The following is a 68,917-nucleotide window of genomic DNA, read 5'->3' on the forward strand; positions in this document are numbered from 1 at the left end:
GCCACTCACGAAAGTGAAATCAAAAGAAAAGTAAAAGCCCACTAGATATGGTATTGGTACAGGAGATGCATTTAACAAAGCCCACTATATTATATCTTTGTTTTTTTTTTTGGTGAGAAAAATTTTGAATAAGTTCCACTCCAGCTATCACTAACGAATCATGACAATACCTCTAGGACCATAGGACAATACACTATACTCCCGTTCGTCCCACTTATTTAATCATATTTAGAGAATCCAATTTTTTAAAAATAATGGTTTGATTGTGATATTTGTGTTTCTTCTTTCAATTTTACCCTTACAAATTCAGAATTTAAATTTGAATGGTAGCATGCATATGATTAGAAAGAAAAATTATATTGAAAATACAGACTAAAAAGTGCTTTGACTTTTTCAAAATAACAAATGTTTCAGGACATTTTAAAATGAAAAGTATGACACTTTTAATGGAACAGAGAAAATATCTGTTCTGTTTACTTTCCAAGTTTGGGATTGTAAATAGGAGGTTTTAGACTTAAAAAAGAAAAAGTCAAAAAGGCATGTTTAATTCTTACGATGCTCTTACTTGCTGAGCTATTGAATTAAATTAACTAAACCTCAATTGCTTGTTTGACTGTCGCATATGTTGGTGGAAACACTCCAGGAAGCGAAGCGCGCCACAAGATACCTTCACAGTCCTCGACGAATTTGGCTTTGCCCAATATGGTTCAGCTTTCCTGTTAGCAAAGTGAACCAAGTTCAGAAAAATATTTCTTTTTACTTCTAATTGTTTCATTACATTCAAGTTATTTGGTAGTTTTTTTATGTGATTGAGTTGTTTGTTTAATAATTATTTGTGTGGCTGTTTTGTTATCCACTAAGTCTGGTTACGTAAAAAAAGGGTATTAATTGGAGTATTTCAGTCTAAAGATGAATTTATGGAGAGTTCATAGAAATTTAAAATATTGGGGTCTTTATTGTCGCGTGAGACGTTCTTTCTAATTTAAAATACGTTGTAATTGAGTTTATTCTTCTCTTTTCTCTCTCCCACACATATTTTTTGCCATCATTTAATCACGTCAAATCTACAAATTTGCAAACTTTTATTAGAGCTCATAAAATTGGAGTTATATATTTCTTGTTCAATAATGCATAAACATTATTTTGTTTTTTGATTATCTGCCTATGGAAAACGAAAACAGAATGCACAGACTAGGGTAGAGGTTTTGAAGTTCGTATTTCAATCTCCTCTTTAATGTTACAACTGGCTTCTTAGATTCTGGCTTATCGGATCCGGTGGAGTATAAATTGATTTTGCTTTCTTAATTTTTTCGCTGGGGAAAATTTGCTCATGAATGATAGTTGCATTTTTTTGGGCATGCATCAATTTCATTACTTGTATCTTTCCAGGTTTACACTAACTTTAATGTGTCTAGAGACTCAATACAATTTTTGCAACGTTGAAGGAGAAGCAAACTCATTTTCCTGAATTTCAACTCAGACCAACATAGAGTCGGATAACAAGAGGAAATTTAGTATCTGGCTTACAGTTGAAATTTGAAAGTTGACATCCACAGAAATTTACACTTCACTTTATTCTTGAACAAAATAAAGGGTGCTTAGATACATTTATTTATGTAATATTGGAGGAATATGCTGGGGGAGTTTGTTTAAGGATGAAGAAATTGAGGTACAGAGACCAAAAAAAAAAAAAAAAGAAGAAGAAGAAGAAGAAGAAATGACTTGGATTGACAAAGTTGGGTAAAAAATAAAATGGATCGTTTTTGGCATTGCATGATTAAGTGAGGGGTGGAGGTTTTGCAGTTTTGCTGGTTAAAGGAGATCTAAGCTCCCGTAGTCTTCTTTCCTCAGAAAGCAGCCTTGCGAACCTACAACAGATGGGAAGACAAATGAGTCATACTTTACAAAAATTACTCAAGGTTGGAAGATTAGAGAAATTGAGCCCGGTTACAATATTGCACAAATTAGATATATTGAATTGCTGAGTAGTTTTTGTGCGTGAAGGAGCTAGATGCTCAAGCCTTTGATAAAAAAAAAAAAAAGAACATTCTTTTGATAGACTAATAATTTGTAGCAAGAAAACTGGTGAAGAGAATTAAAGCCTCAATTATATGACTGAAAGAATAACATTATTGGTGAAATTAATAGTTGCAAGATTGAGTCCACACCTTTTTAGAGCTTCCTCATTCGTACCGCCATTTGCTATTGTCTCAACTGAACCAGTCTGCTGATTGACCCTAGAACCGGGTTTTTTCAGCAGTTGGGTGCCTGTAATAACCAAGTTGTCCAAATTCTTCTTTGTTGCAATATCAACCGAAGAAACCGTCCCGATCAATGTATCATCCTGAATGCGAAGGTAATTATCTTCAGAGTGAAGAGCTCGGAAGACTTCAGAAATGTGCAAATCAACCATATCTGCACTGGCTTGCGTGAAAACATCCACTAAGGGAGTGGAATGACCGCTAATTAACCACCCGAAAACACCCCATTTGGCAGCCTTTGCTGCATTGTATCTTTGCTCAACTTTTGCTGATCCTGTGCCTATTGAAATCACTAGAAAACGGCCATAATCCATGGGCTTAATTGGGAAGAAATCTGGATTTCCGTGGAAGATCTGTTTAGTTACTTGGCTTATTGCAACCAAAGCCTGCCGCACCAAAGAAATCGATGCCAAATTATTCATGTAATCCATTTATCAAACTTGTATATTGTAGTGGGGCCCAGACGCACATCGGCCCGGGCCACGAACAGCCCAGTCCGACCCACGAGCTCGGACTGGAGGTGATGGGCCACGGTTTCAGGTCGGCCCATGCAGGCGCCGCCTCTCAGGCGTAGGGGCCTGATGGGCTGCGAGGTCCGCATCCTTAGGCTTGTGTCATGGAGCCCTAGGAGTCATTCACTCTAGTAAGGACTCCTTGTCCTACCAGGAAGCTACTACCTGAGCATCTATAAATACTACACAAAAGAGAGGCACAAGGTACGCTATTCACAGCACAAGCACTACTCTTTACTTACGAATCTTCTTCTGACTTGATCGTCGGAGTTGCTACAGGGGACCTAGCCCCGCAGCTCGCCTGTGTGCAGGTCAGACCGCTCAGCTCGCCCTCCACGCATCTGGCCAGGTCGGACCTTCTCTTCGGCAGTCGCATCAATTGGCGCCGTCTGTGGGAACACGTTACTTCTCTTCGCGAATCATGCCGAAAACTAGGTCTCAAAGGAACGCTGGTGGATCCAAAGGGATGGAGCGAAGCGGCCCGCAAAACTCTCATCCGACACCTGAAGGAGCAGGGGCGGGGCCCTCACGGATCCCACCCGAACAGCTGGTGCAGACGGTGGCAGCAAACCTGCCCACCTTCGAGGCGATCATGGACTACCTCAAAGGGCAGTCGGGAGGTCATTCCGACAAGGAGCCTAAGGTACAAGGAGCCGACCTGTCAGGGTCCCGAACTGGGAGTCCCAATCACGGGGCCAAGCGGACGCATCGGGAACTCACGCGTGAGCAGGTCGAGGTTGTAGAGCCATCTCACAAGAATTCCCGAACTGAACATCCGGAGCCCGTCCGGAGGCTCTCCCCCCGGAGGGAGCGACAACAGGTACGGGACGAGCTTGACCTAATCCTCGACCCGGAGGCGGAGAGGTACATTGCTTCCCCCTTTGTGCTTGACATCGAGGAATACCAACTGCCCGCGAAGTTCAAAATTCCAACCATGAAACCTTACGATGCCACCACGGATCCGGAAGACCACCTGTTCGTATTCATGACGCAGATGCGCTTACAAACGGCCGCGGATGCGGTCAGGTGCAAGACCTTCCCGATGTTCCTAGAAGGAAGGGCTCGGCAGTGGTTTCAGGGGCTTCCCCCCAGATCGATCAGCTCTTTCACCCAGCTCGCGCGAGCATTCTCGGCACAGTTCGTTTCCTCACGAGCCTTCTCTAAAAGCACCGCTCACCTTATGACCATCCAACAAAAGGTCGAGGAATCACTGCGTGAATACATGGTGCGGTTCAATAACGAATCCCTCCAGGTCCGTGACCGAGATGACAAGGTGGTCATGGCTGCCTTCATTAACGGGCTACGGAAGCAGAAGTTATACACCGAGCTCGTGGAGAGACCGCCCAAATCAGTTAGGGAGATGCTGGATCGAGCTCATGAGAAGGCCAATGCTGAAGAGGCTAATCGCTTGAAGAGCGCTCAGGAGAGGCAGAGGGACGACAAGCGCCGAAGATTAACCGACCAAGGAGACGTTCGACGTGACCAAGGGCGGAAGCCTACCTATGACCACCCGCCTAGAGGCCGACCCCTAGGGGGGGACAAGCCTTGGACTTCCCTCACGGCTCCCCGAGCTCGGGTCCTCGCGGTGATGGAGCAAGAGGGACTTTCCCGACCTCCCCGGCCCTTGGCCGGGGATAGAAACAGGAGAGATCAGGACCTGTACTGTGCGTACCACAGGGATGTGGGGCACGACACTGAAGACTGCCGCCACCTTAAGAAGGAAATTGAAAAGCTGATCCGGAGGGGTCATCTTGGCCAGTTCGTCCGCGAGGGGCGAACTGATCAGAAGCAGGGAGGATTCAAACGAGATCGGGCGTCCAGCTCGCACGACCGACCTCGGGGTCCTCGGGAGCGGACTCCGGTACGTGGGGTGCCGAATCTGGCGGGAGTAATCAACACTATTGCAGGGGGACCTGCTGGAGGGGATAGCCATTCGGCTCGGCGAAATAACAGACCTCCCCCCAGTGGGGAGAGCTCAAACAAGCGCTTAAAGATGTACGAGGAGATCGTCTATGGGCCGGAGGATGCGGTACCCTTAGCTTCCAATAACCACGAGGCAATAGTGATAGAAGTCGTCACGTGTAACTATAAGGTAAAAAAGGTGTACATTGACAATGGGAGCGCTATCGATGTGTTGTACTACAAGGCCTTCAGAGAACTGCAGCTGGAAGATAAGCAGCTCATCCCAGTTCATACTCCCTTAATAGGTTTTGCAGGTCCGCCGGTAAGGCCTGAGGGAATGATAACCCTCCAGGTCACTATAGGGGAGTCACCAAGGTGCCGAACTGTTTCGGTGAATTTCGCGGTGGTAAAGGAGCCGTCCTCCTACAACATGATATTGGGACGTCCAACCTTAAACGCACTCCGAGCTGTCTGTTCGACCTTACACCTCAGCATGAAATTCCCCACTCCCGAGGGAGTGGCCGAGGTGCAGGGGGACCCGGAGGTAGCTCGAGCCTGCTATATTGCAACCCTCAAGGGTAAGGAGAAGCTGGTGGCGCAGACAGTCCTTCTGGAGCCCTGGGAGCCTACTGAGAAGGAGGAGAGGTTGGAGACGGACGAAAATCTGCTTGAATTGCTTGTCAACCCCAAGCGACCTGATCGAGTGGTTAAGGCGGGATCTGGACTAAACGAGCAGGTAAGGAGGGCCCTGGAGTCCCTCCTGGAGGAGTACGCCGAGATCTTTGCTTGGAGTGCCGATGACATGCCAGGAGTTCCTCCCGAACTGGCAGTCCACAAGCTGCATGTGAATCCGAGCATCCGGCCAGTGAAACAGAAGAAGAGAAACTTTGCACCTGAACGCAACGAGGTCGTTAAAGAAGAGGTGGGCAAGCTGTTGGAGGCTAGAATTGTGAAAGAGATCCACTATCCGACCTGGCTGGCCAACCCGGTGCTGGTCAAAAAGGAGGACAAGGCTTGGCGGATGTGCGTGGATTTCACCGACCTGAATAAGGCTTGCCCGAAGGATTGCTACCCTCTCCCTCGCATCGACCAGCTGGTCGACTCAACAACTGGGTACGAGATCTTCTGCTTTCTGGATGCTTTCAAAGGGTATCACCAGATAGCTCTGGCTGAGGAGGATCAAGAGAAGACTGCCTTCATCACCGAATACGGTACGTATTGTTATACCACCATGCCATTTGAGTTGAAAAATGCAGGCGCGACCTATCAGCGGCTGGTCAATAAGCTGTTCAAAAACCAGATCGGCCGAAACATGGAGGTATACGTGGATGACATGCTGGTGAAAAGCCGAACTCAGGAGCAGTTCGTCGACGACCTCAGGGAGATCTTTGACGTCCTACGGAGCTCGCGGATGCGACTAAATCCCAAGAAGTGCACCTTCGGGGTCAGGTCGGGCAAGTTTCTTGGATACATGATATCAAAAGACGGAGTAAGGGCTAACCCCGACAAGGTAAAAGCCATCATGGACATGGCTTCTCCCCGAAGCATAAAAGAGGTTCAACGGCTAGCTGGCAGGATGGCGGCCTTGAACAGGTTCTTGTCGAAATCTGCAGTTCGGGGTTTCCCTTTCTTCAGGGCCCTGCGAAGAGGCCCTCAGTTCGAGTGGACCCCCGAGTGTCAGCAAGCGTTTGACCAGCTGAAAGCCCACATCGCGCGATTGCCGTCCTTGACCTCTCCTGCGCATGGAGAAACCTTATTTATCTATCTAGCAGTAGGGGAGGAGGCGATCAGTGCGGTACTAGTTCGGGAAGAAGGAAAAGTCCAGAAGCCTATATACTATGTCAGCCGAGCTCTGCAGGGCGCGGAGACAAGGTACACCTCGATTGAGCGATATGTCTTGGCGTTAGTTCACGCGGCTCGGAAGCTCAGGTCATATTTCCAAGCTCACCCTGTGGTGGTTATGACCGACCAGCCATTCAAGCAAATTCTTTCAAGGCCTGACGCCTCAGGGAGAATGGTGAGGTGGGCCATGGAGCTGTCCGGATACGACCTCGGCTACCAACCTCGCACGGCCATTAAGGCCCAAGCATTGGCAGATTTCATAGCCGAAGGGGTCTCCTTCGGACAACCGGAACCACAGGTCAAACGAACCAGAGACACAGCCGAGGCCCCGCAGGTCGGAGAAGCTGTCGAGGCCACACAGACCACCCAGTCCCGAACGACCCAAGGCGTGGCAGAGGCCAAGCAGGCCGAAAAAGCTGCCCAGGTCGAGCGAGCCACCAAGGCTTTCGAGGCCGAGCAGGCGGAGGGACATGTCAAGGTCGGGCAGGCCACAAAGGGAGCTCAGGCCGGACAGATCGGAGAAGCAGCAGAGGCTGAACATGCCGAAGAGGCTGTCGAGATCGAACAGGCCACTGGCGAAATTGATCAGATCATTCCAGTCTGGACCCTGTTCGTGGATGGGTCGTCAAGCAAGGAAGGATGCGGAGCAGGGCTCCTCCTGACTAGCCCTATGGGGGATGAGTTGGCCTATGCCCTGAGGTTTGATTTCAGGGCCTCTAACAACGAGTCCGAATACGAGGCCCTGGTCGCAGGGATGGTGATAGCTCGGAAGTTGGGGGCTGAGTCAATAGAAGTTTACAGCGACTCACAGCTGATAGTCAACCAGGTAGGGGGAAGTTACGAAGTTAAGGAGGAGCCCCTAAAAAGGTACGTCGCCAAAGTGCATGAGCTAAGGGCCCAGTTCAAGGTATTCGTGCTCAAGCAGGTCCCTCGGAGCCAAAATAAGAGGGCGGATGCCCTGTCCAGGCTAGCTTCCACCTCGGTTGGTACGTTGAACAAAGAAGTCTTGGTGGAAGTCGTCAGAAATCGGGCGTATGACCAGGTGGACTTGTCTGTTATTCAAATAGTGAGCTCATGGATGGATCCCATTGTACGGTGTTTAGCTAGTGGAGAGCTCCCTCAAGACCGGGTGGAGGCGCGAAGGGTCCTCCTCAGGTCGCGGGGATACGAGCTCTCGAATGGGGTGCTTTACAGGAAATCCTACCTACGCCCGTGGCTGAGGTGCATTACTCCGGAAGAGGGACACTACATCCTGCGTGAGCTGCACGAGGGCATCTGTGGAAACCACGTCGGCCCGAGGGTTTTGGCCAAGAAAGGAATGCTGTCTGGTTACTACTGGCCGACCATGTTCTTGGATTCGATTGAGCTGGTAACTCGGTGCAAGTCCTGCCAGCTGCATGCGCCGATCCATCACGCCCCGACTCAGGAGATGATCCCTCTTCAGAGCCCTTGGCCTTTTTTCCAATGGGGAATCGACTTGTTGGGTCCATTTCCCCGAGCTCCAGGGGGTTATGAGCATGTGGTTGTGGCTGTAGACTATTTCACCAAATGGGTGGAGGCCGAGCCCCTTATCACCATTAGCAGCAGATCGGTGCAGAAGTTCCTCTGGAAGAACATCGTTTGCCGATTTGGTATACCCCATGTCCTGGTCTCAGACAACGGACGCCAGTTCGCTGACGTTGCTCTTCAAGGTTGGTGCACGGAGCTCGGAATCCGGCAGCGCTTCACCTCGGTAGGCCACCCTCAGGCAAACGGCCAGGTCGAAAACGTCAACAGGACCATACTGCACGGCTTAAAGACACGGATGGAGTCCGCCCGAACTGGGTGGTTGGACGAACTGCCGACCATACTGTGGGCTTACCGAACCACTTCCCGAACTGCTACTCAGGAGACTCCTTTCGTGCTGACCTATGGAGCAGAGGCTGTGATCCCGGCGGAGATAGGTGTTCCTTCGAACAGGGTTCAGAACTTCATAGCTCAGGACAATGAAGAGGAGCTGCGTCTTAACCTGGACTTGCTGGAAGGAAGGAGAGAAGAAGCAGCTATACGCCTGGCCAAGTATAAGGGACAGATCGCGCGACACTACAATGCTAGGGTAAAGCCTCTGGCTTTTAAGCCAGGGGACCTGGTCCTGAGAAAGAACAGCGTAAGTCGGCTTCAGGGCACTGGCAAGCTGGGTCCAAATTGGAAAGGACCCTATGTGGTGAAAGAAGCAGACCGAGCTGGATACTGCAGGTTAGCTCACCTCAGCGGGGAAGAGGTCCCTCGTACTTGGCACAATTCCAACCTGAGGATTTTTCGTTAGGCTCGCACATGACAGTTCGGCTAAAGGTCAAAACTTCGATTAATGTTGATGTATTTCGTTAACAAGTTATTCTGTCTTAGAGTAGCTCGTTTAGGTCGGTATCGGGCCGAACGGGTGTATCTTGTGACAAAGTTTGTCGAATAAAACTAAGTATGAAGCAAAATTATGCAAAAGGCTTTTCATTGAATTCATCAAAACTGTTCAAAAGGGAGCCGAGCTCACACAAAAGAAATTGAGCGGGGGCAGAGCAAGGCTCGTACAAAAAGAACTGCCTGCCAACAGTTCGGGGCCTATCCTACGACCTACTCTAGTTCTCCCCCTCTTCTTCCTCCTGCTCGGATTCGGGGGTGGTCACAGGCAGTAGGGGGTCCGCCACCAGGTCGGCCAGCTTGCGCCCACGCGTGTAGCCCTCTACCAGACGGTCCACTTGCTCGATAGCCTGGGGGTTGTAGCTTGTGAACTTTCCCAGGTCGAATCCAGGCAGACCCAGCTCTTGCACCTCCTTCAGGGCCAGGGAGTACCCATGATGGAGCACGGGGGTGTTCAGGGCAGCCAGGTCATTCGTAAAGTCTGTCGACCTGAGATAGGTCCGTACTCCCTCTTGGCGACCTTCGGCCCTGGCCGCCTCGATCTGAGCAGACAACTCGGCGCTCTTTCTCTGCTCCTCCTTCAGCTGGGAGGACAGGTCGGAGTTTTTCTTCAGCTCCAGTTCGAAGCTTGAGTGCGCCTGGGCGAGCTGCTTTTTCAAACCTTCAGTTTCGACCACGGCTGCTTCGTTTTGGCTTAGCAGTTTCTCGTTGGCAGCCTTTGTTTCGCTCATCAGGGGGAGCAGGCTCTCGTAGCGCTTTGCCAGCTCGGACCCGACCACATTCACCTGAGCCGCGCCTGTGTAATAGTAGTCGAGGAGGTCGGACGACTCCATGGCCTTAACCAAGTTGAAGTCTCGCGGTAGGATGGCCCCGTGGGCGAGCTCCCTGGCTGCATGTGGAAATTGGGCTCGATCGTTTATGGAGAGCCTCCACTGGGGACAGAAGTGCATTGGATGTTGGTGCGTGACCAACCGCGTCTGCGGGTCGAACAGCAGGGTAGAGCTCCGGTGTTGCCACAGGTTAGGAGGAGCTCCGGCCCGGGCTTGCTCCTCGGCGGTGTTCACACCGTAGTGGACGTCCTGACCGGGCTCAGGCGTCGGCCTCTCTTCCTGAGCTGGGGACGAGGTCGTCTCCACCCTGGCTCTCTTGGCGGTCGTTTTCTTCTTCTTCTTTTTTTCAGCCTCTACGGGCTTAGAGGACTGGGCAGGAGCTGGCTGGAGCGGTGGAACCGGAGCCGAGCTGGCCGGGATGGCTACGGAGGGCTGCGGGGTGGTGCCCGGAGTGCTGGCGCCTCCGATGGTCAGAAGTGAAGAAAATCTCTTCACTGCACATGAAGAAGATCAGAAGGTCAGTGGAGGCCAAAAAAAAAAAAAAAAAAAAAAAAGAGGAAGAAAGGAAAGACTGAGGTCCAGGTCGATTACAGGCTGTCAGCTCGTCCGGCGATAAAGATTTATTTTCAGGCGAGGGATCTGAGGGATTAGCTCGGATCAGCCCCGCCGCCCAAAGCTGGGCATTGCTGAACTCTTTCACCTCCAGTTTCTCTTCCGAGCTGAGTAGCCGGTTGAGCTCGTTCACAGGGAGCGGGGACGGAAGTGGATCCGAGACCTGAGACTCCGCCCTCCAGGTCAGGGGGGGGAAGCCCAGGTTCTTCACAAAGAAGAAGTAACGCTTCCAGTCTTTAATTGAGGAAGGTGCTCCTGTGAACAGTTCACGGGTGGGGGTTTTTGCTCCACTTCTCCGGGCAAAATAGAACCACCCAGGCACCTTCCCGCTGACCTTCATCTGGAAGAAGGCTTGGAACAGGTCGTGAGAAAATGGGATTTCTAAGGCACGACATAGGATAAAGAAACCTATGATGGAGCGGACGCCATTGGGAATGACCTGGGTTATGCGGATGCCCCAGAAAGTGAGGATAAAGAAAAGGAAATCAGGGATAGGCAAGCGGAGGCCAGCCATTAGCTGGTCCCTGTAGATCGCCACGAACCCGGGAGGAGGTCGGCTGGCGACCTCTCCGGGGTGGGCAGCCCTAGGTTCAAAATGGGCTGGGATTTCGTACTTTTCTACCAGCACGTCTACGTCCTTTTGCTCCAGGGCTGGGGGGATAGTGTCGACCTCTCCGAAGTCGCCACTAGGTCCTCCCGAGGTCCCTGCTGCCGTCTGGATCGGAGCTGCCTGTTCAGCAGCTCCAACTAAGGGCTGGGCAGGTCGCTCCACTGGGCTCATGTCTCTAACAGGAGGCTGGACGGAAGAAGGCGCGGGTATTGGCCCAAATGAAATTGAAGGGGAAGAACTAAAGGAATCGGAGGAGCTGCTATCTAAGAATATGGGGCTAGACGTCCTATGCCTAGGGGCTGAGCTGGTGACGTCAGAACTATCAGAACTATAAGAAGACATAAAAAGGAAAAGGGGAACTTACTGATGGGAGGAGATCGGATGAAAGGCTGATCTAAGGATAGCGCGAACTGACTCTGGACTCCTAAAGCTGGGCGATCCGACGTGCTCTCGGGAGAAAGAAAGTGAAACAGAGAACTAAGGAGGGGAGGAGCGAACTGACAAAATGAAGGAAGGGGTGTGAAAATGACGCCCAAGAAACCTATTTATAGACAACTCACAAGGCGGGAAGATGAAGGGACGTGCATTTATTTGAACCGTTATGGGAAACCGTTCCTAACCGTCGTAGCTGGCGGACGTGACGATCGAGGTGACTGACGCGAACCGACGCGACGGTTGCGTGCACCACTCTTAGACAGGGGCCCCACACCGAGCTGACGCGATGCCAGAAAGACGGCTAGACTCACGCGCACAGTCGATGACTCTAGACTAGAGGGGGGGCTAGTGTAGTGGGGCCCAGACGCACATCGGCCCGGGCCACGAACAGCCCAGTCCGACCCACGAGCTCGGACTGGAGGTGATGGGCCACGGTTTCAGGTCGGCCCATGCAGGCGCCGCCTCTCAGGCGTAGGGGCCTGATGGGCTGCGAGGTCCGCATCCTTAGGCTTGTGTCATGGAGCCCTAGGAGTCATTCACTCCAGTAAGGACACCTTGTCCTACCAGGAAGCTACTACCTGAGCATCTATAAATACTACACAAAAGAGAGGCACAAGGTACGCTATTCACAGCACAAGCACTACTCTTTACTTACGAATCTTCTTCTGACTTGATCGTCGGAGTTGCTACAGGGGACCTAGCCCCGCAGCTCGCCTGTGTGCAGGTCAGACCGCTCAGCTCGCCCTCCACGCATCTGGCCAGGTCGGACCTTCTCTTCGGCAGTCGCATCATATATCAATCAATGTTTTCATTTTCTTTTAATTTTTAATTTTTTCCCTTTTTCTCTTTGTCAGGTCTTGGGCAGTAAATGGGGCAATATGTAAATGTGATAGTTTTTATGATCCTTAACAACCTGTCACTGGTCTATTACAAAGTCCATTATAAAATTTTCGCATTTAATTTTCCACTGTATATAATATATGTATGTACTAAACCGTCTGCAAATTAGAAATAAATCACTGGCATGTTGTATATTCTAATGCAAAAATTGTAATCCAGCATATATAGGTAGAGGGAATCTCGAAATTTAATAATCGTGAGTAGATCGAAGGCCATACCGGATTATTTGCGGCAACACCACCATCGATAAGATTGAACTCTTGAACATTTCCGAGTTCATCGTGATTCTGGAAGTAATATGCAGGAAGATAAGTTGGAGCTGCAGACGTGCTGATGCATAAGTCGGATAGACGAGCATCCATGGATTTCTTTTCCTTGGCCTGCATGCATATGGTTGGGAGTAGAAGTCAAAATCCCAATTCAAATGCTAAGGCATATTACAAATTCGAAAATTCTAAGGTTGGATATGTTCTTGTCCTACCCTGTGCTTTGAGTCTTAACTGTAGTACTACATAATAATTGATGCATGATTAAGGTCTAAAGTGGTCGGGCAAGTTTGCTCAAAAAAGTTGAGACTTTGGAACCATGCGCTTGTTGCAATATGTGAATAATTGACTATAGCCACTACTCATGGGGGTTAAGTCCAAGGTCGTGAATAAATCTCCCCAATAATACTAAAGTTAATTGGACTTCAAAGGCCTTCGGGTTCTCATAATTTAAATCTTCCACAGTCAATTTAACAGAAAGATTAGTTTTTTGTTTAATGTTTTTTTTTTTTTTGAAGGAACAAGAAGATTGTTAACTTGTGAAAAGCAAAGGCGTGACTAATAAACACTAAAATATTGCCGCTTAACGGGTAGCAGTTGTCAGTCAGAAATGTCAAACCTAACCGTCAACAGATTGATTTGTTCAACTATTTTTTTTTTCTTTTTTCCCGGTGATAGGATAAGGTTTCACTTCTAGTCCGCATACAGAGAGAGACCTCATAAGTTGAGAAAATTGTGGGCTGCAAATTCTTGATATCAAAAGTTGGAACGACGATATTGGTCAGGGTTTCATGCAACCGAATCTCGCCCAGTTTCTCCCTCACAACTTGGTGAAGATACTGGCCATCATACTTGGGTCCGAACAAAGCATTCAAAGCACTTCTTACTGATGCGAGTCTGCCCCTGTAATTGAAATTTTGGAAGCCATTTAACTGAGATAAGATCAAGTAGTATAAGTTTGTATTATCAGGAAAAGAGGGAAAAATTAAAAAAAAAAGAGAACAGATTACCACTTCTGGGGGAATATCTTAGGGCCGTTTTCAAGATAAAAGGGCTTGATGTCTTTAGCAGCAAATAAAGGACGCTTGTTTTCATCTGGAGCGGCTAACATGGAAGTTATTAAGCCACCTGTGCTTGTTCCTGCTATCACGTCAAAGTAATCTGCAAGTCTTGCATCCTCCCCGTCCAGCTCCTATACATCAAATGATAGTGCATAAAATTTCTCCTCGGATTGAGATAAGGTACATGAGCATATTTTTTTTTTTGGGCCGAGAAAGAAGAAGAAGGAAGGGAGATAGGACGGGTGAGGATCGAACTGCTCTTCTAAAACAAGAAGCAAAGACACTTAATCACTAGAAACGGTAATACTGAAATCTGCAAATATATATATGTATGCATACACACACATATATGTATGCATGTATATAGTTTGAAAGTCACCTGAAGTTGAGATTCAAGGTACTCAAGGATTACGGCAGGAATCAGTCCTCTAATGCCACCTCCATCTATGCTAAGGATTGTGATTAGATTTCCATACGTCGGGGGCTGCATGGGGAGAAGAGATGATAGTACCCTCTCCATTGTAAGTTGTAACTGGTTGTATTGTACCTGACTTTTGGAGATCAATTTTTTTGCTGAGTAAGGAAAGAGAATGATTGCCTTGGTTTGTGGAAAAACAAGATAAGAATTTTAAGTCTCTTGCTTTGTTGCCCGTGAAGTATCTTAGTGCCTTTATAACCCTCAAAACTCTAGGAAACTTCCTCGTAATTTTGTCTTTGATCGGCTAAGGATTTTAGGCTCTGGACGTAAAAGTAATCTTTTAGAAAACCTCCACGGTACGAGGATGGTGTTTTCTATTTTATATGTCTGAAAATTTGTGAAAGAAAGCTTGTCAATGTTTTCAGCAGCCACGAAAACGAAATCAAGAGAAAAGTAAAGCCCACTAAATACAAGGATTAACTCCACTTCCTTCCTCCAAACTTCTTCTATTTTTTCTACTTTGCAACCCAAATTTAAATTTTGAATCCTAACCTCGCAATTTTAGACACTTTACACTTTAAACTCTCAAGCCTGTTTCACTTAAGTCTAATTAATAATAAAGTTAGCAAAATTAACGGAATAAAAGATCATACAAATTAGTGATAATATGCTGAAAGTAATCAAAAGAACCAAAGGGATCACAACTAGAACAAGCTGGTCAAAACTTTATCCCATTGTTAGCAAAATTAATAAGACAAAAGGCAATACAAATTAATGGCAATATATCATTTTGTTTTAGTTACAATCATTTTGCTGCTATTGACCACTTTCAATACATTGTCATTAGTTTGTATGATTCTCTGTTCTGTTAAATTTGCTAACTTTGTTATTTATTAGGCTTAGATAGGATAAATTTAAGAGTTCAAGGTGCAAATTATCTCAAATTGTGAATTTAGGAAATAAAATATTTAAAATTAAAGTTTATGGTGTAAAGTGAAAAGGTATCACAAGTTCAGAAGTAGAATGTGAAATTAGTTCTAAATGTAATACTGCAGGATGCAGATGTTAACTGAGTCTGCCGACTGAGAAGGAAAAGGAGATGCTTCAATCAAGTCGTTGTATTCAATGTTTTTTTTTGCCTCTTTTCTGGGTAAAGAAATAAATTTTTGACCATAATTTCGGAGAATTTGTAATCCACAAGGCACAGGATCAGAATATGCATTTAACACGTTGACGAATTTACCAGTTAGTTCTTGTCAATTTTATTCATCCGCAAGAGCATGCTGTCTTTGGCGATGATAACGAGCATTCATGCAGGTGTTAGTGCTGTAGTGGTATAGAGGCCAGGAAATGCTTATGTCTCTATCGCTGCAATACTTTAAAAAAATATAAATGACCAAGGCATATATGCCATATTTGACGACCTAGAAAACTCTGAAAGAGGCAAATTTGGAAAGTAATGCTGCGAACTTGAAGGAAAAATTCAATTGTTTGTTAGGTTCCTATCAGCAACTGATCAGAATAGCTTTCCTTGATTAGAAGGGTATGAAGCCAAGAAATATATATAGTCGTTATAAATTGATTCAATAAGTTAATCTGAGAAGTTTTAAATTATAAATATAGTCAATATAAATTGAACAACAGGGATATTAATCACTTCAGGTTGAAAAATACGTAAGCTCTCCATATTTGGACAAAGTACAAAATAAATGCATCTTTCTTTCGTCCTCTTTTTTTTCATGGGATAATTTAAAAAACTTCCCTAGAAGTTTTTAACAATCAGAACCATCTCCCTTGAAGTTAGGAAAATTACAGAAACCTTTCCTAGAAACTAAGCACAAAAAATACAGTGAATATCCTATATTGCCCCTATCTGATTCCTAAAACAAACCAAATGATAAAAGAATTTTAATATCACCATTTCATGTCGATAAAAACTTTAAGGTAAATCTTTTTGATAGGTTGCGATTTTATTATTTATTTTATTATTAATTTCCCCTATTGCCTAATCCAACGTGGATTAATTGTTGGATTCTACTCACTTTTAGTATTTTGTATTTATTTCAGGAAGTAAAATGAAAATATGATAACGGGTACCAATTTAACAGAAAAGGAGTCCAAATGATAGAGTTTATCCAGGGGCATTTTTGGAAAATAAGACAGTACGCCTAGTTGGGTAATTTCTGCGAAGGCAAGGACGGAACGAGGGCTGAAGTTTTTCTCTCGGCTGGGGGCGCCGCACAGGGCATGAGAGTAGACTTTTAGATAGGAATACTTTTGGAGTTGCTTTTGTTGACTTTTCCTTGGTTGGCTTTTGCTTAGCTTCAATTCTCGTATGTCAATTAGCACAATTGAATGATTCCCTGTAGCTTTTCTATTTGACGTTGGCTTTTCGTCCTTTGTGGTTCTCCTGCCGCGTATGCTGGAACAATTGAAGGATTTAATCATTCTAGGCAGTTTTCGCTTCCTATCATCGTTTGAAGCAAATTGAAATTTCCCAAACGTAGAAGATGGCCGCAGCTTTTGTTTCAATTTCGTATGGCTTTTTCTCATAAAAAATGAACTAATCTCCTCACTCTAGTCAAGGAACAACCGAGGTTTTGATTTACCTAAAAATTATGAGATCAATTTAATTTTATCTTTTTCTTTTATTTATTGGTATTCGCATATTCTTTGATTGCAGTACTTGTGATTATTTAATTAATTGATTGTTTTGGATCTGGATAATTAGTTAACTCGATAATCTATTGTCAATTAAGGCATTAAATCCGTAATTGTTTAATTGCCTTAAAATAGTGACAACTGGCATAATTAGACTTGTGCCAGGGAATACGCGGGCTAATCTAAAATAACCCTGGTAGTGCGTTATTTGGTTAGAATAGAACTCCTCTAATACGTAAGGCAATTGGAGAATTAAATCTTATGGGCATACGTAGGATTATTTCTCAATTAGAGTATTGATTAACGGGCGTACCTTAATCACCGACACAGTAAGGAGGGGTTGACTGTCATCGCTTGTTTGGCAGTTATAACCTATTTATTAATAAATAATTGGAATTGCTAGTGCATCGCTGATCATGTAGGTGAATCATTGTTGAAGTTATTTCTTGGCTAGACTTTTAATTATTATTACCTTGTTTTTAGTGAATTGTCATTTAATTTTTAGTTGGCTATTTTACTCTTAGTTGAATTGTTTTAATTGCCACCCTTTATAAAAAAAACACCCCCTGTGTTACTTTGGATTTCTAAAGAGACAAATATCCCCAATTCCTGAGGATACGACCCTATTTGACCTGTCTACAAATTCATAATTATTTGTGAAAAAAACCATCCTATTCGGGTATATCGGATCAAGCAAACTCTTCGCGAACAGGGTGAATCAAGTAACCCATTGCACACCTAGAGTCCCTGCTCCAGTACTTGGAATCGGGTTTTGGTTACTTTAACTGGCAATTAGGTTTATTTTTATTATTATACAGGCTTCGACAGCTTGTCACTTTTCAAAAAAAAAAAATAATAATTTATGTCTTGGAGGAATCCTTTCTTAGTGCTTGGGCCTTTCTTATATATATTTTTTCTTTGTTAAGTAATATTTGAAAAGACTACTTTTAACAAAAATGCATCCCTATTGGTTGGTGGGTTATTTGTAGAATTGTCCAAGAATTCACCTATAAGAAGTGAGAATGGAATATAATATACAAGATGAGATGTGTTAGTACTCTTGAATAAAAAGGTAGCAGTGAAAACAGGTATCCTTTTTTCTTCTTTAACCCCATTTTCCCCTTAGGATCTATATATTTTATGACGGATATTACAATCTTTTCATAACATAAAGAGAGGCAAGTATGAGCATTCAAAAGTTAGGGGAAGTGGCTGCAATTTAAAAGGGTACACACCTATTTACACGAAAAAATGACCAAGATGGTCTCATCTCATTTCTTGAAAAAGCACGACAACTTCCCACATAAAAATAATTGCCATGCAACTATACTTGTTCTGACTATATTATCCGAATATTTTAAGCTGGAAGCAGTCTAATACAAGACGTTGTTTATCTCTATATGAAAGCAATACTTGCTTCATTTTGATGGTTTGGAAGTTTTCTTTTATTTAATTTTATCGATGGTTTGACAGTTGACTAAAAGATCAATCTAATCTCTAGATGCGTAGATGATGCAGTTACATGTCTGATATAATTTGTGGATAGACATTCTACAACAATGACCCCTCATAGATTTTTCAGTGGCAAGTTGTTTGTCGAATTAAATAAATGGCGGCTTTTCTGAAATTTAATCCTTCACCAGAGAACATATATTATAGTAGTACTTTTTAGTTCGTTTTCGGAGGCACGTATGACATATGGTACTTGTTTTTGTTTGAAAGGAAAACGTTGTTCAAAAACGTTGAATTGTCGCAACGATTTCCGATTGGTGCAGACGTGTCATGCCAATAAAAAAATGTAATGATTGTATAACTAAATAGCACAAAGCCTTATGCACGCACGTACGTAAGCTGTATCTGTAATTAATTAATGAAATTGACCATCTTCTTCTTTTTGATCATCTCCCTGGTCAGGTTTCTTGGTGCATGGTCAGGTTAGCGATATCCATGGCTGCCACCTAAAGAAAGACCTTAATTAAATTAACCTCGCAGGATAAAATCTGCATGCATTTGACAAATTTAGTGATACAGTCACGAGCGTCATTCTTTGAAGAATATATTATCATAGATTCATATGCGAATTTCTGAGTCTTACATTTAAGATTATTACGGGTTTTTCTTTTTAATTCTAGGACTAACTCCATTTTGCATCTTTGAACTTATACCACTTCCTCACTTTGCACGCTAAATTTTAATTTTGAATATTTTACATTTTAAACTCTCAATTTTTGCACACTTTACAGATAAATTCTCAAGTTTATTCCATTGATATCCAATCAATAACAATGTTAGTAAAATTAATGGAGTAGAGGTTCGTACAAATCAATGATAATATGTTGAAAGTGATCAAAAGCAATAAGAGGATTGCAACTAGAACAAAGTGTATCATTACTTAGCAAAATTAATGAGATAAAGTATGATACAAAATAATGGAAATGTATCATTTTATTTTAGTTATGATATCTTTGTTTCTTTTGACCACTTTCAACATATTATCACTAATTTTTATGATCCTCCATTCTATTAATTTTGCTAACATGGTTGTGTGTTGGACTCAAACGGAATAAACTTGAAAGTTTAGAGTGCAGAGTACTTAAAAATAAAAATTTATAGTGCAAAATGTTCCAAAATTAAAATTTGAGTGCAAAGTGAGAAAGCAGTACAAGTTCAAAGGTGCAAAGACAACAAAGCAAAGCTAGTCCTTAATTCTCTAACTTGTTTTATCATATGCAAATTTCTGAGTCATGCATTATAAATTACTGCGCAATGACTAAGCATAGTTTATGTAACTTGAGACTTTGATGGTGAAAAAATTTGTGTTGCTATTTAGTCAAAAAAACATGCAGAATTAGCACCGGCTTTCTTCCCAAATTCTACTCGTGTTCATATTCGATCTCCTGAAGAGGAGCATACCATACTTGTCGGATTGTTAATTTTTTGATAGTAATACATATCAGTCATGTTAGGGGCTGTAGTTCTGAAGTTACGACTTAAACACAAAAATTAATTGTATTAACTAAAGTTGTTCTCATTGCTTAGTAGTATTCATCTTAATCGTTAAGCCGTACGTTACCAGTCATGAATGGAATAATCTCTTGTTTTAATTATTTTGACAATCGACAGAATTGAATCCAATAAGATTATATAAGGAATTAGATGAAAAGGCCTGTTCCACCACTTCTAGGGCTTCATTAAACAATAAAAAAAAGAATAAATCAACGAATAAAACAATTATTTGGCATGCAATCAAATAATATGCTGTAACTCCAGACTTTCATGGCTTGTTGATGTGGTAAAAAATGGTTGTGTATCTCTAGGGGGTGATTGCTGCTCCCACCAACGCCTTGGACTGCCTTAGTTTTCTTTCATCTGACAGTAATTTTGCAAACCTATGAAATAAGTGCATCCGGATGAAATTAGTTAGCAAAACTAATTTTGAAGAATTAAAAACAAAATAGTTTGTCGCAGTATGATGTCCCTCAGATCCATAGTCTCTACCTATTCAAAGCTTCTGCATTTGTTCCCCCATTATTGACAGGCTCAGAGAGGCCTGTCGCCAGATTAACTCTTGCAACCGGTTTTTCCAGCAAGTCTTCTCCAATTTTTGACAGTCTCTCAATATTCTTCTCCCCCGCACCATCGAGGCATCGTTCTGTCCCTGTTAATGCGTCATCCTAATATGCATTTATGCGCGTTTGATTAATTAGCTAGTTAAATTTCAGTAGCATTAAGAATTATCAGGAAAAGTTGAAGCCGTGCATTTAACAAATAAAAAAAATATATTGATAGGCATACTTGAATTCGGAGGTAATTATCTTCAGAATGAAGCGCTTGAAAATGTGAAGAAAGATGGAAATCGACCATGCTTGCAGTGGCTTGAGTAAATGCATCCACAATGGGTCTTGAACCTCCGCTAAATAACCAACCTAAAACACCCCATTTGGCAGCCCTTTTCGAGTTATATTTCTTCTGCACCTTCCCAGAACCTGTGCCTAGAGATATAACTAGGAAATGACAGTAATCCATTGGATTGATAGGAAGGAAATCCGGGTTTCTGCCAAAAACGTGTTTGGCAAGTCGGCTTGTGGCTATCTGTGACTGCAATCAAAGTCGAAGAAGTTTATGATATTGTCCTACTATCCTGACAACCTTTTATCATTTCATTTATTCGCGACCTTATACCTTAAAACCAGAAGCAGGGTAATGATAAATCATCGGATAGTCTTTTCTACGAGCCATGTGAATAGGCTTATGCAAACTTGCAAAGTTCAAGGGTTAGGTTATGTCGAAAGGCATGGAACAAAGGAACCATGTGTGCACCAACGGATTACATGCACGTCACATTTATAAAATTTAGAGTTTAAACTTAAATTGAGATAGTGTATCATGTATCTAAACTCGTTAGTGTATATATATATTGTCTAAATCAGAATGTATAAATTTTTTTCTTCGAAAATGGTATGCCATATAGGCGCTGTATATACTTCAGTACGTACCGGATTACTTGCAGCAACGCCACCATCAATAAGATTGAATTCGCGAACAATCCCGGCGTCATCCTTGGTTGTGAAATAATGGGGAGGAAAGTAAGTCGGAGTTGCAAAGGTGCTAACGCAGATGTCAGCTAACCGAGCATTCAACCCTGCAGAGCTGTAAGCCTATAACATGGTATGATCATAGTACTCCAGAATTTAGATAAAGTTGATCCTCATTTGTTTTAATTTATTTTTTGTGTTTTTTTCCTAGTTTCTGCACAAAGAAAGAGTGATTACCTCGTAAGAGGAAAAAATAGTTGGTTGCAGCTGCTTGATGTCGAACGTAGGAATAATAACGTTTGTCAAGGAATCAGTCATCCGCTTCTCACCGAGGATGTCTCTGGTGAACCTTCGAAGATACTTGCCGCTGTACTTTGGACCCGTTACCGATCTGACTGTATTTCTGATATATCTAGCAATTTTTCCCCTATCATTCACACATACAAGAACAAAATAGTTATAACTTATCCTATGACCTTAAAGTGTAGAGATATTGCTTTATATATATATATAGTTTCTACTTATACTATTGATTGATGCAGTGTAAAGTTGCATTTTAGTGTAAATAAAAGAAAGAGTTTAGAAAGACATAAAATGGAGGAGAATTTATTGATATTAGAAACGGATCATAACTAACAAATCTTTCTACCCTAAGTAGAAACAAAAATGGTAAAGGCTAAGGTACCTTGTATGTGGAAAAATCTTAGCAATTGCTGTTTGTAGAAGTGGTTTATATCTTTAGCAGTATAGAGAGGACGGTTATTTTCATCTGGCGCTGTCAATAGCACAGTTGTAAGGCCACCTGTGCCTGTTCCGGCTATCACATCAAAATAATCTGCAATTCTTGCATCGTCGCCATCCACTTCCTAGCAATATCATTTAGAAAACAGGAATGATCGTAACCAAGAAAAGAGTCAAGGAACGGGAATGCCCGACCAAAATCTGGATAAGCTAAGATGATTAAGCAGGCGAAAATCGCAACGGATCTTCTGTCCCACACTTTGTGCCACTCTCTGTCCCACTTTTTATTATATTGCTATTTCTCCTACATAAACATCATATTTTAGTTCTTTTTTGTTTCCTTAAAATCCAATAACTATTAATTCAGTAATACACAAAATTTATCAAACTCAAAAAATCAAAATGCATAAAAAATGAGATTTTTTATAAATTTTCTACTGTATTTTTTAATTTTCTATTATATATTACTTTTTTGAAGCTGTTGTATTTATTTTTTATTGAATTAATAGTTATTAGATCTTAAGGAAACAAAAAAGAACTAAAATATGATGTTTATGTAGGAGAAATAGTAATATAATAAAAAGTGGGACAGAGAGTGACACAGAGTGTGGGACAGAAGATCTGTTGCGGGCGAAAATGCTATACCTGGAGTTGGGCTTCAAGGAAAGAAAGTAGTGTGGCCGGAATAATCCCCCTAACGCCACCACCGTCGATGCTTAGAATGGTTGCTAGGCTTCCATAGGTTGGCGGTTGGATTTGAAGGTGGGATGGTTTTGTTTTCTCCATAGAGATATCAAAATCTAGCCGCTGAAACTAGAAGATGTCGTTGTTCTATATACGCAAGAATGGAGCTGTATAAGTTACAAAAAATGCAGGGAAGAACGTGATGGAGAATTTTGTGGTGAAAGGGTGCCATTTATAGCTAGAATGCTAGCCGCAAATTGATGGAGAAAATTTCTTCGAATGTACAGTCATTCTCTTCCTATTGCTAACTGCACTTGGTAGATCTTGAATGCCATTCAGACTTGAATTATCTGATTTAACAATGCATATATTGAATAATGTTAGGGAATTCCAGAATGAAGGTAAGCCACGACAATGAATAAGTCAAAGACCAATATTCTGGTTAAACTGTTGGAGCGTCTTAATCCGATGTCCAGATCATATAAAGTAATTTGACTCCGGAAAAATCCTGTAAGATTAATTAAAATCAAATAAGTTTAGGTGAAATATCAATTATGTCAGAAGCTTACACAAACGTTTATTAAAAAGTAATGATCCCCATAATCACTCCAAATTAGACGAGCAATTTGAAGCCGGAACAACATTCATTGAGTTTAACGTTCTCATAAACATTGATTACATCACAGGTTAAACAATACAGTCAAATTTCTACGTTTGCACGAGTGTTAATTGTTTCCATCGGCAAGTTAGAAGTTAGAACCTGAAGTGAAATGATTGTTCTCTTTGGAGGTGGCATCTGGGATAACTTTGAATCAACTATTTAGTCATTGTAAACTGGATGATTATCTCAATGCTGCCTACAGTTTTATGATTTTATCTTCTCGGATAGTCAAGACAATATATTGCCCGTCATTACACGAATTTAATTAGTTGAACGGTCAAACGTGCATGCAAGCCGGACAGAGTTGAACAGTAGTAGCCAGAATTCTTTGAGATGCGAAAACGCGCCCTAGAGCTCTCTTTACGTGATGCTTCCTGGAACTTACGTAGTAACTAGGGGTGCAGATTAATCAGGGCTTGCAAGTAACTCAACTTAAACTCCGCGTTAACTAAATTCGAATTGAGTTCGAACTACTTGATAAGATAATCGAGTCGAGTTCAAATAGAAAAAATCAAAACTTGAGTACTCGTTAAACCTTATCGAATAGTGTATTTATAATATAAATTTTAATTATTTATTATAAAATTATGAAACTTTCTATAAAAAAAAAATTGAGTTTCAAAACTCGATTGAGCTCGATTTGTAAAATAAGTTCCAACTCAATTTTGAAAAACTTGATGAGTTTGAACTTAAGTATTTTTACTCAAATAGAGTTTGAATAATGCACTATTCGAATTTGACCAGACTCGATAGCACCCTAATAGTAATATATCCAAAACAACTAATTAAGAGTTTGTTTACTTTATTTTTAAAGAATATAAGTATGACATATCGTATCAAGACAATATCATAGCAGAAATCATGGGCACGCTGCATTTTTCACCATTCGTCAAAAGAACATACTGAGAATGCCTCATTCCAGTTCCAGCTTTTGATAAGCCATGACATTGATCCTTAATTTAATCGGTATAATTTCTTGAATATTTTATCAAATATCTACTGATTTAGCCTTTTAGGATCATAGGTTTCAGCTATTATGGCATAATTAATTGTCGTGAATAAGTCATCGTGAAATTTTATCATCATATGGTCTTCCTAATTCGACTTTTATCTAAAAGATTAGTTAAATATTTTGATTATGAATCGATTATAAAAATATAGGAAGAACAATGGAGATCTGAGGACAAATTTTCTTTTAATTGGTCAAGTTGAAACTTAATTGTTTATAGACCACTAGGAGGGAAATGCCCGCGCATCACGCGGGTGTTTGGTGCCTGTGGTTAAAGAAGATTTTACGGTAGTTCAAACGAATATCAAAAAACTCACGCACATTGAGTAACAATATGAAGTAACAAAATATCTAATGTATACTGGAAGATGGAGAAGAAAATTATGCATGCTATCTTGATCAGTTCATATATTTTGAAACAAACACTTGTATATGAGCTTTTCATTAACAAGACTAAATGAACTTTAAACAAATACCCAAATGATTAATGGCAATAAACAAAGTGATTATCCACTTAAAAATGCATCTACACAACATTCTTGTTGATGAAAGTAGCCAACTTTTTTAGCAACGACAAAGCCTAGCCTCAAAAGGTTTGGTTCCATCCGAGAATTCAGCAATGGATCATCAACCCCCGTAGATTTTGGGTGAACATAATGCCAAATGCCCTTAACATAGGCCTTTACCTGTAATTTCATTAACTCAATACTAATTAGATCTTTTCCCCAAAAATAAGGGCAATTGAGAAAAATCACATCAAGATCGAAGCCGTCTAGTATCTCCAGCCAAACCCTTGATGCCATGTTATGTGCTAAATTGCCACCAGCACTATCCCCACCAAAAAACATCCTATCAAAGCTAGCATAATCCCTAAGCCATACCTCAGGACCCTCGCCATTTGAACGTGGGGCAACCCATTTGACTGCAATCTAAGAATCTTCATAAGCAATAGACAAAGGATGCTCAGGGGCGAGCCAATAGTTAATTGAAACTGCTACAACACCAGCTTCTACAACTACTACATTAAGGTGCGCGTGATATGTAAGAGAGAAGGTAGATTTGATCAAAAAGCCTCCACCGTGTAAGTAGATCAAAAGAGGAAGTTTTGTATCTCCAAACCTATTCCAACAAAACCACATCATTTAAATTGTATAGAACAACCAACTTTGTGGGGAAACAATAATATCAACATTAAATTGCGCTAACAGAGTATCCAATTTTGGAATGAAAGCATTTAGCTAACAATAGAAATTACGATTTTACAAAGCAAATCATACCATTAAAAAAAAAGAATGAAACCTCACCTCAAGTTGAACCACCAAGAATAACTTCACCAGAGAATCATATTGAAATCCAGAGTACAATGGCAATACAAATAAGTATTTATCGGAAGACGAAAGGAACATAACGGAAGAATGTGAAGGGGCAGACATTTGAAGAATTGAAGTTGAAACTAAAGCTCAATCATAAATTCCTTAATAAACCACCTTGTCCTTGCTTTAATTGAGATGAAAATGACGTTTGAAGTTCTTCAAGTTATAATAGCAAAGTAACAGTAATAATTGATACAAACCAAAATGAATGTCTCTGCAAGGACATTTAAGTAATTACACCAATAAAGAAACTATTATGGGTTGTACCCATTGTAGAAAAGATGATCAAATAATCTCACATTCCCAAACTACCCAAACCTTTGAACAAATCATCACTGCATCTTTTAGAATACAAGGACATTTTAGTAAACATAATAATGCACATGCTATCTATAATTCTATAGTAGTACCCAATACTATAACTACACTCAAAAAAATCTCACAATCCCAAAATACCCCTACTCTTGCGGTTGAAATTCAAAGCCATTCTTTGACCCAAACTCATTCTTATATAGTATAAGGATACCACTAGGTGCACCCATCTGAATAAATTATTATCCAAATGTTGATTTCTACTAAACTTTCCTAGAAAAATATAGCACTTGACTCTTTTATCCCCATTTAATGCCTGTCCATTACTTGAAGAATATATCTAGCACATTTTACATTTTTTATTCTACAAATTTACCTTACCTCGAGTAGCTGAAAGTTAAATGTGAACCTTTGAGAAACTATAACCCCCACGCTGTAAAAAATTGAGATGTGGGTAAATAGACTTTGTTGACATTATTACATCTGAAGAAGAAGAAGATAGGAATTTTCGCTTCAGAACATCTCAACCGTCCGTAAAAATGGGCATGTCCATCTGTCTGCAATGGACTCTGCAATGGGCATCTCCTCTTGGAATAATCTAATGCAGGGCAGGAATTTAGATGTTTGCTTCGAGTCATCCTCTGGGCCAACTCATATAAAAACTATTGGGCTCGAACTTGTGCAGCGCGCATCAGATTAACGGACCATCGTTTCAAACCTCTTAAATACTTTCTATGTTATTAAAAATAGCCTTTTCAATTTCTGCCATTCAGAGAGAGAGAGAGAAGAGAGTAATGACCCCTTGATCAAATTGTAGTTTATGATTTGTGGTAGAGGTAAACTTTTTCTGCACTGTCAATTTATACACAAACAAATGTAGATGTATGTTACGTAATTCAATTTTAAAATTGAAATTCTCTTTTCACGTAGGTAGCATATATATATATATATAAATATATATATATTTGTGTGTGTGTGCACGTGCGCACATACTAACATAAAACTTTTTTTTATACTATCAGTGTATAAAAGTTTAATTCTAAATTAAATGATATAAATAGTTTTAGAGAATCGTCTTGGGTCTAGAGAAAATTGAGGGATTAGTAGTGGAGAATGGATTGAGACTTAAAGCAATGACATCACGAGATTGACTTCGGGACATAATTTTTAATTAATGATAAAATTTGATAAATATTAATAATATTTTATTTTTATAATGACATTACCTCTATTCTTTTTTATCATATAATTTGTTATATCTTTTACTTTAGTTTTTTATCATATGGTAATTTTTTCCGAAGAAACAAAAGAAAAAAAATTTGGACAAAAGTAAAAATTAGGAGGATGAAAAAACGTAGAGTCATAACCGTCAATATGATTGGACAGTGCTGCTCACTCCCTTTCGGAACGCGTGCCCTTCTCTTGACAGTTTATATCATGGTTTCGTATTCGCATCTTCCCTCAAAAATTCCCTCCTCCCATCTTCCCCCTCTCTTTCCTACCACCGGCGAACGCCTTCTCCCTTTCTTCTTCCTTGTAAAACACTACCGTCCTCACTTTTCTGATTACCTTCCTTGGCCGATCATCAAATCTCCGAACTGCATTCTCCTTTGCCAAAACTGCTTAATTTAAAAAAAAAAAGAAAAAAGCTGAATTTTTGTTCTGTTTTTTCTTCGTCTTAAACAAGCTACTTTACCATAGTAATGCTTCGGCTTTGTTGTCGAACTACGCGCCGGTGCCTACGCCTTCCCTACCGGCGGACCTTCACCACCACCACCACCACCTCCTCTTCTGTAAGTCGCAGTTCTAATAGTAATATTCCACAAAATTCCACAAATTCGATAATCCAGAATCCCGAACATGTCCCTGCTCCTTCGCCACCGCCGATTCTCCATCCGCTTCCTGAATCAAAACCTAATCTTAGGCGAGTCTCCATAATATCTATCTCCGCTACGATAGTCTCCGCAATGCTAGCCTCCTATTTGTTGATTAATAACAACGACGCCGAATCCAGTGCGGCTAAAACTGCCAGAAGAGAAATTGAGAACGCGATCGAGAAATCAAACGAGTCGTTTAGGAAAATTATGCACCGGATGAAACAAACTGGAGTGGCAGCGTCGGTTTTGTGGCAGTCGCTAAGGTCGGTGATGTCGTCGGCGAACCATGAGGTGAGGTTGGGGTTTGAATGGAGAGTGGCGGCGTTGTTGGCGGATATTGCGGCAGCCAGTGAGAGTCGGAGAGCGGCGATTGTGGGAGCTGGTGGTGGTGCAGTGGTGGATTGGCTTTTGGAGACTGTGGCTGTGGGTTCCGCGGATAATTTGGGGACTCAAGCTGAGTCTGCTAGGGCTTTGGCGTATTTGATGGCTGATCCTAATGTATGTGAGGCGGTTTTAGCTAGGCCTCATGCTGTTCCTTATTTACTTCGTTTCATTTTTTCTGCTCAGCCTCGGAAAAGTGTAAGTATTTTGCTTCTGATGCTTTTTTATTGCTACTATTTGATTTGATGAATTAATGCCACTTTAAAATGTTTCCTGTTTATTTGAATCACAATTGTTGGTTTCTTAGTGTATTCATTAAAATGTAGCATTACTTCCACAGTGGAAACTACTGAATTGTTTTAGTTTAAGAGGCAAAATCATAATAGACTCATTGTTGTTTTGTAATCGTGGATTGGTTTCAGTAATTTTCCAGTCTTTTGCCATGTCACCTGGTTTTTCTCTGTGGATGCATAACTAAGTCTTTTATTGGGCGATCAAGTTGTAGAAGCATATTATGTACAGTGACCATATTTAGTTGAAGGATAATTGTTGGTTTTGACATGTAAGAATTTGATAAGGAAAGGGAAAATAGAGGAACTATTTTGGGTGTGTGTTACCATGAGATCCTTGTTGTCCTCAAGGATTACAGCTGATCTTGCTTTTCAGCAATCTTATTGTCATTTTTGGTGCTGAATGTTTGCTCCAGGGTTATGTATAATTAAGTTGCGAACTGATAGTAAATACAAAAATGTGTGACATATTGACAATGGCAGTCTTCTTTTCTCCACATCATTGAGATAGATGTCTTACACTTTGGTTTCCTCATAAAGAACATATTCTTTTGGAGGTGGTGGCTTGGGGGTTCTTAGGGAGTTAGTTGAGATCTGAAATTTGTCATTCTGATTAAATATAGATGTTCTTTTTGTTCTTGGATTCTAAAATTTCTTTCTCCCACCATTTTTCACTGGTTGCTACTTTGGAAGATTGATATGTTGAATTTCTGTGGAGCAGCAAAAGAGACGTAGTTCATTCGATGTTTCTGATTCTTTGAAAGGTAGGAGCATGCTTGTTGCCGCAATTATGGATGTTGTGACTTCCAACTGTGAAAGTGCAGACAAAATAATGTTTAAGCCCTCACTGCCTAAGAATGCTATAATGAGAGATATTGCAGCAGCTATTGAAGTTATTGAAGAAGGTGGCATCCATTGGGATGAGCCACCTGAGGACAAGGATGATAAAGGTGGGAAAGGAATGAAAGGTATTGGAATTAAAATTCTTGAAGGTACAACAGTTTTAGGCCTTTCTAGAACTAATGGGCGTGTTGAGATGGAGGATTCTGATGCGGATCACATGAAGACAGTTCAAAGTTTGCCTCAAAGTTTTTCTTTTAACAAGGCAAATGAACGCTTTCCTGTGCAAGATAGGGTATCTTCTGTAGTTGTCCCTGGACTTTGGGATGATTTGCATTCTGAACATGTTGCTGTCCCATTTGCTGCTTGGGCCTTAGCAAACTGGGCAATGGCATCTGAAGTTAATAGATCTCATATTCAAGAATTAGATAGAGATGGGCAAGCAGTCATGACTGCTTTGGTGGCACCTGAGAGATCTGTTAAATGGCATGGTAGTTTGGTTGCTCGATTTCTTTTAAAGGATCAAAATCTGCCATTAAATGAATCTGTTTCTGATTGGACTTCCAGCCTTCTTTCAACTGCTTTTCAAGCAAGTAAAGTCCAAGATGTATCTTTGGTCGAGGTAGCTTTGTCAGCATTTTTGGTTGCTATTGAGAGAAGCCCTGATGCTAGGGAAGTTGTCATGGATAAGGGTCTTCAATTGATGAGAGAAACTGCCAAACAGACACCAAAGCATAAGTCTGTACAAGGATCACTTGCAAAGGCTTTGGAACTACTTTGCTGTGAAGGACTGCATATGTCTCTTGAAGAAAGTCAAAAGTGGTCTGGCATACTACTGCCTTGGGTTTTCAGCAAGCCTTGCTCTGATACAGTAAGAGCTTCTGCAATAAATATCCTTGCACATGTTCTTGAAGACTATGGACCATCTTCTTTGCCCATTTCTCAAGGATGGTTAACGATTATGCTGACTGATGTTCTTAGTACCAAGAAGTCAGCCCTAATGACAGGAAACAACCAGCCTGGAACTGACAAAGTGAAGGTACGCGCATTACTGTTCCAAGCTAACTTTACTTGGTTTATGATTTAGCTAGATTTAGAAGTCTACAGTTCTAAGATAGGTTGCAGTTAAAAAAAAATTTGAAATTTGTTTCACGATCCTTTTTATGTTTGCAGACACAAATTGATCAATCCAACATAGTTTCTGCTTCGCAAATAGCAAATCAGTTGGCCATTGCTGTTGTTAATTTAGCAGGAACACAACTTGGGACATCCACTGATAGTGAAGATATGTTTCCTTTGGTGGATATGCTTTCGCTTGAACCTTTTGTTGGACCTTTGAAGAATCTGAAGAAAGATAAAAATTTCAAGGTTAATGCTGCAGATTCTGCTTTGGCTACGTTAAAAGGAATAAAAGCATTGACAGAAGTCTGTGCTGAAGATTCCTCCTGTCAATCCAAAATAACTGACTTTGGGGTTATGTGCTTGCTGAGGCGCCTTTTGCTTGAAGATGATTATGAGCAACTAGCTGCTATTGAAGCCTATGATGCATCTAGAGCCTTGGAGGCGCAAGATCATGTCTCTTCATCCTCTGGACAATCCTCTGCTGCCAATACTAATGATTCTTCTAGTTTACGAGTTCCACCTACAGCTCATATTCGAAGACATGCAGCTCGGCTGCTTACTGTTCTTTCGGTCCTTCCAAAGGTCCAGAAAATAATTGTGGCTGATGAAACTTGGTGTAAATGGCTTGAGGAATGTTCGAAGGGAAAGATCCCTGGGTGTAATGACCTTAAAATTCAGAGTTATGCTAAGGCCACTCTGTTAAATGTGCTTTGCAATTACCAAAGCAATTCTGTAAATGGTGATATGACTGATAAAAAAAATGAACCTTGCCCTCATTATGCTGAGATGATTTTTTTGATCAATCCGGAACGACCGCACTGGAAGTGTCTGGACAAAGTGATGCCTAACATTGAGGATGGATCATCATCAGCAAATGATGACTCTACTGAATGTGTAGGTGGACCTTCATCTGGAGCTTCCAGTGATGATGATTCTTCTACTTCCACATCGACATCTGAAAACTGCTCTGGTTTGGACATTGCTCCATTGGATGTTGTCTTTGTCCACGGTTTACGTGGGGGACCCTTTAAAAGTTGGCGGCTTTCCGAGGACAAATCATCAACTAAGTCTGGCCTTGTTGAGAAGATTGATGAAGAGGCTGGGAAACAGGGAACATTTTGGCCAGGTGAATGGCTTCCTGCTGATTTTCCTGATGCTCGTGTCTTTAGTCTTCAATACAAGGTCTGTTTTAATTTTTCTTTTTATGAAACAACTTCGCATACTTTTCACACCATACTAATAATTTTTGTGAAAAGACCACATGTTATACTTTAAATGATGGGACTCTATTACTTGCCAATCTGTTAGCTGGTGGTTGTGTGCTCATATGGTTGAAATTAACGTTTATTGGACGATGTGGTTGCTGCACACCATGTTATTTATTGTATAGTTGAAAAAATGGAGCTTTTTTACTTGCCAATGTATTAGCTTGTCGGTGTGTGCTTATGTAGTTGAACCATCATTTGTTATCTGACCTTTGACCATTTGGTTAACGCAGACAAATCTTACGCAGTGGTCTGGGGCAAGCTTACCTCTTTTGGTATGTACCGTTTTGGCACATGTTTCTAGTTCTGCAATAATAGTTAGAGTACTTGTTGGTTATGTAACTTGAATGCCTGTATAGTTAAATGGTATCTTTCTGGGGCTTGTCCCTCCTTCCAACATCTGATAGGCTAACATTAATGGCCAGTTTAACTGGGCCCCTTAGCTAACAATGCCGCAAAAGTTGTTTCTTGCTTAATCTCATTTGCAATGTAGCTTTCACTTGTCTTGGGAACATATGTCTTATAGTAGTTCTTAATAGATATAAAAGCAAAATAGATGAATGGAGAACATATATGTTGGAGATTATTATTTTGTTTGTACACTTAATCTTTTCTGTACTTCCTTACCTTTAGGTCTTAGAAGGTTGTTTCTGCATCTTCATCCACGTAAAGGCCTGTTTGGAACCTGAGTTTTTTGGGAGTTTGTCTAAAACTTTACTGTAGTGCACTGTAGAAGTTTTTGAAAAAATTTTGTAGAAATTTTTGTAAAGTGAAAAATTTTTTTGTAGAAGTTTTTATAAGGTAAAAAACTTTTTTTCCTTTTCTTTTTTTTTTCTTTCTTTCCTTTTTCTTTTCTTTTCTCCCTTCTTCTTCTTCTTCTTTCTCCCTCCCCCTTCCCTCCCCCGTTACCTCTGCCTTTCCAGTTCCCAGCAGCCATGGCCCGTAGATTTTTTTTTCTTTTCTTTCTTTTTCTCTCTCTTTTTCTTTTTCTTTCTTTCTTTCCTTTTTCTTTTCTTTCCTCTCTTCTTCTTCTTCTTCCTTCCTTCCTTCCCCCTCCCTCTTCCCTCGCAGTACCACACGAACCAGCAGCCAGCCTAACCAATTTTTTTTTCTTTTTCTCTTCCCCTCTTCTCCCTCTCTGCTCCCCTCTCCCCCTCTACTCCCCTTCACCATCCCCCCTCCCTCCCGAAGCAGAGAACCAGCAGCCATGGCAGAATACAAATTTTTTTTTTTTTTTTGCTTTTTCTCTCCCCCTCTCCTCCATCTCCCTCTCCCATTCTCCTCCCCTCCCCTTCCCCCTCCCCTTTTGCCCAATCCGATTGTTCGACCAGATCGCATCTGCGATCTGGTACCGTGCAACCAGAGAGGAAGCTGGAGGGTGGCCAGGGAGGGGAGGGGAGGGGAGAGGGAGAGGGAGAAGGAAAAAAAAAAAAGGTAGGCCGGCGCCGGAAACAGTGGCAGAGGTGGTGGTGACCGGCGGGGGAAGGATGGCCGGCGATATAGATGTGGTGGATAGGAGTGGGGAAGAAAGAAGAAGAAAAGAGGAAGTTTTTTGTGCATTAGAATTTTGAAGTGTGTAGATTAAAAAATTTGATAAGTTTTTTTGGGTTCCTGTAGCTAAAGTTGTTAAAAAACTAGTAGCTAAAAAACTTGGCCTAAAAACTCAGTTCCAAACAGGCCCATAGTGGTGTCTGATATCAGGTTTAACTTCTCATCTCTTTTCTTGCTTGAGAAGTAGTGCATTTCTCTGTCGTCCTCTGTCTGCTTTCTAAGTAGGCCCTGCATGAAACTGATAGCTATAAATGACTTGCCACATGACAATCTATGCAGTCTCCTAAATGTTTACTCATATGGAATGACTGTGCAGGAAGTTAGTTCAATGCTGCTAGAGAAGCTTATTGCTGCAGGAATTGGAGATCGACCGGTTGTATTTGTGACTCATAGGTCTGTTTGGCTAGACACTAACTTTCTTCTTTTTCTTTTATCATTTTTTTTGATATTTCTGATTAGAGATTTATTTGGTGGTACACATCTGATAATTCTTTTCAAGTGATTTTACAAAAAAAAAAAAAAAAACCTCAGAAATGTCAATATTACAATGACATGTCATCATAGTAATAAGATTCAGGCCCAAATATTTGAAATCTAAGGCCTTACTAGGTTCTTTAGCGCATTTAATTTGCTTAATGCTCTGTTACAGAGTTCGTTGTTGATTATAAAGCCTTGGCATTTGTAAAAGTTTTTGTTAGCCTTTTACTTGTTTTTTGAATTCTTGGTTAAGAAATTGTGTACATTTATTAGAATAAGGAGGCAAAAATTGCAGAACTTCAAGCATGTTGAGTTTAGGTGGGTAAATCTATACCTCACATATATAGAAATCAACCATAAATTTGCATCCTTGATCTGAACAATTTTTCCCTTGAATTTCTTTAATTGACTCCTGAAAGTTGTTTTGCATGTTAAACTACATTGATAGTTAATGTGCATAAAGTGATGACTGGCAGAGCTCCCATAATGATTAGTAGAGCTTTTATGAATAATATTGAGTATCAATATGAATAAAATAAAAAAGAGTATCAACATGAATAAAGAGATGTTCAATTAACAATTTAACTTTGGAATATACCTATGTGGAGATGGTCGACTTTTTTGCACCCTTTTCTACTTCCAATATCACCTCTTGAGGCAAGTCCATAAGAGAGCACCAAGTAGTTCTTGTGGACTTTGTTTCTGGCACTTACCATATGTTGATGCCTTTATTCCAATGGCATTTTGCAGCTTGGGTGGCCTTGTTGTCAAGCAAATGTTGTATCAAGCAGAAGCAGAAAAGAGGGACAACTTTGTTAAGAACACCATTGGACTTGTATGTTCTATCCTTCAAATGAAAGTCTACTTGTGTCCTGTAATTTTTCCTTCCATGATGTCTCTGATTATATTCATTTTGTTTGAGCTCAGGTTTTCTATAGTTGTCCACATTTTGGCAGCAAACTTGCAGACATGCCTTGGCGTATGGGTCTTGTGTTTCGGCCTGCACCAACTGTTAGTACCTGTTTGACATTTGTGTTTCTTGCATTTAATATCATACATTTTCTCCCTTTTTTAGTGTTTCCTGTTTTCAATATGATAAGATATCTGGCATTTAGATATAAAAGCTGCTTGTAACTTCCATGGCCAGATCGGAGAGTTAAGAAGTGGATCTCCAAGACTAGTCGAGCTTAATAATTTCATTGGTGACCTTCATGAGAAAGGCATGCTTGAAGTCCTTAGCTTTTCTGAGGTAATGTCTCTATATTGGACATTTTCTCTCCAACACTTCTGAATTTTTGCATACTTTGACAGCTCAGGTTGTAACTTTGATTGGTTAATGATTGGCTTACAGACCAAAGTTACCCCGATCGTTGAAGGGTACGGAGGTTGGGCTTTCCGAATGGAAATTGTACCTATTGAATCAGCTTATCCTGGATTTGGTCACCTTGTTGTAAGTAAAAGCTACTTGGCTACTGCATTTTGATAAAATGATACTACTTGTGGACTGGCGGACCTTATGTTTTTTAATTTTTTTGTCATACTGTTTTAATTTTCTAGTGATAAAAGGTATAAAATCTGATCTCAGCCTTTGTTAACTTTGCCGACTTTCAATGTTTAGTTGCTTCATAGGAATATGTAAAGGATATTTGAAGCCTATTATCCACCAGGTGATTGCTAACCGGTTAAAATTTTAATTAGTCAAATTGCATTTGTAAGTCATCCAAACATGATATTTTCTCTGTTCTGTTCTAACATTATTGCACAAACCTATTGTCCAACAACAGTTGCTGGATTCTTGGATGGTGAACTTTTGATTTTAGTACATACAACATAGAATTTCTTTGTTGAATACAAGATGCAAGAATTTTGCTTATGAGCATATGAATTTAAAAAGTTTTCTTTTGGCAATTAACATTGCGTTAGAGTTCCTGACATGTCACGTTTCATATGTTGATGCACGGGATATAGGAATTGTGGGTTGGTTTAGAATTTGCTTGGGCATGACCACAAATTTCATAGTATTCTTTGGTTTCGAATATTACTGTAGTGGAAGCTGCAACGCACTGTTTTAAATGGGTGGTATTTATTTGGTTTTGTAGCCTGTTACTCTGTTTATTTTTTTAGTTTTGGGGTTTTGCTTTGAGAGTGTAAGAAATATTGGTTTAAACCTGCATCACCATGTTAATGTTACCTCATCCTTTCTTTGCTTTTTCAACTTGAATGCAGGTTTTAGACTCCACAGACCATATAAATTCTTGCAAGCCACTCTCCCGCACGGATCCTTCCTACAAAGAAACCTTAGACTTCTTGCACAAGATGAAGGCTCGTCTACATAAATAGATAGAGTGCGTGTATACTTAGAATTAGGCATAATTTTTTGCAGTGAAGACAACATTGCTCTGAACCTGTTTGAGGCTTCTGAGAGTATTACTTTACAACTAACTCCAGAGGCAGGGCTTTCAAGCCTGCAAATTTTCAGATAGACCATTACAAGACTGGAATTCTCGGGTTGGCAATGAGACCTACTTCAGGAGTCTCTACACCACACTCTACAACTCCTTGGAGACAATTTTCAAGCTTAATCTGCTTTACCAGGAGTTCGAATCGAGTTGCATAGAAGAGTAGCTTTAGTTGTACAGTAATTATCTCCAATATTGTTTCGTGATTTCGCCTGTACAATCCTGAGTTTACTAACTGTATCATCGATGTAGACCTACACTAGCGGTTAGATAAGACATTCCCTTGCACTGGCGGATCTCCCATATTTTAGGCATAGAGAGTCCCTTTGTGGGACGATGATGATTCATTGGTTTACATGTAGAGTATTCTGATATTCTGTACTAATACTTTTCTCAAAGTAACAAATAAGAAGCCCTTCTTTGTATCATGTTAATAAGTTGGGTATCATCTAATTCTAACTTATATCCATTGTATTTTTCTTAGATTTGGGTTTAAATTTTCAAATTCAAACCCCAGTTAGATCTTGACCTATGAAAGAATTAGGGGTTTGGATAGGGTTTAATTTTGTTAATCTCATATCCTATCTCATCCAAACCTATATTTATATGTGAGAAAAAAATTAAAGGATGTTTAAATACACTGAAATTTTAATGTTAAATATTTGAGATTTAGACTGTCAAAAGGGTTGCTAGGAAGCTCTTTAATTTCAGGTCATGATTTTTTGCGTGCAACATTTTTTGAATATTGATTGTATTATTTTGAAAATGGTAATTCGATTTTCTTTCTATGATTGTTGAATTTTATATATTTTTTTAATGTAACTTTTAAAATTATTATGATTGCCCATTGGATACCAAACCTATTAGTTCGGATCCAATTTTTCTTTTCAAAACACATGAGGTTTTGATTTAATGTAATTTTAAATATTATTATGGATATCCATTGGATACCAAACTTATTAGAGTTAGGGTCTAAATTTTCTTTTCAAAACACGAGGTTTTGATTCCAAGTCAAGTCTGTGCATTAATAATTTTGAGTAGATTTAGGTTAGGGTAAAGCAATTAATTCAAATTCAAACTCTATCCATTTCCAAAATTCCAAAATTCATATTTCAGCAAATGCTTGCATCAAATAAATCCAATCCAAATCCAAATTACATCTCACTCACATCCCTAGATGCAGATTTCAGGAAATGCCTTCGATGATTTTCATCTAATGCAGTTTGCTTATATATATATCAGAAAAAACTAGTTATAATCTCAAAAAAGAATTCGACAATTTGATCCTATTGGGACTTCAACGGTAACGAGATAAACGGATAAAGGAAAAGAATAAAAATAAACCAAAACTTGAAGACTAAATCGAAATTCCATGAAAATTGGGTACTCGCAATAGAATTATATTAAGGCCGAGCATTTTACAGCTCCTCCTAGACTGGCGTCAAGAACCGTTCCCTGCAAAGGAACAGCCATGAATGCAGCAACAATGGCCTACTTCAAGCTATCAATTTTGCCGCTCCAAGAAAATTCAAGACTCCTATTTGCGAACAAATTCTCAAATTTTCCAACTGCAGAGAAAAGAAATTCGACAAATAGTAACAAAACCAAGCGGCCCACTAATTTTTACTGTTCACACTCCAATACGATTGCTGTAGTATCACCGTCGGAAACTGAAGAAGATGGAAGTGATGATAATGAAGAAGGTGGGCAGATGTCGTCGCCGGCTATGATGGGAAGCGCGCCTCCGGTTAGGCGGAGGAGGAGGAGGTACAGGAAACTATGCCCTGGCGAGAATAAAGGGATAACTGAAGAAATGAGGTTCGTTGCAATGAAGTTAAGAAATAGCGGTAAACCCAAAAAGATTAAAAAGGGAAGAGGAAATGCTGAGAGCATTAAAGAAGTGGAAACTGGGAATTCTGGGGAAGACCAAAAGGATGTCTCAATTTCAGAGGAAAAAGTGGAAAAGGATGATGATGGTAGCAATGCAAATGAAGATATATGGCAGCCTTGTCTGGAAGGTTTTTTGAAGTACCTTGTGGATAGCAAGCTTGTTTTTAGTACTATTGAGCGGATTGTTGACGAGTCCAGTGATGTTTCTTGTAAGTTATCCTTGTTTTCTTTTGGCTGCTGTTCTGCTTCTTCTATTTTGATCTTTGACGTTTTCTTTTTCCCTTTCAGCTGTTAAGTAGTTTTGATGTTCATTAATGTTCTATCCTGAAAATTTTTTTTTTTTTTTTTTGGTTACTACTAATTTTCTTAATTGGCTTTTAGGTATGAATTCAATCTTTGTAGGTCCATTGGGGTAATGCAGTGGAGGGTTGATTGTAGTTGGGGTTTAAAATTTAAATGTTTTGTGCATCCGAGTATAATGCATTGGAACTTAGTAGGTTATAAAGGTTTTGATCTTGATGTAACAGGCGACTTTTATAAATTTGAACTTGTTACAGTCCTGAATGCCTACCTGGCTTTCATATCCTTTGGTTACTGTAATCATAAAAAGGGGATAGTTTGAAGTCTATCTACTGATAAATACAATATCCAATGGCTAATTTGTTTTCTTTATTGGTTACTCTTTTGGGTTATATTTCAAAAAATTTGGCGTAATTCTCTGATGTTTTCTGGAGTAGATGTCTACTTCAGGAAAACAGGATTGGAGCGATCAGAATGTATTGGAAAAGATCTAGAATGGTTCAGCCGAAAGGGTAATGCCATCCCAGCACCCAGCAATCCAGGAGTCACTTATGTCCAATATCTGAAGGAACTTGCTGAGACGAGTCCCCCTTTGTTTCTTTCCCACTTTTACAACATATACTTCTCGCATATAGCTGGAGGGCAAGTTATAGCCAAAAAGGTGTGCTAATGCTGCTTTGTTCAGTTCAGTCAGTATTTTGTTTCCTTGGGGAATCTGCACCAGAAGTGAGATATCTGTATATGATTTTCAGTTATCTGACTCAAATGACTTTGCATTTTGCGGAATCTCTTGGTTGATGGGAGGGAATATTCAAATGAATTGGTTTTGGCATGTAATAGGGGGCATAACCTACCATACAAGATATGATTTTTCCTTTGATAAGTGAAATTGTACGCCACAAAAATAGGACAAGATGGAGCTTTTGATAGTAGAGAAAGATATTAGAAGACAGTAAGACATCTTCTTAAGATCTATGGAGTATCTTGTCCTGAGTTGAGTTCTCAGCTGAATGGAGTTCTAGTTATGTCTTGCATACCTAAGTAGTCTTTGAAGTGAAAGCCATCATATGATTAGGCATTTGGGTGAAGGAAAGATCCGGAATTGAACTATTGAAGAATGATGAACATTAATAAGAGCTTTATTGGTTTATAGTTTTGGCCAATGCAATAGTAACTGCGTACTTATGTCATGATCGGAGATATCCCTATCATCACATGGTGTGAGATAAAAATTAAGATGTGAAAGCGCGTTTATCTCTATAAGAACGGTGCATTCCGAGGTGGACAAACAAATTGGTTAGTCCAAATCAAACCATTGCATATAAAAATGATTATTAGATTGATCTCAGTAGGTATTCGTTTGCAGGGAAGAACTCTTAGCCAATTTTGGTCGAATATCATATCCTGAAATTGGATTTGTAAGAGAATTTGGTTCTTTATTTTGTAACTTATTTGCTCCCTTTTATCTTGCCTTTTGATTTAATCATGCTATTGTTATTTCCGTTTCTATTATCTTGATGAATGGCTTGATCCCTGCTTGGAGATGGTTCCACATTTGAACCAAATGGTGGTGCTTAACTTCCAAAATTGTTCATTTAATTGAGATTCTGTTTTTGAGGTTTAGCACATAGCATACCTGTAGTTTCTTAGACATGCTTAGTTGCCGACAGGTCTCAGAGAAGTTGTTGGAAGGAAGGAAGCTGGAGTTCTATGCATGGGAAGGGGAAGAACAAGAGTTGCTAAAAGGTGTGAGAGAGAAGCTCAACATGCTTGGAGAGGTATAGATGCCTGAGATGATTTCCTCCCTGAACTTTCTTCAATACTTTCTTGAGCCATTTGCTGATAGTTTGTTTACCTATCACAGCACTGGTCTAGAGACGAGAAAAATAGATGCCTAAGAGAAGCAACGAAGGCATTCCGGTACCTTGGTCAGATAGTAAGGTTGATAATTTTGTAAAGAAAGCAGATTTGAATCCAAGATTGTATATTGTTCTCTTGTAGTAAGCCTATGGCAGAGCCTTTCAAGTTAAAGATGAAGCTCATCACTTGATTGTGGTAATCAATTCATTTGACGTAGGTAGCTCTTTTGCTTGCGAGTTGCGGCATCCCTTCTTCACTTCTTCCAATGCGAAGGATGTTTCACCGGAGTTGAAAACATCATCGAATGCTAATACATGAGGCAGATTGAATTTTGTTCATTTTTTTTCATCGTTTCCTTTTCCTTTTTGCTTGCGCTGGTTCATCTATTCATTTGTTTCTGTTTCTTAATCTTTCTTTCTTTATTTCTATGGGCATAAAATCTAGAAAATTTTCATCTTTGGTATCTTTATCTTTATCTTTTTGTTTCTTTCTTTTTTTTAAGTAATCCTTTCTTCTCTCTTTTTTTTTTTTTTAACATATCAATCGTGTAGTTATACATGAAGGTTTTTTTTGTTATAAATTAGGGGCTAATTGCTTAGAATATGGACGAAAAAAAAGATTAATCGGACATCCATGGCTCTGACAGACCCGTGGTACAAATCTATGAGCACAGCCCGGCACCCAAAATTCCAGTCAAACCTTCTGACACCGCTGACAGCGGGGCAGCGGAATAAACTTTTTTTTTTTTAATAAGGGCAAAAAACTTGGGCGGCCATTAAACTTTTCCCAGGATCATGTTTTGGCCATCGAACTATTTTTTGTCAATAATTGGCCACTAAACAACTTAATCAGGCCACCCGTGACCATTTCGTCGGTAATAGCTCTTAATTTCTGAAATTAGCATTACACGTGGCAAACCACAGGGGCAATTTTGTCCGTTAATCCACTGACCGTTCACTTACATTAATACATCAACTGAAAAGAAAAAAAAGAGTGGTAGAAACAAGCCAACTAAACAAACTGAAGTGTCTGGTCTTGTGGAGGAAAAAATAGGGACTCAATTTCCAGCCCTAAATTCTGTGTCAGAAATCGAAGAAGCCAAGAATGTCGAGACGCTCTCCTAAACCCATACCTAGATGCTCCTGCGGATTAACAGCAATGGTGAAGACCTCATGGACAAATTGGAACCCAGCAAGAAGATTTGTGGTCTGCACTTTAGGAGAGGTAAGATCTTAGAGAGGTAAGATGTTAGATTTGTAATGGAAATATTATAACAAGAGGATTTAGTCTTGGAAAATGTAAATTGCAGGATGAGGGATGTGGTTTTTGGGAATGGTATGATCCAACAATGTGCGAAAGATCAACTCAAGTGATTCCTGGTTTGCTGCGAAGAATGAATAGAATGGAAAGTAATATGGAGGAATTAGAAACTTCAGCAAGAAGATGGGAAAATAAAGCTCAAAAATTGGAACTTAAAGTTGCAAAATTGGAGGGTGAAGTGAAAAAGCACAAGACCAGAGAGCACTATCTCAAAAGAGCTCTTCTCGGTACATGGGTTTTTATATTGTTGTATTGTTTTTGCTGCTATCTGAAGACTGTTATTAAGAGTGACCATATGTTGGCCATCAAGGGATAGTTAATGTTGTTTAGTGATTGTGAAGAAATGGAAGTAGTAAGGTTGAGTGGATACAGCTTTTGGTGGTAGTGTCCGTAGCAATAGCAGACCAAAGATTCCCATGTTGTATTTTATAGTGAATTTTTCATTGGTTTGTTTTCTTATGTAATGGAATCCTTGCTGTAATTGTGTTACTTTTTACTGAATGAATGGATGCAAGTTTTTTGTCGTTTCTTATGAATTGCTGTAATTGTAGTTTCTTATGAATGTGGCATTATAACACAGTAAATTAAGACAAAAGGAGTATTTCCATTGGATAAAACTAACTACAAAAGTTTCCAATTTGCAGAAGTACACAGCTTTCTGTTGAATATGCAAAAAGATAGTGGATGAAAAACAAAAGGCATCCACCATAACAAAACAAAAGCCATCCACTATCAACATGAAGTGGATCCTGCAGTTAAACTTTAATGCATCTATTTTAACAGCCCACTGAACTTAAATAAACTATTATAAGTCAAAAGACTTATGTACATATCAGTCACCATCATCAACATCTCAGATCACATCTAAAACTGTATCCAATTCCATCTAACTTGCACCTGCACCTCTGCCTCTTGTAGATCTAGATCTAGATCTACCAGCATTTGCACCTCTTCTACCCCTCCACCTACCAACCTTGAAGGGTGGTTCCTTTCCCAAGTAGGCATAGTTAGCATTAATCATCCCTTTGTCAGCATCAGTCAAGGGCCGTTTACCATTTCTGTTGAATTTCCTGCCAGATCTAGAACTTGTAGCTGGATCTGGTTGCTGAACTACTGGTATTGGCTGTTGAAGTGGTGGAGTTGGGTGTTGGGACATTAGATCTGATTGCTGAGTTGCAGATGCGATTGGTTGGCTTGGTTGGCTAGCTGATGGAGTTTCCTGTTGCTGTTGCCCTTGGGTCTCTATACCTTGTGACTGAACTACTTTTGCTTGCTGTTTTCTTCTTGAAACCTTGTACAAATGGAAGTTGATTAGAGACTATATGTATGTATACTATATGACATTTGAAATACATTGAACTGTATGTATACTCACATGTTTTTTCTTCTTTGGCTGGCCAGATTGTTGGTGCTCAGTCACCTCTTTGCATGTTGCAGCATTGTGCCCTGTTTTACCACATTTTCTGCAATGCATAGTGACATTTTTTCTAAGTTTTCTTCCATGGTTCTTCCCTTCTGTCTCATCTCTTCTCCTTGCCTTTTTTGGCCTCCCAGGCTGGACAGTGGGAATTGGAGGATCAAGTTGAAGCATGCTGGACTCAGGCCACAGTACTTGGCTGCTGATGGGTTGCAAGACATTATTATAAATCTGTAAAAATAAGCTCTTGTAGTAACATTCCACAATCATTTCATGTGGATCATCCTCAGTTTGCTTAATTGCTGCAATGGCATGGGTACAAGGTAAACCAGATAATTCCCAGATTCGACAAGTGCAACTCTTTTTTCTCAAATTCACAGCAAACTGGGAATTTCTTGGGCCCTTTACCTGATAACCATCAATCCCATTGAACTGTGGGAACCACTGGAAAGACTCTTCAATTCTGTCCTCAATAATTTTTCTAATCAAAGGACCAGTTGAGTGTGGATATCTAGTCATGGCAGCCTTTCTTTTTTGAATTCTTTCCATCATCAGTTCTCTAATATTTTCCAAGCAAGATATAATTGGTTTATCCCTGGCCTATAGTATATGTGAATTGAAAGATTCGCATAGATTATTGACAATCATGTCACATTTAGTGCGAGGAGAAAAGTAAGCCTTACACCAATGCATTGGATGAGGAGCCTTCTCCACCCACTTGTATGCTTCATTGTCATACTCTTTCAAGTCCTCAGCAGCTTTCTTGTACATCTCAATTGTGCTGCTCCTAGCTATCGCCCACAGCATCCCTTTAAGTGCCTTTCCAGGATGTTTCTTCTTGAAATTTTGATACATGTGCTGCACACAGTATCTATGCTCAGATTTGGGTAGCACCTCGGATAATGCTCTGTCCAATCCCTGCATAAAAAATAAATGAATTATTGGTTCAAACAGCCACAAGTCTCACATCAAATGTTGGATAATAAGATCCATACCTTTTGTTGATCAGAGACGAAAGTGTAGTGACACTGATTATCTATTTCCAGATCCGCTTGGAGAAGTTGTAAGAACCATTTCCACTGTATTGTAGCTTCCTTCTCCACTATGGCCCAAGCAATAGGCCACCAACCATTGTTGGGATCAACTGCCACTGCTGATAACAGTTGACCAGGGTAAGACCCTTTTATATGGCAGCCATCAAGTCCAATCACAGGTCTACACATTTTGAATCCTTCTTTTAGTGCACCTAAACAATAGTACAGTCTCATGAACCTAGGATTCGAACCTGGATCTCTAAATGGAGTGAACTCGACTACCATGGTAGAATTAGTATGAGTCTTCTTAATCTCCTCACAATATTCCCATATATGCTTATACTGCTCGACTGCACAACCTTTGATTCTGTCAACAGCTATACCTCTAGCATTTCTGGCTATTGTTTTCGATATTTGTATCTTGTACTCCTCATGCACTGTCTGCCTTAAAGAATGGACTGGAATGTTCATATTGGCCCTAATTCTGTTCTCATATCTCTCAGCAACCCATTTAGCAGTCATCATTTTATTTTTCCAGGCATGACTGCAGTTTTCATGTACATCATAAAGGGTCTTAATCACCAAATCATTCGGCCCAAGTGCTTTCTCTTGAGAAGCATAACACTCCCAGTTACATGGATCCTTGCACCTTACCCTTACTCTCAGTTCCTCATTAGTGTAATACCAAACAGGTCTACCATTAGCAATCGAATAATTCTGCATTGCGGCCTTAAACTCAGCTGATGATGCAAATCGCATCCAACCTGGAAATGTGGATTTCTCATGTTCTTTTCAGCATTGAAGTCAACATATTTGATTCCCTTCTGCACTTCATCATCTTCATCAGAAGAAGCATCAATGCTATGCAGGTCATCCTCCATCATATTGTCATGCAACACATCTTCATCATCAGCTTCTTCCATTTCCTCAGCAGCTTCCTGTGATGATGTGTTATGGTCAGCCTGTGCTGATGATGTCTTCTCCCTTCTTGCTGACCACTTTCTTTTTCCTCTTGTTGTTTTTCTAGGATACTTTTTCTTTGCTCTCTTGCTGCCACCAGATGATCCATTAGTTGTCTGTGATTGTTTTTCAGCTTGGGCATCGCGTTGACCATCTCCATGTGTACCACTTTCCAAGCCATTTACATCCTGGCTCTCATGGAGTATAGATTCAGTAGTTCTCCTCATAACAGGAGGGGAAATTTCAACTGTGGGAGTTGGTTTCTCACTCCCAAGCATTTGATCATATTTGCAAAACTCTTCATCATCAGTGAAATGCTCCCTTTCTGAACTGCTGTCATTTTTATCATCTTCTTCACCTGCCCTTGCATTCACATCAGTTTTATCTCCTTGACTCCTACTCTTTACACCAATCCCACTAGTTTCTCCCTCAATGACAACACTTACTCTTACACCTTTTCCTCTACTTGTACCTCCTATTGCTGGTCCAGGGGCAGTCATATTTGTACTAACAAAAGAGCTATCAAAAAGACTTTTTCTAACTACCAATTGTTTATCAAGTTCTACAACTCCACTGCCATGTTCATCTACAACTACACTACCATGCTCATCAATTTCTTCAATTACAACCCCTATTTTTTTCTTACTACCTAACAGCGGGGAATGTGACTGGATGTCAAGAATTTCATGTAAAGGCCTATGGTCACAGTAAACATCTATCAGTTTGTGCTCGTACGCCCATTTGCACATTGCCACTATATCTGCATCTCCTTGTAACTCTCTTAATCCCTTATTCAAATCACTCCCAGGTTCTAAGTAATAGTAAAGCATTGCACCATTATATCCTAATTCCTCAACCATGTCATTTATCTCATGGACAGACATTCTCTCCGCATCACACGCATCAACATAATCTATTTCACCACCAACGTATGTTTTATACTGACGCCCACTAAATCTACCACCATGAAACATTCTAATACTGAATAGTTCAGAATTAGGCACTGCAATGAAATGGGAAAAAAAAAGGAATCACTTCATTTGAAAAAAAAAAGACTAAAAAAAACACTTGTTTATTTCAAAATTTCCCACTTTTACTTTCGGCAGTTGGATGAAAATCCTAACATTTAAACTCCATAATGCTGCTACATATTCACAACCCACAAATAAGCACATTCGATTTCAGACACAAACTTGAGTAATACACCCATTACATTTAGTTTAAAGTATAGTTTCAGTTCATTCACATGATTTTCCCCAAAAAATAACTTACCGTAAATTTCATATGGATCAATGTCGATGTCTCTTCTCCTGTTTTTCCACTCCATAGATTCACCACGATTTTCCCTTCTCTTCGATCTTCAAAACCCTTCTCTTCAATCTTCCTACAACGATTTTGAGAACTTCAGTTTGTTTAGTTGGCTTGTTTCTACCGCTCTTTTTTTTCTTTTCAGTTGATGTATTAATGTAAGTGAACGGTCAGTGGATTGACGGACAAAATTGCCCCTGTGGTTTGCCACGTGTAATGCTAATTTCAAAAATTAAGAGCTATTACCGACGAAATGGTCACGGGTGGCCTGATTAAGTTGTTTAGTGGCCAATTATTGACAAAAAATAGTTCGATGGCCAAAACATGATCTTGGGAAAAGTTTAATGGCCGCCCAAGTTTTTTGCCCTTTTAATAAAGTTGTCGGCTGCCGGGCTGACAAGGCCCGGTAGCCAACAACTTCTGCACAAAGCTGGCTGCCGGGCTGAGAGTAGGGGTGCAAACGAGCCGAGCTCGAGTCGAGTTTTGACTAATCGAGCCGAGCTCGAGTTAATTTTGTGAAGCTCGAACTCGAGCTCGAGCTCGACGAGCTCAAAATATCAAGCTCGAGCTCGAGCTCGAGTCAAATTCGAGTCGAACTCGAGCACGAGCTTAAAAAATAAAAAAAAATAATTATTATTTTATTTTTAAAAAATAAAAAATAATTTTTTAAAAAAAAATGAATAAAACAATAATTTTTTAACAAATAATAAAATATTAGGGATATATATGTAATTTTACTATTAAAATAAAAAATAAAAAATAAAAAAATATATATAATTGAGCTCGCGAGCCAACGAGTTTAATATTTTTGAGCTCGATATTGACGAACTCGAGTCGAGCTCGTATTCGAGCCGCTCGCGATCGGCTCGATTCGCGAAACACCCCTAACTGAGAGTGCCCGGCAGCCAGTCCACTTTTTTTTTAAAAAAAGTCCCAACGTTGAATTTGAGGTTTCCGAAACCAAAGAATTTGGACAAAAAAAAAAGGCTGCTTGAATTTAGGCTTGCTTTAGCATCTCGTTTCATATTTGCAATAATTGAGGTGTATATATAAAAGAAAGGGTTGGGATATCAAATATGATTAAAGAAAAGGAACATGTGCAATTTTGGTCCCCCCGACGTTTGGTCTATGAGTTAAACTAATCCGTGATATTTTGACCAAAATAATTATGAGCGCAAATTTGTTATTTTAGCCAAATTTAGGACAACTAATTCAAAACTACAACATATAACGGTCAAATCAAATTACAATTAGTCAAAAGTTTGACTTCGTATTTTTTCGTCTCTTATGTTTCAAATAATTATATTTCAAATGAAATAAAATGTGAATTACATTGAATCCATAAAAAATGTGGTCTAATTCTCATTAAAATCCTTAAAAGTAATCCACATTGTCAAGACATATTAGCCTAAAGAGCATCTTTTTATTATATTAATTATCAACAAATGATAACACATACATCATATATAAAAGAAAATTTAGTGAAAAAAGAAAATTTTAATTTGAGTATATAGTAACTTTAGTTGTAAATAGTATTAGGATATGAGTTTCAATCGGTTATGATCAGGTATTATGATTATAATAACAAATAAAGGTGATTACCAATATAAAAAACTCACATGAATTTTTCAAAAATTCCTTGCCATTTCTTCTTGTCTTTCCTTCATATTAAATCAAATATTTCAATAATACAATTTAATGTATTTATATTTATGTTCATCTTAAATTGATAATTTTATTGAATAATTTAAATAATTATAAAATCTTTATTTCAATTGAAACTTAATAGACAACTAGTTGAAATGTCAAAAAAAAGAAAAAAAGAAAATATTATTCAATCGACTCAACGACATATAGTTACTTATATTATAATAGAATATTTTATTAACTTTTTTAATTTGTCAAATATAAGTATTGGACATTTGATGATTAACAAATTTTTAAGAGGACTTTTATTATGATTTTAAAATATATAACATTTTTGATCCATGAATAATCCGCTTTCTCCAGTGCCCGAATATACTTCTTTGTGCGTCTCCACATGATAGAGTTGGCTTCCTTGTATCTTCACATGGTAGAGTTGGTTTCCTTGCATTATGCGCAGAAAAGTGAAGGTTTGATTGGAATTTTGGGTGTCGGGCTGACCATAGATTCGTACCATGGGTTTGTCAGAGCCATGGATGTCCGATTAATCTTTTTTTCGTCCATATTCTAAGCAATTAGCCTAAATTAGGACACTTTTATCAATTCAAGACTTTTGATAATTGAGTTTACACGCCGTCAATGACAAGGGAGTGAGTGTTATTTGGCTAAACCATAGGGTTGGTTTGGCAATTTGGTCAAACTTTGAGGGAGATAAATGTAATTAAACCATTTATTTTATGCCCGTAGCGTAGCAGTTGAGTTGGGGATAACAAATTTTGTCTTTAATTAATGGGATAATTTCAGAAACCTCCCCTGAGGTTTCTGACAATTTCACTGACCTCCCCTGAGGTTTCCACAATTACACTAACCTCCCTTGAGGTTTCTGATTTTGTAACAAAATCAGCCCATGACCACAAAAGTAAACATAAAAAAGTGTTTTCAGGAAAGAGAGGAAATTTTGTTCCCATAAATGCCCTTAAGGTAGGTGTACAAGTTATATTAGTGAATTAATGAAAACTAATAAAAATCAGAAATAAATAAGAAAAAGTGAGGGGATGGGTATGGGAATCATAAAATTTTACTTATGGATATAAACAATTGGGTAACGCAACCGACCCAATTAACCCATCTACCACCACTCAGGTCATTTCACAAATACATTCATCAAACAAAGCTTTCCTCTTGTCACAAAAATTCAAAGCAATGTGGTACATGTTCACAAGCAAGCAGGTTAAAATCCCGCCTGCATAATAACGTTGAAACCCGCAAGCGGGATTCTGTGTTTTTTCTATTTCAAGGTTAGCTCGCATGCGGGTTAATGTTATATTTGAGCGCGAGAAGAAAAAATTGGTAATTAGGCTCTTTGGGCATTATAAGTAAATATTTAAATTAATGGCAGTTTTATTACACCAATATTATTGTATTATCATTATTATGATTATTGTATTATTTCTTATGCAAATATAACATTTAATTATTTAAATTTGATTTTATTTTTACAATTTATAAAATTTTTATCACTTATATAATATTTTTAAAACCCTAATACATCTAAATTTGATTTTATTTTTCAAATTTATAAGATTTTTATTTAAAAAAATGGGATACGGATAAGATATCCGGTTGGTTCGATTTGCATAGGTGCATATGAGAATATCCGAATACTCTTTAAACCCGCATGCGGGTTTAAGGAGATTATGGCAACTCTCTGACACACTAGTTACCCGTCCAACTTGTGTGTATTAAAATATATTTAAATATTATATTTCATATTTTTGTTATTTAGAGTTTAACAAAACATTAATATTGGGTAGATTTGAGGGATATGCATAATTTTGCATATTTGTAGGAATATTAGAAAATGGAAAATTTGGGTAAATTCCCAAATTTTGGAGGTAAGGTGTAATCCAAGAACTAAAACAGTCATTTATAAAACATTAACAGTAATAAGGTGCAAACCAAAACTGCAATCCAAGAGTAATATCATTACAAATTTCATAACCATACATTAAATAAATAGAAATGCAATCCAATACTATCCAAAAACACCATCTGCCTTATCATATTTTAGTCCTATAATAACACAAAATGTCTTGGGTATAATAGTAATTTTGCATTATATGATGTCAGCAATTGGGTCCCAAGTTCTGCCAGGGGAGGTCAGTGCAATTGTGGAAACCTCAGGGGAGGTCAGTGAAATTGTCAGAAACCTCAGGGGAGGTTTCTGAAATTATCCCTTAATTAATTAGTCCCTTCTCAAATGTTATCAAATATGGCAAGTATAAAAAATGTAAAGGCAAAACAACTTGGACATATAATAAATGGAGCGAGTCCGACACGGTAGCGTGCGGTACAACAGCAATCGCACCAAGTACCAAAAAGTTTGACAGAGTACTAGAAAAAGTTTAGCAGCAGAATAGGGGAAGACTGAAGAGGGAAGAGGCCTGTTCTCAGCTCAGGCGAACCGGTCAATTCCTCCGACTCCGACACCGCTACCCTTTGACTACTAATTCAACCCTATTTTTTGTCCGAAGACAACTTCTGTCTGAAACCTTAAACCCTTGTCTGGCTAACCCAAAACCCCACCCGAAGAAATTAGTCAAAACCAATAAATATGGAGGCAGAAGAAACGCCGCCCCAACATACACACACAGCAGAAGGTGGGGCAGCTGTCAAAGCTCTTGGCCCTCTCTTCAAGCTCACTGAAGTATACCTTTGGTCAGCATCCATCACCCCTTGTCTATTTCCCATAGAGCTTTTCAAGAATTTCTTCTTTTTTAAAAAAAAAAAAATTTATCTTTGTGCTCCAAGGATGAAGAAAGTATGGGTTTTTTAGCAAGAATTGCTGACCTGGACTTTGTTTTTATCCAGGGATGATGCCTCGCAGGAGAACCGAGGCGGGATTTCTTCCCAGCTAAATGTAAGTTTATATTCCAGAAACTTTTTTTCTTAGTCTTTTCATTGTTTTATTCAAAATTATACGTGTTAGACTTGGTTTTTTCTTTTTTACCACCCCCTTCCAATTTAAAAAATTATTTTTGGGAAAATTCTTCAGGAGTGTGTATCTTAAGAATGTTTGTTGTGGATTCATTCATGTAGCAAGCCACTGGCCGAGGCAATGCGGGCTCATCTTCAAACGATGGTGTGACGACAAATGGCAAGTTCTTTTTTTTTTTTTTCTCCTTTTAGTAGAATTTCCAGTATGATTGGGTTGTGTCTTGTGTATTTCTCTTTGTTAAAATTTCCTGGTTAGCTCTCTTGACATGGTGCATATTCTGCTGGCATTGAAGTGCTGAATTGCCTTCTTGATACATATTGAATTTAAAGAGCAATTTGTCTTTCTTATGCATCTAGAGTTGTTCCCTCTGCCTGAAGATTTGGAACTTGCCAGACAGATGAAGGACCTGGGACTACCGTTTTCATTTCACACAAACAAGGAGGTAGTTTTGCTTTAATCCCCTGTTTCATTTTCTCCTTTAAAAGTTTTCCATTCTGTGGTTAAATGCTTGACGGAACATCCTTCAGCTTTCTGGTTGTGGTTTATATATAAAGAAAGTTTACTAGTAAAACAGTGGTCCTGCATTTGGTTTCCATCACTATTTTCTCTTCATTACCAACAACCGAAGGGGTTCAAGTTGGACAAATTGCATTCTTTGCATTTCTTAAGCTTTAAGCATATATATATATGGGTTGCATGGTGGTGGTGTGTTTGGCAAGACTTCAGATATTATCAGTGTTGACTAGGTGCAGTGGAACTTATGTAATCTGGAAATCAGTCATATATAGCGTAGGAAATCTTGATGTTGTGAAGGTTTTTTTTATTTTTTTATCTAAGAATGATTTCATTTCTTGCATTTCTAATAAATTTGATATGTATTGTTCTAGTTTGGCTAATGTACAGTCTTATGCAGAAGAGGACTATAATTGGAGGGAAAAGGAAGGATCCAAAGAAGAAAAATCTTGACAATTGTAAAGCCACCAATCTGAAACTCTTAAACTCGTTCAAAGAGAGTGGAGGAGTGAATCCATCTCCTACTATTGATGATGATACCAAAAACATTTCCTTATGTTCCATCTCCATTCTAGACCAAAGTGAACTGTCATGCTCTGCTATTGCAGTGAACACCGATCGATTTAATCACATATCTGATGGAGAACGAGATTCAATGGCTTTTGCGACTTCTAGTACTTATGTTGTAAACCCATCTGCTTTGAGTGATGAAATATCTGATGTTGGGGCAGATAGTAGCCTCTCTTGTGAATATGGAATTACAAAACATTTAGCAAGAGAAGACAAGAAAGTGGAAGCCAGTCATGGGTTAGATGATGATGTGTGTTCAGGAAATTCTTTGGTAATTGGGAGTGAACCGGAATTAAGGCAACCAAATGATGAGCATGTAGAATCATCCTTGGTGCTTGATGATGCAGTTGGTGGTGAGACATTGACCGGTGATGCCAGTGCTCTGATAATGGATGATTCTGAAGTTGCTTCATATTCACCGTTCTCAGAGCTGGTTGACTCCAATACAGCTGACAGTAATTGCAAAGGTGCTTTTGGTGATTGGAGAACATATTGGGACGAGGATTTCATGAGATATTACTTTTATAATATCATCACAGAAGAGTCTACATGGGATCCACCTGATGGAGTGTCAAGTGATATAGCTGCTGATCCAACAAAACTAATTCGTAACACAGAAGTTCTTCTGGCTGACATTCCAAATTCTGGAGAATCTGATAAGCTGGGTATTTCTTATGGTCAGTCAGCTAATTATGCCCAGACAGGTGGTTTGGAAAATGATAGTGGATCATTGGATCAAGCACTTGATGAGTCTGGCGAAATTGGTATTTACGATGAAAGCCTCAATAGCAACATGACAAAGAAGAAAACGAAAATCAGGAGATTAAAATCAAGTGGGGAATCGCCCCTTGCGAGTGAAGGTAGGCGGTTGTCTAGTATCCACGTTTTTTTTTTTTTTTTTCTTTTTTAACTCTTTGTTCATGCATGATTCGTGGTGTGTACATCTTTTACAAGGCATTTGGTAGTTCCTTAATTTTATTTTATTTCATTCTAGTATTCTTTTTCTTATTTCCTCATTTTGCCTGCAAAAAATTTTGTGGATTGGCTGAGGGGAGATCTAAGTACCATATGCACAGGAATTTGATTGGGTTTTTAACATGTTTTGAATATCATCTTCTGATGTTGGCTCTTCAAAGTTTGAAGCAAAGTTATTAGGACGTTTTGAAGTTGTGATTTGTTCAATTTCTATTGGCTTATGTTCATTTCCTGCAGCCAAATGGATACTTTTTTATTTTAATGCTATTGTATTCCTTGGTGAATTAATCTGCAAGCTAAATCTAATTGGATACACTCATGAATTTTGCAGAGCGCCAATTCCAAGGAGTTTCTGAAGAATTTGATCCTGTTATAGGTAAATATTGGTGTCAAAGATATCTGCTGTTTTCAAGATTTGGTGCTGGAATACAAATGGATGTAGAAGGATGGTTCTCTGTCACCCCAGAGGCAATAGCCAAACATCATGCATTTCGTTGTGGAGATGGGACCACAGTGGATTGTTTCACTGGAGTTGGTGGAAATGCAATCCAATTTGCACTAAGGTGAGTGGTATTTTTGCTGAAAATGTTTGAGTTCAATCTTCGACTTCTTAGTGAAGTCTTAGTAAGTATTGCATGATTTATTCAATCTTGATATTCAGAGAAGCTTAGTAATGTGACTGATCTAGGACTCATTAGGCGTAGCATAAACATTATTCTTGCATTGTCTGATTTTTAACTTCTCTTTTTTGAAGCCAGAACATTATTTGAATTTCTTTTCTGATCTATGCTAGGTGATTTGCTGTATACTAATGAAGTTGATGATTGAATACTTGTTGATATTTTTCTTTCGAGAAATCTCAGGTTCCTGGGTTAGCTATATATGTATTTCCTCTCTCTCTCTCTCTCTCTCTCTGTATGTGTGTGTGTGTGTTTTTTTGTCTAATGTGGAAAAGAATATCTACTGCCTTCATTTACGTTTATGTGGTGGAGATCTAGATGTTTCTTTTCACATATTTTCAATGATTGAGTTTCTTCATATCCATTCAGCGTTTTATACCCTCTATTTTCAGGAGTCAACATGTTATTGCAATTGATATCGATCCAAGAAAAATTGAGTATGCACAACATAATGCAGCAATATATGGTGTTGATGACCACATAGACTTCATAGTTGGGGACAGTATTCTTTTGGCACCCAAATTAAAGGTATTGAAAGTCTCTTATGGAGCAAGTAATGAGGTGACTGACTGTTCTTTGCTTGTTCAAGTACAGGAGCACTGATGTGTATGTTTCTACAGCATATGAATTAGCAAGTCAGTTTCTCCTACTGCATTGTTTTTTCAAAAGTTTTCCTTTCTTGCATTTTATTGTCTCAGACTGGTATACTATGTGCCTGAAAAGAGAAATTGGTCTCTTCTTTCTTTGGGTTCTCATTTTCTTGGTTCTCTAAATTGTAGTGAATTAAAATGTGAAATTGTTGAATGCAATGATTCATTCTCTTTTTCCTTTTTTGTTTCACATAAACTCCTCATTTGCTTAGCGGTGTAAATGAGGTATTTATTTTTAGCATGTTGTGGAGGATAAATTTCTAAAACTACTTTTGTGCAGGGAGACTCGGCCTTTCTGTCACCACCATGGGGCGGACCTGATTATGCCAAAGAAAAAACATTTGACATCCAGACAATGCTTCAGCCTTGCAATGGGTATTTCTCTACTTTGGCAAATGAACATGTAACTTCTTATGCACTTGTTATCTGTTTACTCTGTCAACAGTCACTAGATACTTTCTTTAATGTCCCTTTGCCAGGCATTCTCTCTTCAACCTAGCAAAAAAAGTAGCCCCAAGAATTGTCATGTTCCTTCCAAAAACTGTTGATATTGACCAATTGGCAGAGTTAGCTCTGTCTGCCAGTCCTCCATGGTCACTTGAGGTAACATTAGTTTTTCCTTATCTGTTCCATTCTGCTATATGGAGCTTTACTTCATTCTACAAGTTTCTCTATGAAGAAAGGACGCACCACATTCATCTGCCATAATAAAAGGTCGAATGATGCCATTTATAGGAATTTACTCATCTTCTCACTTGGACAGTGGGAAATTGTAAGCCTCGGTTTTTTTTCTGTTCAAGTGACGCTAAATACTGAACACTGCTTTTTATTTTATTTTATTTTTACCACATATTCCTGTTCTATCAGATAGGAGCATTCCTCTGTGCCTTCTTGGAATTTTTTTTTCTTTTTCTCTGTTCCTTTTTGTAACATCTTTCTATTTCTACCGTGTCTAGATTATAAATTAATCTGTTGGAATCTACAGTTCCTCATCTTTCAGGAGTGTTATTGGGGCGTGAATGTCTTTACCTTCTTACTGCCACCAGTTTTGACCTATTATAACCTTCTAGTTCTAGTCGTTCCTTTCTTAGTTTAGTATCTTAGGGATGAATTTCAGCTTCTTATATTTTAGTTCTACTACTTCAGACTCCATTTTAATTTCATTAATTTTCTGGTCTCAGGTGGAGAAGAATTTCTTGAATAACAAGCTTAAGGCAATTACTGCATACTTCACCGAACCCTCAGGATAGAAGCTGTAAATCAAATTTGGGATTGGCAACCTAGCAATACATTCTTGTCTTTCTAACTGTATGGCTGTATCTCCCATCTCCTTTTTCTCTCATTTACCCTTGCTTTTACAGGCCTATTGAAGGCGTATCTCTCTTCTCTATGTTTATATGGCATGCTGCTTTTTTTTTTCGTGTTTGTTTTAGCCATACAAAAACAAGTGTACATTCTGGAGTTGGAAAAATTGTACATTCTGGAGTAAGAAAAATTAATGTATGTGCAGATGTTTTTTACTGGACCAGCAAAATTTCTTGCCAATTGTCATACAAGGAAAACCATTTCCATTTTTGGTAACGGTTCTGCTGTGAACGTGCATGCACGGATTTTTGTAACTTGCATGGACATGAACTGCGTAACTACTGCAAAATGCCGACCAAATTCACTATTCTACAAACAGGAAGTGCCCTTACTCAGGTCCATCTAACCATGCACTCCATTTCAGCTCCTTTATAGGAAACGTTTGGATGGATGTTGAGACTTGAGAATGCTGATTCAGAGAAACCTTCGAAAATGCTCAATTGCTTCAAAAGAGACAGTTACTGGCCATCTTTGCTTTTGTTATATCTTGCTTGAATAAGGGTTCTAAAAGATTGAATCACGCACACACGTTAATCACAATTCCAATGAATGTGGATAACTGTTTTATGTCTTCAAGTCAATTGGTGTTTAATCAATTAAGAACGTATGGGCTGCTCTATTGCCCTTGAAAGTTGGTCACCTCTATCTTCGTTGGACGTGAGATCACATGCATACTTCATAGCAGTTGTCACCACCTACCTGTTTTGTGGGGTTTTGGATATCTACATTATGAACCGAGGTGTTTTACAACCATCTTTGAACATGATTGACAATGTTGTAATGCGTAATAATATTAGCCCTAAACCCTGACAATTAAGTTATGGTGCAAATTGCTAGTAAACATGATTAGGACATGAGCGTGATTATATTCAAAATTCGTACACCTTTTCATGATCTTTGCTACCCTTTGTGGGTAGAAAAATGTTGAAAAGGTGATTAACGAACACTACTACGATCATGTTTAATGTCGAGGTGTTGCATGATTAGCGATCACAGGAGGCAAATGCTTTTTCTGGCTGGCTGCTTTTTAGCTCTTATACTACTATATCATATCATGGTGAAACCTAAAATGTTTCCCAGACATTTATTTCAAACAACAGAAGGGAGGGAAAGGAAAAGGAAAGTAGCGGTGGAAACTGCAAAATCAACTTTTTATGATGCACAGTTTCACAGGGCTTTGAGTTTTAAAGTTGAATTTATGGACTGAGCAATATTTAGGCTCAGTCGGACCACCTTTTTCTTAGAGCATCTTTATTGAACAAATTTTCAAACTTGGGGTCAATTTATGGGTACCAACTTGGACTAGAATTCGATCTAGAATCACTTTAAAGAAGAAAAAAGAACTTTGAAAGATAAAAAGAAAAAAGTTGACAATCACCTCAAGCTTAATTTCAGGCTCTCTGTTGAAGCATTTGAAAACATGCCTCGGGCATACTCATGATTATTCATATGGGAAAACCAATTTAGCGAGAGCCTTAGTAGACTAAGCATATTATTGTTTTTCAGATCGATCCCAAAATTGTTCTGCTGTCTCTTTCCTCGATCGTGCTTTAGGGCCCAGAAGTTTATCAAAGTAGTCTACACTCTACACTATTGATGATGGGATTTGCATGAAAAGAAAGGAAAAAAAGAAAAGCGCTATAAGCTAAAACCTAGATTTGAAAACTGTGTATCATTTGATTACTAGTAGTAGTATCTTTTTGAACTGCAAATTTGCTTCGTGGGTTAGCATTTAAGATGCACTTGAACGAAACCCAAGCTCATCAGATTGAAACTGCAATTGTACTCGTACGCATGCAAAAGTTGAGCTCAAAATTTGCATGTTCATAAATCCTATAAAGGTTCTACTGCCTAGCAATGGCAATGACTAGCATTTTCCCTTTTAATCTCCAGATTAAATGTAAAACACCTGATCTTTTATTAGAAGATTTTATCTTAACGTTGTACCAACAGAACAAAACATACTAGTAGTATAAGGCTTCAAGTACATGGTAGTGCATTGTTACTAACGGGTGTTGGTGCAAGCGGAAGGGGATTACATCCCTTTACCACGAGGTTTTGATTCGAAATTTATGAAAATGAAAAAGAGGGAGAGCTCCTCCCTACAAGAGATTCGACTGGATTTAAGCAGAATTAATCGCAAATTGTAAAAAAAAAATAGTGCATTGTTGGTCCGATCCGATTCGAACAGAAAATGGATGCGAGTATCTGTGAATTATATATATATATATATATATATATATATATATATATAAAAGAAAGTAGTGCATTGTTGGCCTCGAGTTACGGTGACAGCATTCGTGTAGACTGTAGAGCAATGCAGATGGGTAAATGAAGCAGGATCCCAATGCAAATGTTACTGCTCTATTATTAACCAGGACCCGGCCAACAAGGAGGTGGAAGACGGTGGGAAGAAAATCCGGTTTGACCGCCATGAATCCAGGCTGTCCAGGTATTCGATGGTCCAACATAAATGTGGCCAACAAGCTCGTGTCACGAGGGCCTAATTCATTTTCAACATCCGACTAGTCAATTGCTAATAAATGTGCTGGAAAATGGACAAATCCCACTTCTTCAACAAGGCTCAATCCATGTAAAATAAAACAACGATGCCGCCAACTCGACTGCAGGAGATTCTTGGCTACGAGTCTGTTGTTATTTAATTCCGCATTTATTGCTAATCACCGTCCAACACGGCAAGAAGTTGAATCCACTAAGAGGGGTAGAGTTCCAAGGTAAATACTGTACAGAAATGGCAACAGTACTTAAAAGGACAAGTAAAATAGCATCCCATGTTAGTTAATTCACTGGGATTGTAAAACTGCACGCTTATTTAATTATACTACCTCCGTCCCACTTTGATAGTCCTGTTTTTCTTTTTCGTCTGTCCTAAATTATAATTCATTTTCCAATTGAAGAATGTAGTTGTATTTTAATTTTTCTAAAATATCCTTATTCAATGTAAGTTGTTGTTACTATAAACCTACCCCATTTAACGAGAGTTGATTCTTTTTTTTACCATCAATTCAAATTCCCATAAAATTATACTCTAATTAATGTGAGGGTATTTTAGAAAAATAGTTACCTAAATTGATTGTTCCAACAAAGTTAACTACTTTTCCTTAAACTGTATGAAAAAAAAATCAGAACTATCAAAGTGGAACGAAGGAAGTACTAAGAATTCTTAGATAATTAATCGTATATATTATCACCGTTGAATTGACCGATTATACATTTACGTTGAATTATAATTGTGTATATAATATTAACTCAAATTCTTTCTTTTTCTGATTGAAGCAGTACGGTATTAGTATCAAGTCTCAGGATTCAACTCAGTTACTTCACTTTGTAAGTCTCACTCAGACCAAAAAAGATTGTGCCAGTGACAAATTCTATTGTGAGTTTGTATTCACCAACATTTTCCTAACTTAATAGCCCTAACATCTTTTCAGTTTAATTTCACCGTAGCTACCAAAAAGGGTGAAAAACAAAAGAGAAAGAGATAGAAGGCCTGCCATAGACCATTGTCCACACAACCACAGAGCTTCAAGATCCGCAATGCAAAGCTGGCAGTCCTAGTCTTAATTATGGTAGAAAAGAAAAAGAAGAAGCAAGAAAAAAAAATGACACAGCATGATGATGATTATGACAGCCATTATCCTCAAAACTCCAAAATTCGCTGTCCTCATTAGAGCCCTAAACTAAAATAAATATGTAGGTTTTTTGTTGATTATAGTACTCCCTAGTTATATTCTAGCACCATCCCCAAGGCCAAGACCCGGTGACTAAAAAACACCAATATTATATATTCTCTCCTGATTCCATCAATGAAATGTAGCTAAGCAAGCTTCCTTTTTGGCAGTTATGAACTAGCAGTAGTGCCAAGTGCTAACAGAAAAAACAAGCAAATGCAATTGACAATGCAGGAGCTGGGTACTTTCCAAGATCAAAGATCGGGCTTCGGAGCCAGAGATTTTAGCCCTGACTCCGTAATCTTCACTGCTGATTCCAACTTCAGCATCTTCTCTTCCAATTCTGCTAGTGTTGACCGCTGCTCTTTTGCCTCTGACGTCCCTGATCAAGACTCTTGCCTCTCCGACAACTCGCAATCACAAGTAAGGAGTACCATGAATCTGTACTTCAAAATGAAAAAGTTTGTAACTTGGCCAATGTTAATGCATGAATGAGAATACGTTTATGTTTCTTTTATCTATTTGTTTTCTGGGATTTGAACAAACATTAATGGGACTATGACGTTTTTTTTTTTTTTTTGGTTGTTTGAAGATATAATGGTTGGATTGTGGTATGATTGGAAGAGTTGAAATCTTTTTTCAAACAGCATTTGGCAGGGCATGAATTACGGGAAGGGTCAGGTTCAAGAGGTGGTCCATATGCAGATCCAGATCCACACAAATTCACCGTACACAACAAGAACAGTGTTCACCTTTGCGCCAGAAAACAAAAAGCGAAAGGTACTCTTTTGTTTTAAGTTTCTTAAACATCTTTGATTATCGTTTAGCTCAGCACTGTTCCTCAAAAACAATACCCTGAAAGTTTCAATTTTGATTGATTCTTGCTTTCAAACTCGGCATAATTAATTTTACCACATTTGTGTTCGCAATGCTGCTCAGTTCAAGAATTAGAAAGCAGTGAGGTTGAAACTGAGGATGACAACTCTATCATAGATTCAGCAAGGAACTCTTTTTCTCAAGCTCTTAAAGGTACTATTTGTAGTGCATTGCAATTGATATAAAAGCCTAATCCAAAGTTGAAATTTGATGGCGTCTTATTTGGGGGATTTGTGGAATTAGAATGTCAAGATAGGAGGTCTAGATTGGATGCTTCACGTAAGAAACCAGACAGGCGAAGACCTGCTTCTTTAGATCTGAATAATTCTGTGATTAGTACTGCTGTGAATTCTTCTTCACCGTCTTTTGGCGTAATGAAGAAACATTCTGCTGTGAATCGCCGAACGGGCACATTTCCTAGCCCAGGAACACCAAGTTATAGGCACACAAGTGTTGGGGTTCAAAAAGGATGGAGTTCAGAGCGCGTGCCATTGCCTAATAATATTAATAGGAGGCATGTAAGTACTGCATTGATGCCTTGTAATAACGGGAGGACACTGCCTTCCAAGTGGGAGGATGCAGAGAGGTGGATCTTCAGTCCAATATCAGTAGATGGTCCAGTGAGACAGTCAGTTCAGCAGACGCAGAGGCGGCCAAAATCAAAGAGCGGGCCTCTTGGACCTCCTGGGATTGCATACCATTCGATGTATTCTCCTGCTGCCCTTATGTTTGACGGAGGGAATGTTGGAAATCAAATGGCGAATTCACCATTTTCAGCTGGAGTGATGGTGGCTGAAGGATTGTCTTTGCCAGGCTATGGTGGAGGAAATTTACCGGCATCTATTATAGAGCCTTGCATGGCAAGGTCAGTAAGTGTACATGGATGCACTGAACTGATCAGCCAGTCATCTTTGCCTGTTTACCAAGGTACTTGCTTCCTATCCGTTCATTTGGGTTGACTGATTGAAAAGGGATAATTCTCAAAGTATTCATCAAATTTCCCATGAACATTTTATGTTGTATCATTGATGAGCACATTTAATGACTTTTTTTCCAATCAATATTCTGTTATTAAACTTCAGCTAATGATGAGCACTCATTTAGACTTAGTTGCAAGGCAAAACGTCTCTCATCTCTAAGCTTGTCTTCTTCTTCTTCTGGTTTTGGGGTTGGGGAAAGTTATTGTTGGAGGCTATAACTTCTAGGTACATCTCATTGTAGTACTTCATTTCAATTCAGCCACGGTAATAGAATGGGATTCCTGATTATTTTGATAAATTGGCATTTTTTAATTAATTTTTGTGTTTATGACACTTCAGAGCTCTGAAAAATGAAAATATAAGAAAATGAAGGCTTAATTGTCTAATTCTTGTTTCTGATGCGGCTTATTCTTGAAGCTTTACGAACAGATGAGAAACTTGATGACATTGAACAATCAGCCACCAATGTGTCCCGGACGGTTTCTAGGAGGGATATGGCAACACAAATGAGCCCTGAGAGTAGTCACCACTCATCTCCCAGACATGAGTCATCATTTTCTCCATCCAGTCCCATGCTACCCATTGTTGAGTTGCACAGCATGCATTCGTCTAAACCTGAAGTTAGGGATGTGCAAGTTGATGAACGGGTCACAGTGACTAAATGGTCCAAGAAAAACAGAGCAATAGTTCCTGGGAGGGGCTCAGGAAATGCTCGTGAATGGAAAAGGAAATCTGTAGATATGCGTGCTGCAGGTTGGGATATTTCAGACACAGAAAAGACAATCTCAAAGTGAGTTACTCTGCTAGGATAATGGGGTACTGTCATTTCCATAAAATAAGTACATGTAGTTGTGCCCTCAAGTGAGTAGAGTGACCAAATATATGAAAAGCTTCCATGAACTAGAAAATTGAGCATTTTTCATAAGTTGGATATACTCATGATGAATGATCAACTAATATCCCAGAAAGCAGAAAAGAATGACAAGGAGAGGTCTATTGCATTCTTTGATTTTAGATCCTTAAATGCATATCCTAAAAGTGCTGATTTGGGTAATGCATGGAACTTGCTATAGGAGTCAGTTCAAGCCTATACGACCCTGTCCTACATGTCTGAGAGTGTCCTGTCTTTCTTGCTTTAAGAAGGAATAGAACTCTATGTTTCTATCAATTTGGGATTGTCACAAACTTGGGCTGCATTTATGCAATCTTGTTTCTGTTTCCGAGTATATTGATGATTCTAAAAAGTGGGAAATAATTCAATAGATATATTGGCATGGTTGTTCTGTCCACCTAAATCTTGATTCCAGGAAGCTAGTGATGCTTCACATTTTTATCTGTCAGTGTACTTGTTAACTTAATAGACTTACTCTAGCCATGTGATGATTCCATTAAGCTAGTGCCTTTGCTAGCTGCGTTTTCTTTGCTGAATCTTCATCCAGTTGTATTAAAACAGTATATGCACCACATCAATTGTTGGTTTTAATAGTAAAGATAATATGCCTTGCAGGATAAAAAGGGAGGAAGCAAAAATAATTGCTTGGGAGAACTTGCAGAGAGCCAAAGCTGAGGCAGCAATACGGAAACTTGAGGTTTTCTCTTGTAACATACCGTTTGAAGTTTTAAGACATAGAGTGCTTTAAGTCATTCCTCAACATCACAGACTCACAGCATGCATTTCATGTTTTGCCCTGTAATCAACTCAATGATTACTTGTGCACCCATATTTTTTGACCGTCTGAATGGAAATGAACAACCAATAGGATTTTGCGAAAATTAATCTAATATGCTGCCAGATATTTATTCTCTGAATGCTTGATTGAGATGATCTTATGACTTGTTCAGATGAAACTGGAAAAGAAGAGATCTTCATCGATGGACAAGATAATGAACAAGCTCAGATCAGCACAAAAGAAGGCCCAAGTTATGAGAAGCTCAGTCTTACCAAACCAGTCACATCAAGTTGCAAGAACCTCCCATAAGGCCATATCTTTTCCTCGAACTCGCCATATAGGTTCCTTCAGTGGCTGCTTTACCTGTCATGCATTTTAGTTAGTTGCACAGCTGTTTCTTTGCTGAACGATAAAGAGTCTCACCCCAGAGGTAAATGCTTAGGTTCATCGCATGTTGAATTTTATTATGATTTGGATATTGAGATGTAGTAGGATAACATTGTTAAAATCACATTACTTGCCATATTTGTTGCTATAACATACAAATGTTTAGTATCAAGTAGTTCAATCTGTTAATTAACAAGTTCAATTGTTGGTATTTGAAATTTGAGAATTCTTCAATAAAATTTCAGAGTATTTCCACACTTGAGGGTCCTTCAAGAGCCTTGAGAATCTAGGCTTTCATGATTATTTTATGAGTGACAATTGTTATCTCCTATATTCTTTTGGTTCCATGTACTGAATAGATGTTTTTCATATCTTTTGTCTGAAGAGGAACTGAAAGAATGAGAAACAGACTGTACAAAACATTGCAGGTATAAACTCAGATGCACTAGCTCGCATCGGACATTGCATTTTCGGAAAGGGTTTTTGCTCGTTTCTGGAATCAAACTGCGAAATATTGAAAGCTGTTTTGCTCATGGATTAATAGGTAATTCCTAATTGCCCACACCTGTGATATCCCCCCCTTTATTAAATGAAGAAGGCACCAAAGAAGAGAAGCAAGAGAGAAGTTCAACGCGTATGAAAATAAAGGGTTTCTTGTTCTGTAACCACAGGTTTCATTTGCTGATGGAATTTGTGAATTTAAGCTGAGTAGCTGAAAGAGCAATATAGTCGTTTGTGTAATATTATCTTGTAACATTACATTCTTCAATCCTTGTTTGAATTTCCGTGCTAGTGGGCCTAATTGTATGTAGGTTAAATCATGATAAAGTGGTCTTTGTCAAAACAAGTTTTCTATAGAAAGGTAGAAATACGAAAACGTGTGCTTGATGACAAGAGCAGCAGCTTGCTTGGCTGCCTTAGACATTCGTCTAAAATAAACGGGGAAAAAAAAATCTAATGATCCTCAAAATAACCATTATGACTACTTTATTGCAAAGTTAAGGAAGCCAAAAGCGAATCCTATTTTGATCACTATGGCTTTGTCATAAAAGTGGCAATCTTTGGTTTTTGGTGTATGATGCTTCTATATCATTTTGCGTATGTATTGTACAAACCAAAATTTTAAGGTTCAATACGTATAGGGATACAGAATTGAAGGGATAAAGCAAACACTCGAAATGTATGTTAGAGAAAAGAAAATAATTAATTTACAATATTATTGAAATCTTAAATAACAAAGAAAGTTACATTACAATTAAAAACTTGAGAAACTTTTCTAGAATTTCTCTAGAAAACATCCTAAATAATGTCTTATTTGTACTCTACCAAACTTGTAAGGAAAGAAATCACTTGCATAAGAAACCATCAAATAAAACACAAATTCTTAAATTACAATACATATATCATTCTTGTTTGCCAATAAAAGTAATAAATAAATACTTCTAAACTTGGTTTAGTTTGCCAATACATACATCATTCTTGTTTCAAGCCTTTCAACGGAGGATGCCAGAAGGGTAAGGTCCCCAGTCTGGCGACGTTATCATAGTCCTGAGGACCATGATCTGGTAATCCAGGAATGACCAATCCAACCATCCTAGACACAATCTCAAAGAACCCTTCTCTATACTCCATTCCCCTCGTGAAAGGGATAATGAAGCTCCTAATCAGCTCGTAAACGGCACTCAAATGCTTGGGTATAACCGACAGCAGTGAAAAGTAGTTCTGGTTTGGTTCTTCCTCTAGAATCTGTTTCGGTTTTAGTTCCAAAATAAGAGAAAAGGAATTTATAAGAACACTCCCATAAAATAATACAAGGGAAAAAAAAAACTAGAGAATAGATAAAGAAAGAAATAAAAAGTTTTTTTACCTGCCCTCGGTAGCGGCTGTTGAAGTATAAACAAAGGCCAAAGTGCTTGAACATGAGGGTTTTGTCATCAAACGGTACTCTTGGAACTATATCATTGTTGTAGACATATCTGCAATATTTTACGTCATACAATCTAAGCTTGCCCTTCACAAACTCCCCAAATTGCTCATCTCCAACTCTAGGCTGCCCAAAAGTGTACACTCCTTCCATTCTTTCCAACAGCTCATTTTCTTCATGTAAAATCAGTATGGCAGGAAACAAAATTGCCAATGCCCCTCCTAAGCTGTGTCCAGTTACCACGAATTTTGCATTCTGATTTTCCCTCAATCTATTTCTCAAAATTTCCCTTATTGTGTAATAGGCATAGTCTTTTCCACCTGAGCCTTGCTCAATTTTCTTAGGCCAACCCTTTCGTTTTTGTAAGCCTAAGGCTTTCATAAATCCAGCATGAATCTTGCCCACACCTTCGATATCATACCACGAAATATCCAAATCCGTACGCCAATCATCAGCTTCAAACGGTTGTGTCCCTCGAAAGGCCACCTCAGTCAGGTTAGAATCAGCACTGGTTCTCTTGTCTTCGAAAATGATGGCTTGTGTTGTGTATGATTCCTCATAATCTGAATGGTATTGGGTAGACAAGTTGTAAATTGTAAATTAAACTTCAGAATTGCATTCCTTTGCTAAAAGAGTTATTCGTTTAATGTTTCAGATGTAACCTTCTAATCATCTCCGTAGTTTTTTCCTCTTTATTTCTTTTAATTTTCCATTATTTGTTGTAAACGGATAGCTATCTCCCATACAAATGTCCTTTTCGGTTGAATTTTAAGCAAAGATAAATCATGAGATAGTTACGTGCCAATTAATGATCCGTGACCGCAGTTGTGGCGAAGGCTTCATTTTCATAGGCCAATTATAATTTATAGGCAAGACGTGCCCTCCAATGGACGTGATGCGAATTAGCTATAGCTTTCACTAACAGTTGAAAAAATTAAATCATAATGAAGTGATGGTCACCATCATTTTTTTTCATTCGAGTTGGTGGTGACAACTGACAACGTTGTGAGGTTAGGATTGAGATTTGAGAAGACATATAGGTTTAGGGTAACTATTAGATAAAATTTCTTAGACTTTTTTTTATTGTTAAGTTCAAAATTCAAATTCTAAATTTATTTGGAGATGGAAAGAGTGCGTGTAAAGAGAAAGGAGGATTAAAAAAAAAAAAAGATGACCACGTATTTTGCAAAATTTGAGAAGACAAATTTTACTTTTAGTGAGTAAGATTTCTATATATCCATCCGAAATGAATCGGGCAATTGTAGTTTACTTGACAACTTGTAAATCAGAACTTCTAATTTCTAAACAAAGACTAGGAGGTATTTTCCGGTTTGCTGCGATTAGGCAAAAACCAGGAAACTTGTTGATGTGCATTTGGACTTGTCAAAGTAGTGCCATCATTCATGTTTGGAACTTAATTATACGCATTATCACCACTACACTAAGAGTCAAAAATGGCCAGCAACAATGAGTGGCAAGAAATGGTTGTCTTTTGACACGAAAAAGAAAAGAGTAAAATTTCACATAAAGAGGAGAACGGAGCCACTGACCATTCCAAAAGTTGAAGGAGCCCAAGAATTCCATCTGCAAGAGTAGAATTGGAAAAAAGAAAAAAACGACTTGAAACTTGTTCCAAGCAATATAACACGAAACTTGCATTGCATGTCCTGAAATTATAATTAAATTACCTGCCAGTGATCTGTGACCACAGTTCTGGAGAAGGCTTCATTTTCATAGGCCAATTTAGCGGCCATTATAGACAAGGCTGCACCATACCTCTCGTCATTAGCTTTGATCCTTCCGTCTAAATCCACTCGCGTGTCCAGATTCGCAACTATCGACCTGAAAGTTGCAGCCGACCTGTCTGGCGTTACTACCTTTCCTGCAATTAAAGCATACACAAGGCCATACTGTTACCATATTATTTGGCTCGTTGTTCTCCATGAAACATGTACAAGATTTCAATGGCTGTTATTATCATTTTTTCTCTCTATATCAAATAGAATATGATTTGACACCAAAAATTAATGCCTAATCCAGTTTCCCTGTGTTGCATAATAATATGCTTTTGCATGCATGCATGCAGCAATCAATTTACGCATAATAATATGAATTATTGGAACATCCGACATAAATAAAACAGAAATTAAAACAAACCCGTAAGGAAATTCCGTAAAAGGCCGCCCAAGCCACCATTGCTGGATGGATAATTCTGCAACAGCTCCAGAGTAGATCCTAGGTCTGCCAAAGGTTTTTTCAACTGGAGGAGGAGCATCTGAGCCATGACAGACACAAAAACTACCCATCGGCGACGGAGGCCCCTTAGGCTGTCTGCCTCCGGGGCATCAAAGAAGTCTCTTTTTTGTAATTCGCGTGAATAGAAGATGCGAAGGAGGTCGCTAAAACCAGCTTCTTTCGGATTGAGCAGCAAATAATCTTTACAGAAATCTTCTTCGGAAGGCAAACCTAGGTTAGAATCAATGGTGCTCATTGGGTAGAAAGATGTGTTGTTACGTCAAAGTCTCAAAGGGTCAACTGATCTGCAGTTCAAAGTATAGCTATGTGATAAAATTTCTATTGCTGGGTAGATGCTTAAACAATGTGGTATTTTCTTGAATGAGAGCGATTGCCCTCTACATATACATGTATTTATAACCGAGTAAGATCATTAGCAGTTTGAATTTGTCAAAAGGGATAATTTCAGAAACCTCCCTTGAGGTTTCTAACAATTTTACTCAGCTCCCCCCAATTTTAGAAAATTACATTGACCTCCCTTGCTTTTACTATTTAAGTAACATTATAGACCCATTAGGCTAGAATTATACTTAAATATCCTAAAATACCCTTATGCAATATCATAATATCAAAAGAAAGTGAAAAAAAAGGTTTAGTGATCAATTTAACCAAAAAAAAAAGTAACAAACACTTTTATCCAAATTTGCTATGCTTCCATGATAATTGTAAACCTAAAACCTCATCAACCGTTCAAGCAAACTCTAATTTAATTCCCAAATTCTATCAATTTTGGTATCACTAAAATCCCAAATGTTACCAAAATAGCACTGCAACTTAATCCCCAAAATCTATCAATTTTGGCATCATCAAAATCCCAAACTCTACTCGAATCATTTTACAAATAGACCATAACCACCACCACCAACTAAAATACCCTCAAAAGCTTCCCCCCCAAATTAACACTATATTTTGTCTATTAACTAATCTCACACCTCAAATTATGAACCCAACACCTATCGCATATCACCTTCCTTGAACAGAAGATCTGGCCAACCGCTATTGATGTCTATGCCAAGAGCAACCCCGTACTCCAATGGCATCAGGAACAGAGAAACTAATCTTTATGACAAACCACCACCAATACTTGTAAATCAAACAAAAATGAAACTAAATGAAGATATTAGATTCTAGTACGTAATAGACATAATAGCATAACCCAAAGTCATCCATTTTTCTCTTCCAACCATAGCCCATTAATTTTATTTTTTTCCTCCCTATCACAACCATCTTTATCATCTCCATCTAATTTGACCATGAAATTTCATTTGCTCTATCAATTTGTAATTTTGGAAATTTTGATTCTTTAATATATGCAAATTATAATATGA

At 39.1% G+C, this 68,917-nt stretch overlaps 6 protein-coding genes and 1 pseudogene across 19 annotated transcripts; 4 read left to right on the forward strand and 3 right to left on the reverse strand.

Annotated features, from left to right (window-relative positions):
* Nucleotides 1–1,459: 1,459 nt before the first annotated feature.
* LOC113715175 (patatin-like protein 2) lies at nt 1,460–14,363 on the reverse strand. Its single transcript, XM_027239416.2, has 6 exons — nt 14,005–14,363; nt 13,575–13,756; nt 13,281–13,467; nt 12,517–12,678; nt 2,169–2,647; nt 1,460–1,868 (listed from the first exon to the last, which is right to left on the reverse strand). The coding sequence occupies exons 1-6, from the start codon at nt 14,143–14,145 to the stop codon at nt 1,778–1,780; spliced, it is 1,242 nt and encodes a 413-aa protein (XP_027095217.1). The 5' UTR covers nt 14,146–14,363; the 3' UTR covers nt 1,460–1,777.
* A 5,522-nt stretch (nt 14,364–19,885) lies between these two features.
* LOC113713326 (patatin-like protein 3) lies at nt 19,886–22,905 on the reverse strand (annotated as a pseudogene).
* A 4,563-nt stretch (nt 22,906–27,468) lies between these two features.
* LOC113714912 (uncharacterized) lies at nt 27,469–36,709 on the forward strand. 4 transcript variants are annotated; one of them, XM_027239052.2, is made up of 10 exons: nt 27,472–28,475; nt 29,289–30,446; nt 30,581–31,711; nt 32,028–32,069; nt 33,662–33,738; nt 34,573–34,657; nt 34,750–34,833; nt 34,970–35,071; nt 35,174–35,272; nt 36,049–36,709. In XM_027239052.2, the coding sequence occupies exons 1-10, from the start codon at nt 27,723–27,725 to the stop codon at nt 36,160–36,162; spliced, it is 3,645 nt and encodes a 1,214-aa protein (XP_027094853.1). In that variant the 5' UTR covers nt 27,472–27,722; the 3' UTR covers nt 36,163–36,709. The 4 variants fall into 4 exon arrangements, 3 of the variants coding, with proteins under 3 accessions (XP_027094853.1, XP_027094854.1, XP_027094855.1); XM_027239053.2 differs by having other exon boundaries at nt 28,278–28,475; nt 29,336–30,446; XM_027239054.2 differs by having other exon boundaries at nt 28,339–28,475; nt 29,332–30,446.
* Nucleotides 36,710–37,674: 965 nt separating this feature from the next.
* On the forward strand, nt 37,675–40,669 carry LOC113714913 (probable inactive heme oxygenase 2, chloroplastic). 2 transcript variants are annotated; one of them, XM_072069121.1, is made up of 5 exons: nt 37,675–38,380; nt 38,909–39,132; nt 40,142–40,249; nt 40,336–40,412; nt 40,549–40,669. In XM_072069121.1, exons 1-5 carry the CDS (start codon nt 37,753–37,755, stop codon nt 40,550–40,552), a joined length of 1,041 nt encoding a protein of 346 aa, XP_071925222.1. In that variant the 5' UTR covers nt 37,675–37,752; the 3' UTR covers nt 40,553–40,669. The 2 variants fall into 2 exon arrangements, with proteins under 2 accessions (XP_071925222.1, XP_027094856.1); XM_027239055.2 differs by having other exon boundaries at nt 37,677–38,380; nt 40,336–40,669.
* Nucleotides 40,670–50,328: 9,659 nt separating this feature from the next.
* Nucleotides 50,329–55,934, forward strand: LOC113714756 (uncharacterized). Of its 4 annotated transcripts, none has more exons than XR_011822435.1 (10): nt 50,329–50,732; nt 50,886–50,934; nt 51,114–51,171; nt 51,369–51,454; nt 51,926–52,955; nt 53,402–53,633; nt 54,143–54,278; nt 54,340–54,385; nt 54,681–54,775; nt 54,880–55,005. XR_011822435.1 is itself a non-coding variant. In XM_027238810.2 (10 exons), exons 1-10 carry the CDS (start codon nt 50,629–50,631, stop codon nt 55,648–55,650), a joined length of 1,983 nt encoding a protein of 660 aa, XP_027094611.1. In that variant the 5' UTR covers nt 50,329–50,628; the 3' UTR covers nt 55,651–55,934. The 4 variants fall into 4 exon arrangements, 2 of the variants coding, with proteins under 2 accessions (XP_027094611.1, XP_027094612.1); XR_011822436.1 differs by having other exon boundaries at nt 54,345–54,385; nt 54,880–54,991; XM_027238810.2 differs by lacking the exon at nt 54,340–54,385 and adding an exon at nt 55,582–55,934 and having other exon boundaries at nt 54,880–55,003.
* Nucleotides 55,935–59,447: 3,513 nt separating this feature from the next.
* Nucleotides 59,448–64,264, forward strand: LOC113715005 (uncharacterized). Of its 7 annotated transcripts, none has more exons than XR_011822595.1 (9): nt 59,453–59,880; nt 60,105–60,237; nt 60,397–60,486; nt 60,577–61,260; nt 61,731–62,103; nt 62,821–62,902; nt 63,156–63,413; nt 63,756–63,914; nt 64,042–64,264. XR_011822595.1 is itself a non-coding variant. In XM_027239154.2 (7 exons), exons 1-7 carry the CDS (start codon nt 59,674–59,676, stop codon nt 63,360–63,362), a joined length of 1,776 nt encoding a protein of 591 aa, XP_027094955.1. In that variant the 5' UTR covers nt 59,453–59,673; the 3' UTR covers nt 63,363–63,847. The 7 variants fall into 7 exon arrangements, 1 of the variants encoding a protein (XP_027094955.1); XR_011822594.1 differs by having other exon boundaries at nt 59,454–59,880; nt 63,799–63,914; XR_003453826.2 differs by having other exon boundaries at nt 59,448–59,880; nt 61,743–62,103; nt 63,799–64,264.
* Nucleotides 64,265–64,570: 306 nt separating this feature from the next.
* On the reverse strand, nt 64,571–67,893 carry LOC113714374 (triacylglycerol lipase OBL1-like). Its single transcript, XM_027238182.2, has 5 exons — nt 67,452–67,893; nt 66,983–67,176; nt 66,845–66,878; nt 65,238–65,857; nt 64,571–65,116 (listed from the first exon to the last, which is right to left on the reverse strand). Exons 1-5 carry the CDS (start codon nt 67,783–67,785, stop codon nt 64,844–64,846), a joined length of 1,455 nt encoding a protein of 484 aa, XP_027093983.1. The 5' UTR covers nt 67,786–67,893; the 3' UTR covers nt 64,571–64,843.
* Nucleotides 67,894–68,917: the final 1,024 nt, after the last annotated feature.

This window comes from Coffea arabica, chromosome 10c, assembly GCF_036785885.1.
Source record: "Coffea arabica cultivar ET-39 chromosome 10c, Coffea Arabica ET-39 HiFi, whole genome shotgun sequence".
Lineage (NCBI taxonomy): Eukaryota > Viridiplantae > Streptophyta > Magnoliopsida > Gentianales > Rubiaceae > Coffea > Coffea arabica.

What these genes read in the sequence shown, in the direction of transcription:
- LOC113715175 (XM_027239416.2), bottom strand. Translation starts at nt 14,145, where the DNA reads ATGGAGAGGGTACTATCATCTCTTCTCCCCATGCAGCCCCCGACGTAT. An exon ending in ACCTTGAATCTCAACTTCAG is followed by an intron (nt 13,757 to 14,004) that starts GTGACTTTCAAA and finishes TTTGATGTATAG; the next exon opens with GAGCTGGACGGGGAGGATGC. An exon ending in AATGAGGAAGCTCTAAAAAG is followed by an intron (nt 1,869 to 2,168) that starts GTGTGGACTCAA and finishes CATCTGTTGTAG; the next exon opens with GTTCGCAAGGCTGCTTTCTG.
- LOC113714912 (XM_027239052.2), top strand. Translation starts at nt 27,723, where the DNA reads ATGCTTCGGCTTTGTTGTCGAACTACGCGCCGGTGCCTACGCCTTCCC. An exon ending in TCTTTAGTCTTCAATACAAG is followed by an intron (nt 31,712 to 32,027) that starts GTCTGTTTTAAT and finishes TGGTTAACGCAG; the next exon opens with ACAAATCTTACGCAGTGGTC. An exon ending in TTAAGAACACCATTGGACTT is followed by an intron (nt 34,658 to 34,749) that starts GTATGTTCTATC and finishes GTTTGAGCTCAG; the next exon opens with GTTTTCTATAGTTGTCCACA.
- LOC113714913 (XM_027239055.2), top strand. Translation starts at nt 37,753, where the DNA reads ATGAATGCAGCAACAATGGCCTACTTCAAGCTATCAATTTTGCCGCTC. An exon ending in GGCAAGTTATAGCCAAAAAG is followed by an intron (nt 39,133 to 40,141) that starts GTGTGCTAATGC and finishes AGTTGCCGACAG; the next exon opens with GTCTCAGAGAAGTTGTTGGA. An exon ending in AGCTCAACATGCTTGGAGAG is followed by an intron (nt 40,250 to 40,335) that starts GTATAGATGCCT and finishes TACCTATCACAG; the next exon opens with CACTGGTCTAGAGACGAGAA.
- LOC113714756 (XM_027238810.2), top strand. Translation starts at nt 50,629, where the DNA reads ATGGAGGCAGAAGAAACGCCGCCCCAACATACACACACAGCAGAAGGT. An exon ending in CTCACTGAAGTATACCTTTG is followed by an intron (nt 50,733 to 50,885) that starts GTCAGCATCCAT and finishes GTTTTTATCCAG; the next exon opens with GGATGATGCCTCGCAGGAGA. An exon ending in GGATTTCTTCCCAGCTAAAT is followed by an intron (nt 50,935 to 51,113) that starts GTAAGTTTATAT and finishes TCATTCATGTAG; the next exon opens with CAAGCCACTGGCCGAGGCAA.
- LOC113715005 (XM_027239154.2), top strand. Translation starts at nt 59,674, where the DNA reads ATGCAATTGACAATGCAGGAGCTGGGTACTTTCCAAGATCAAAGATCG. An exon ending in ATCTTTGCCTGTTTACCAAG is followed by an intron (nt 61,261 to 61,730) that starts GTACTTGCTTCC and finishes TTATTCTTGAAG; the next exon opens with CTTTACGAACAGATGAGAAA. An exon ending in CAGCAATACGGAAACTTGAG is followed by an intron (nt 62,903 to 63,155) that starts GTTTTCTCTTGT and finishes TGACTTGTTCAG; the next exon opens with ATGAAACTGGAAAAGAAGAG.
- LOC113714374 (XM_027238182.2), bottom strand. Translation starts at nt 67,785, where the DNA reads ATGAGCACCATTGATTCTAACCTAGGTTTGCCTTCCGAAGAAGATTTC. An exon ending in TGGTCACAGATCACTGGCAG is followed by an intron (nt 66,879 to 66,982) that starts GTAATTTAATTA and finishes CTACTCTTGCAG; the next exon opens with ATGGAATTCTTGGGCTCCTT. An exon ending in ACAGCCGCTACCGAGGGCAG is followed by an intron (nt 65,117 to 65,237) that starts GTAAAAAAACTT and finishes AAACCGAAACAG; the next exon opens with ATTCTAGAGGAAGAACCAAA.